The following is a 62,908-nucleotide window of genomic DNA, read 5'->3' on the forward strand; positions in this document are numbered from 1 at the left end:
CTGGACATGCTTGCTCTGGCAGTGATCACACAGTCTTAAGCTCTAAGTGGCCAGACCCCTCTCCCAGTCTGGCATGCTGGGCCTCTTGGCTGGTGATATCTCCCTGCCCAGAGCCTCTCCCCACACATTGCTGGTCCCAGCTGCTCACCACACCCAGCTGCAGGCTGTGCTGCTTTGCCAGTCTCCAGCTCCTTGCATTGCTTCTCTGTCCCTTTTGGCTCTCTGAGCACTGCCAGTCTGCTGCTCAACACAGGATCTGCGCTCCTTGGACTGTGTGTGCCTGGCTCTGTTGCTGCAAAACTGCCCCTCAGCACAGCTTGCACTGCTTGGGTTGTCTGTGCCTGGCTCTGTTGCTGCAGGACGTCTTCTCCACACAGCTTGTTCCTCTTAGCAGTCTCTCAGCTCTCTCCTTGCTCAGAGAGACCCAGAACAATCCCAGCTCACAGGGAGGATGGGGCCTGGCCTCTCACTTTCCTCACTGGCCTGTCCAACCTGTCAATCAGGCGGAGCTGGAGTGTTGGCTCTTTCCATTGTCTCTGGGGTCTGTCAGTCTCATGGACCCTTCCCCTTTTGACACTGGGAGCTGGCGAACCAAAAACTCCCAGAGTTTTAGTAAGGGGCTAACAGTCCCCTTTCATCAGGATGATTCTCACCAACAACCACAGGACATACCACACTAATACCAACCCTGGAACTTTCCCTTGCAACAAACCCCATTGCCAGCTTTGTCCTCATATTTACTCTGCTGACACCATCATTGGATCTAACCACATCAGTTACAAGATCAAGAACACATATTCCTGTTTATAATTTATGCCATCATATGCCAACAGTGTCCGTCTGCTATGTATATTGGACAAACTTCTCAGACACTTCGCCAAAGAATCAATGCACACAAATCAGACATCAGGCAGTTTCACAAAGAAAAAACAGTTTCTTGTCATTTCAACCAGACTGGGCATTGTTTCAATGACCTAACTACATGTATTCAAAGAGATTTTAACACCAGACTACAAAGGGAAACCTCAGAACTGTCATTCATGCTTAAATTTGACACTTTACAAATGGGCCTTAACAGAGATGCTAACTACCTTACCCATTACAAAGATAGCTTCCCCAATTATCACCCCTAATATCATTATCTCATAGACACTAACCTCCCCCCTCACCCTCCCTCTGTTCTAAAATCTGATTTTTCAATTTTATGTGTGTTCACTATTTTTGATTGTATTCCTTTGGTATATATGGTCATGCCAATTTTCTTCCACAATTTGATCTAAGGAAGTGGATCTGGCCCACGAAAGCTCATCACCTAATAAACCATCTTGTTAGTCTTTAAAGTGCTGCATAGTCCTGTCTTTTGTTCCCTGAAGTTGGCACTCAGTTGCGTACCACTGCAGGCAGCATGACAGACACTACTGCTTATGCAAAGTGCTGGGAGGGTAGGGACAGTGATGGAGCCAGGGGCGAGGTGGGGGGGCAGGACTTCACTCTACAAACTTATTTGCTTTCAGGGAGAGTAAATATTTTTCCTGTCTCTGTGCTTCAGCAGATTAGGGTTGGCAGCCAGGCCAGTTAAAGAGGACTCCTGCACTGCTTGAATTTGGGGATATTAAAGGCAAGATACACATATATCCCAGGGTTCTCAGTACCTGTATTTTGGCCTTAGATATAGGAATTGAGACAAGAAAAAGTGGCCTCATGCCCCCTTTCTGTCTTTCAGCATTTGCAGCCTGGCCAGGAACTTGCTGAGCTCTTAGGTGGATGTTTAGAATAGCCTCTGAACCAAAAGGATCCAAGAATAGTTAAGAGCATGTTTTACTCCGGCCACAGCTTCTCTTCCTGCAGAGAATCCAGCCCGGTATTTGTGCATCATCATTTTGTAAGCCATATGAGCAGTGTAACTCTGTCGCCCGCTAGTGGAGAGTCCACCTAGATGTTCCAGCGTGCAAGCTGGGGGACCTGATTGCATGGCTCAGCCAACAGAAGGCCAAATGTTTAGATTCAGGAAGCCTAGGTACTAATAGTCATTAATGGTGACCTATGCAGGGGCATTGCACTGCATAATCTTGTGCTTGGTGTGAGTGTGTTTAATTAATGCATCCATTTTGCCTTCTAAAGGAACATGAGGATGATGGGAGTTTGAGAGTAGGTCCATCTAGCAGTCTGCACACGCACATTTACAGACTTGAAACTCACCAACTTTTCTTTCTGGACGGGGTGGGGTGGGAAGGCATCCAGGCATGCTGGGGGAGATATAGTACTTTAGTCTAAGAACGTGCCCTTCCCAAGCTCCGGTGCCCTTGACATGTTTATAAACACGCGTTAATGAATAAGCCTGTGCCCTCAGTGTCATCAGAACTCCTCAAAGAAAATCTGAATGATTAACCACAGAACGTGCAGTTTCGGAAGCATAGATTTAAACCTGTCCATCAGGACAGCTACCTGTATAACCATGTAAACATCTGGATAGAGCCAGCGGGAGCTGAGACATGAGAGCAGATAAAGGGTATTGGGAAACCAAATGGCTCTTGGGATGAGCCCTGAGACAGTGAAACTACTGTGGCTGTACAGGAGGAGGGAATCAGCCTAGGCCATCAGAGAAGCTGCTAGTTTCTATGGGCATTAACCTTGCCAGCATGGGCAGTGGGTAATGTAGGCAAGGGAAGGCAATTTCCTTCCCAAAACTGCCCATGCTCCCTGGCCACCAGGCATAGCCAGGAAGGATCGTGCTTTAGGGCTGGGATTGGATGGGGCTTGGGTCCAGGGGCAGGGTCTCAGGCAAAAGGGGTGGGGTTGGAGCTTGCCTTCTCTAGCTGGGCCTTCACTCACTGCCCATGCTTGACAGGTTTCTGGCTGTGAATAAAGAGGTTTCCTGAATTTATGCAGAAGGGCCTTGTGTTTTAGGTGTGCACCGTCCCCACCACAGTACTTGTCTTCAGATGGCTGCAACAACAAATGCCCATTTCTAGTGTCAAGCTGAATCCAGCAATGACAGAACATTATATGGTACAAGAGGTGTGTCTGCATTATAGGGCCTGGGTCATTCTCTTCTGAGCCCTCTGCCCAGAGCCACTGTACTTACACTGCCTCCTTTCACTGCCCATCACTGCTGTTCCTTGGTGAGCTGCAAGCATCACCCCTGTGCACTTGCAAGTACTGCACCCTAGGACAAAAGAACCAGTCTGGAGACGAAATTCTGGCCATATTGATTCTCTGCAGAGATGGATCAGTCTTGATACACCCTAGGACGAGGCCTCTCAACCCTGGCTCACATTGCCGTCCAAATGGGCACACTACTATCTCTTCCTCTATAGAATTGCTGCACCGTTCTCAGGTCTACGTGTTTTCCAAATCCCATCCCCACCCTACACACATTCTTGACTTTATTAACTTCAGGTGGAAGCTTGTTCAGTTGACGGGTAGCCCACCACAAGCCTTTAAAGTCATTGTTTAGGCCCATAAAAATCCATGAAATTCTAAAAATAAGGTAGGTGGGGGCAATGTTCCCTCTAATCCTTTCATCCTATATGTGGAATAAATTCTATATGCACCAAGACATTTGCCAATGTGCACCACCAGTAGAAACAAGAAACCTAGCTGGATGGCTCTGCTAATCATCTGGGTGGCATTTGAATCTCTCCTGAGTGGCCACACAAGCACACAGCTTACAGGAAACACTTGTCAGAGGGCTCAGTGGTACCCCAATTCTAGGTGGCACTTTGAGGGAAACCAGTCACAGTACGGTTTCTCACTATTCATTACAAACATTGGCAATTTAAGCCACAGAATTCTACCTTAATTGCACTGGTTCTCCATATTGAATGCTAATTAATTCCCTCGTGCCTGATGTAAGAATGGCCAGATGGGGTCAGACCAATGCCAGGTGCCCCAGAGGGGATGAACAGAACAGGTAATCATTAAATAATCCATCCCCCCCCCATTCCCAGCCCTAAGGACACTGTCCCTGTCCATCCTAGTTAATAGTCAATGGACTGTCCTCCATTAATTTATTTAAGTTCTTTTTTAAACTCTGTTAAAGACCTGACCTTCACAACATCCTGAGGCAAGGAGTTCTACAGGTTGATTGATTTGTATGAAGAAATACTTCATTTTGTTTGTTTTAAATCTGCTGCTTATTAGTTTCTTTTGTGACCCCTAGTACTTGTGTTATGGGAACAAGTAAAATTTATTTTCTCCACACCTGTCATGATTTTATAGACCTCTATCATATCCCCACCCCCTTAGTCATCTATTTTCCAAGTTGAAAAGTCCCAGTCTTATTAATCTCTCCTCATATGGCAGCCATTCCATATCCCTAATCATTTTTGTTGCTCTTTTCAATTTTTTTTTCCCAATCCAATATATTTTTTTGAGATTGAGGCAACCACATCTGCACACAGTATTCAAAATGTGGGTGTACCATGGATTTATATAAAGGCAATATAATATTTTCTGTCTTATTATGCATCACTTTCTTACTGATTCCCAACATTGTTTGCTTTTTTGACATTAAGTTTGACATTAAGTTTGCTTTTTTGACATTAAGTTTGCTTTTTTGACTGCACGTGCAGTGTAGACGTAGTTCTTGTGCAAAAAGCCTGCAGTGTAGACATAGCCCTAAAGTTTGGGGAGACATGATTTCCCTTTACAGAAACCATGTTGGGGGGTATTTGCCTTGTGGTTTCTGCCTTCATATTAACCTGTCATATTGTTCAAGCTTTTCTTGGCACCCAGCAAGGCTATACACTTATTTTTAAAAATTACCAAAAACTGAGATTCTCGTGTATCAGAGGGGTAGCCATGTTAGTCTGAATCTGCAAAAGTGATGAGTAGTCCTATGGCACCTTATAGACTAATAGATTTATTGGAGCATAAGCTTTCATGGACAAAGACCCACTTCATCAGATGCACGTGAGATTTTCATGTAGTCACATGGCTTCAGGATCTGGGGCTTCACTTTTCTTGAGCTATTGAAAGGCAGGATAACGATACATGAGCTGACAATACTGCCGTTATGCCTTTGATATGCCGAGCATTGCACTGTGCAAAAGGCTGTTTGCCTTTATACCCGCCAGGCTGAAGCTGTAAGTAGTCAATGAATACACCAGGACAAAAGCCAGGACCAAGGTCACCCAGGAAAGTATGTTTCAAGGGCATGAAGGCCCAATAGGAACTGCCTAGGCCATGCTCACGGAACCTCTCCCCCCATGGTGAGCAGTGCAGAGATACAAATGGCCCCAGCAGCCAGCTGCTTTGAGTGGCATGTGGAGCGTGGCAGGCAGGGAGCCTGCCTGAGGATACCTAAGCACCTCCCAGCCAGACGCCTGAGCCTGGTACCCCACCCCCTCCCACATGCCAACTCCCTGTAAGCTTAAACCAGTTGTCTCCAACCTTTTTAAGCACAAGATCACTTTTTGAATTTAAGTCAATTCAGAATCTACCTCAAAACCAAACACCCTTGCCCTGCCTCTTTCCCTGCGGCCCTGTACCTCCTTCTCACTCTGTGGAAATGGGGGACATGGAAGGGGGGAAGGGGATTACCCTGACTTCAGTGCTCCCCTTCTCCACTTCTTCTACCCTGTCTCTCCAAGACAGAGAGCAGGAATAGCACAGCAGTAGGGGGAGAGGCAGCTGAAGACAGCCTCCTAGCCAAACCAGTCAGGATGACTTGTCAGAGGCTCCAGGATCTACCAGTAGATCCCAATCTACTGGTTGGTGACCACTGGCCTAAACCATGGTTGGTCCTAAAAAGACATGTGGTGATGCCACCTGGTGCTGGAATCCATCTTGAATCTGATATTTTTCCATGGGGATGGGGAGAGTTAGACAAAGGGTTCCTGCCCTGGTGAAATTCTATTTAAGGAATGGGAAGCAATCAACATTGTTTCAGCTGGCTTTTGAAAACTGCCTCCGCACCCCAAAAGAATACTCAAGAAACAGTTAGCTCTGACTTGAAGGAATTTATCGGGATCAAACAGAAGGGTGAGAAATACATTTCTAAGAATCTCTCTTAGTGTATTAGGCATAACTGGCATGTTTTGTTTATGTTGGTTTGGTAACTTACTGGGATCTGTCTGTTTTCATTTGCAATCACTTACATCCTACTTTTTATATTTTAAACACTTTTGTTTATTATCAAGCCCAGTGTAAATAATTGTTAATGGGGAGGAGTGGGACAGCTATGCATAGCTCTCTTTCATTGATAAAGGGGGTGAGCATCTTTATGAACTTTCTTTTTGTAAAACTTTTATAACACAGGAAGATGGATTTATTTGGGATTTTGGTCTTTACTCTTGGCTGCTGGCAAGTCCCTATAACTGATGCCTGCCAGAGCAGAGCTGGTTCCACATCTGTGTTGCTCTGTTGGGGGGGCTTTTCCTGTGCCTTTTTGGGGGGATTCCAGAGCTTCTGGTGCAGCAGGACAGGGTAGGAAGGTGCACCCCAGAGGGCAGGTAGGTGGGCTCAATGGAATGATCAACACACTGGGGATCTGTCTAGACTACATGGCTCTGTCGATGAAGTCATGTAGATGAGTTTACTAGACATAGGAAAATGAAGCAGTGAGTTAAATAATCGCCACTTCATTTACATCAAAATGGCCTCCGCGCTGTGCCGATCAGCTGTTTGGCAGCACAGCGGGGCAGTCTGGACACGCCATGGTCAACAAGGGAAGCCTTTGTTGACCACTCTGGTAAATCTCATTTCACGAGGCATAACGGAGCGGTCGACAAAGGCTTCCCTTGTTGACCACGGCGCATCCAGACTGCCCACTGTGCTACCAAACAGCTGATTGACATGGTGCGGTGACCATTTTGATGTATATGAAGCAGCGATTATTTAAATTGCCGCTTAATTTTCCTATGTCTAGTAAACTCATCTACATGGCTCCGTTGATGGAGCCATGTAGTCTAGACATACCCTGGGTGACAGCGTGATAAATCCAACAGAGCAGCTATGGGAGGTAAAGGTTAAGTTGAAGCTAGACAAAGCTTAGCTAGGGATTGAGGGGAAAGGTCAAGTAAGAGAGTGTCACATAAAGAGTGGGGAGATCTAGCTCCCCTTCCTGCACCAATTTTTTAATCCAAGTGCTGGTTTATAGGAGTTAAGGCTAATAATACACCTGACATGCATTTCAATCCTTACTGCCAGTTCACCTGGAAGCGTTGTGTAAAACTTTACCAGACAGTTTAAAAGGGGCGGCCTTTAGCACATTCATGGAATGAGTCTTTCAAAGGCACCCCTAGCTGTATCACCCACCCGATATCTGCAGTTTTACTTACCCTGTCCATATGAGCATCCACTGTGTGAGTCACACCACCAAACAAGAGGCATAATTTTGTAAGGCAGTATATTGGGAGCCACAGATACAACATTCCATAAAGTTAGTTTGAAAACAGTCAAAATGTCTGCTTAAAAATCTTACACGCTAGGGTCTAATTGTTACAGACGCTGTAAGGAAACAAAGCAGCGTGGGACCGCTAGCACCTTTCCCGAAGTGGGCCCGCAGAATACTTTGCAAAACACTGGTATAGTGGAAAACAGCAATCTCTGGAGAAACCAACCAGCGTATCTTGTTTCTGAGTACATTCTAGGGTATGTGCTTTTCACACAAGAGCAGTCCAACTGTAGGTTTCATCTGATGTTATCTCACTGCTGACAACTCTCAGGATATTGGGGACATTTCTCAAAGTTCAAGCTCCCACACTCACGTAAATAAGAGCGAGAGTCTCATGTTTCTTAAACTGAAAGTTATGTTTCTATCTCTCCTGCTTGCTGTGAACTTGGGGCAGATTTCTAAAGATGGAGAAGACTAAAAAAACCACTTTTTTGTTATTTATTTCTTGACAAGAATCAGGGTAACGGAAAAGTTCTCACCCTGGAAGCAGATGGAGAGACCAGAGGAAAAAGAGATTTGCCATCTGATAAAGACAAAAAACCAAACAGAATAACATCTGATAGCTCATTTACTCCCTTCATTTGGTGTGGTGGATGTTCTGAATATGCAGAAATGGGTCTTGTCTGGGGAGCTGACAGCCACACTGGGCCTCTGGGCAAGATGGAGGGGGACTTTGTGCTCCTGGAAGGGGTAGGAACTCAGGTGAAAGGGGCGGGGCCAAAAGTAGACAATCCTCAGTGCTGTCGGGACTGCAGCCCCCTCCAGCGTTACCTGGAATATGATGTGCAGCACAACTGCCTCTTCAGGCAGCCCTAAAAGCCACCTGTTACACGCTGCGTGGTGCTCCAGTGGTGATTTAAAGGGCTTGAGGCTCCTTTGAATCACTGGGCCACAGTACAGTTGTACTTTTTGCTGCCCCGTCAGCAGATCTGGCTCTTGTAAGGTTCTTTTTCATATCCTCTTAGCTATTGTGAGCTGCTGGATGATATTTCTTGAGTGCTATGCTGGCAGAAACCACAAATACTCTTAATCAGCTCTCCTGATATTTGAGACTTCAACTCCTCAGCCTGCCAACGCTTTTCACACAGGAACAGCATTTTCAGCAGCAATTGCTAACTTTCTGCCCCTGGGCACGTAGGCCAGGATTCAAATCAGGTACCTGTGCATTCAACCACCTGGTTCTCACGTGCCACAGAGGCACAGCTGTGCTGTGCAAGTTTTGCCTATGCTGTGCCTTCATTCTCCTGAATGGGTGCTGTGTTGTCAGTCTAGCAAATTGCAGAATCACGAAGATTGGCACATTCTCAACGCAGTGGAAGTGAAACTTTCTAGCCAAGCATTTCAGCAATTACTGGAGCTGATTTAAGGCAAGTCAGGGCCCAAGGCACATTCCCCATGCCAGGCTTCTGCTCTTCCACAGCTTGGTAGGGCCACCACACAAGGGCTGTCTGCTGGGTTGTGTAGATGGGGAGGTGAAGGAATCTGCCTCCACTCTTTTTATTACATACTAGGGCATTCCTTCTATTTGCACCACCAGCCCATGTGGGGAAAAGCAGCCAAAGCAATGATTGTTCTTCTGGGAGGTGGGGTGGAATGGGGCAGGATCTGAAAGAATGCATCCCTTACAGCTAGCTGGAAATGGGAGAGACCCTGGCAGTGTCAATGTAAATATAGTTTGCTCCAGCTTTGCTTAGATTTGTTAAACAGTCAGCTGATGGAGCGGTGTTTTGCTCATTGTAATCAATGTGGTTGTTGTGGGGTCACAAACTATGTTAACACTAAATGCAGAAATTGTGAAATATGATCCCAAGTGCTTGCAATTATTGTGGGAATACAGAAAAGACAGACTGTATTTAACCTAAGTCAAAGGAGGGAGACACTGTCAGTGTAAAGGACCTTGGATGCGTAGGGGCTCCACTGCCAGAGTTTTGTTAGGTTCAGCAGTGAGGGAAGGACTTTCAATCAGCAGGCCACATGTCCTCAAAGTGTTGTCTGTAAGACAGGTTCAACCTGCTTCTCCCCAGTGTCTCAAAGTTAGAGCTAAAATAGGCTCCATAAGGAGCCTCTGTTATTGTTTTAAATTTACTCCAGTGGATGCTGAAATTTCTTGTGGCTGGACTGTGTTTTGGACAAGACCTGAAATTGCTCATGGTAGCACTGGAATTTTGCAAATAGCCAAATCCATTGCTAGTGGGTGGGTTGGTGGATCAGCGCGTGGCTGGCGGGGTGGTGTGACAAGCGGCCACAGGGCAGTGGTGTGATAAGCAGCCAGCAGGGTGGCGCCAGAAAGCAGTGAGCAGGAAGAAGGCAAATGACCAGCAGAGAGAGAAAAATGCCTCTTGATCTCTCCCCCCTCCCCTCACATTCATGATGGGAGGTGAACTTTGCAGATGCACCTCTGAACTCTAGGTCTGCTCTGACCAAAGGCAGCCCCTGTGAGTGGGGTGCAGAGAAGGATCGGGCACATGAAAGGGACATTTAGATAGTTGGACCTAAGAACCTGAGAGGAGAAGGACGCTTCCTGATCCACATGGGGTGGGACTGTTAGTCATGGTTTATGTTTATGAATCCTGTTTGTGGGGTTTTCCCAAATGAATGCTGAGTTACTTCCCTTCCTTTTATAGAGTTTCTTTCTCCGCACTCAGACTCTGTGCTTGCGAGTGGGGAAGCATTGCCTCTCAGAGGCGCCCCAGGGGTGTGTGTGAATTTCCCAGGTTACTGGAGGGGGGAGAGGGGAGACTTCTTGAGCCAGTTCTCCGTTGGATGGATGGAGAGGAACCCCTACATATTGAACCCAGCCCTGGCTGCTGCTAGTTTCACCTGGTGGAAGGGTTACACTAGCACCCTGCTAGATCAGAAATCTGCAGAAGGGACACTTCCTCTCCCACCCCCGAGGGCACTAAGCCGCACATGCTATCTCCACCACCCTCACTCACATGGGCTTGAGAGAAAGCGGCAAAGAGGAGCCAGCCACAGACTGCCGCTGGGAGCAGCAGAAGCAGACACAGCCAAACCTCCCTCCCCCACACACTCCTCACTTCACACCTCCCCTGATCCCCTCTTTCCTCCAGTGCTTCCTCTCCCTGCCCATTTCACATATCCCCTCCTAAGTCAATCCACCAAAGATGGGGGGGGAAACCCTGGAACGGAGCTGCCGTTTGCTCCGTGGGTGTGTCCTGCCCTTCCCCCACAGGCCATGCTTGTCTTGTCAAGTTACATTGTAAGCTCTGAGGGGGAGGGACAGTTTTTGTCCCACCTTTGTACGGAGTCTAGCACTAGTGGGCCCTGGTCCACTGCTGGGACTCCTGGGGGCTACCACAAGACGAGAACACACAGTAAGAATGGCGCACCAATTCAGCAAGCTCTCGAGGCTGCAACGTTGCCGGATCTCACAGTGTCATTGCCAGTAATGCAGTTGTGGCCCCCGTGGGAGCCAGTCTCTGGAGGAGGCAAAAGGCTCCAGCTCTTCTTAGGCTGTTTCTAGCAGGACCCAAGAGAAAACCTCCAAGAAAGAGTGGCCCCCTGGAGCTGTGGCAGGAGGCAGGCGAAACTCTCCCCCCTTGCCTCAAGAGCCAGAGGATGTGAGGCGGGGAGAGCAGGTGGAGCAGCAGGCCTCATTTCCACAGACGGTTGGGAGCAGAAGGAGCCCAGCCTCTCAAGGCCTCTCTTCTTCCCCCTCCTCTCCTGTAAACAGTGGTCGATGTGCTCTCTGCCCTTCACCCCTGTAACACTAGGCCTAGGAAGGGGCTTGGGGATGGGTGAAGAATCACCAGAGTTCCCCACCCCAAGCTGGGCAGGGCAAGATGGGATCCTCTGTGAAACAGCTTCCCCAGGCTTGGCTGGGAGAGTGGCGAAGAGTCCCTAGAACTAGAGGAGGAGCAGAGGAGCTCTGAGTGGCAGGGAGTAGATGTGGGGGCTGGTAGGGAGGGGGGAATTATATAATTGGAATATAACTGGGAAGGGGGGGAAGCTGGAAGCTCCACACCACCAGCCAGTCAGCAAGACCCAGAGTCACTTCACTCTAGAAATGTGGGGGAGCTGGCCACACTAACCACTCCTCCATATATGTGGTGCTGGAGGGGAGTGTGATAGATGGGGACTGTTCAAACATCAAAACAAGACAGATCAGGGCTGGCCCACAACATTTTGGCACCTGAGGCGGGGAGCTCAAATGACGCCCCCATGCTCCCTTGCTTGGGCCAAAACTTTGAAAGGTCTCAATTCTGCCTTCTTCCTGTTCTGCTCCTCTCACGGCACTCCACCATCTCTGTGCATCTAGAGCAGAGAGAATACATATGCACCAGCAGCAGACACAATTTTCTACACTCTGGGTCCTTTGTGGCGCCCCTCCCCCCACAGTCTGGCACCTGAGGCGGCCGCCTCAGTTCGCCTCATGGTAAGGCCAGCCCTGAGACAGACCATAAGACACAATATAATCTTAAGAGAGTCCACCACATACTTAAAGACTTTGTGAATGAGTGCCCAGCTGGAGTAATGTAATCTGGCCTGGCTTTTCCCATGTTCTAGCTGTCAATACACTGTCCAATAGCTCGCAGAACAAAAGCTAAACCCCTTAAATGAGAATTCTGAAAAGTGACTACGGAGTGGCCTGGGAGTTTCCACGTTAAAACATCACAATGGCTCCTACATCAAATGGGTTCATTTTTCTGCAGTTAGCATTGCCTCTCTCTCAAGCAACCAATGAAGCTACACTGGTTCTATTGCAAAACCTCATAGACAGCATAAAGAAAGCCTGTGTGATAGCTAGTCCTTTCTTATCTTAAACTGTTCTCCCCATTCCTCAGGCCTGAGTCTGTGCCTTTTATCTAGCAAGCAGGTGCCATACAGTGTGTGGTGCTTTATTCAAAATAAGAGTTATGAATAAATGACTGGAAGTGGTGTGCATGAGCATTGATGACTCATGAAACTGAAGTTCATTCAGAAGTTCTATTTAGAGCAACTTTAGTTTCATTCTCTATTTTTTTCTTATGTTCCTCTTCTTGGCTCTTCAGATGACTCTCACTTGGGGGGAGAGAGAGAAAGCAAGAAAGCAGGATCACAAGTATGTTACATGCCACTGATTAAGGCAATTTCCTAGCAGAGTTTCTCGTCTGGGTTATTCTCTGCTTCAGAGGAGTATTTAGAACAATTGCTTATGAGGGGAAAGTGCTTTAGGTTTCTTTTAATTGAAGTTGGCAGATAGAAATGAAGATAAGCAAGAACCATGAGCCTAGTCTACAAAAAATATGAGTAATGGTGACTCATAAGTAGAACTGGTCAAAAATTCTCATCAAAACTTTAACCAAAAAAAAAAAAAAAGTGTGTGTGTGTGCGTGTGTGTGTGTGTAGGGGTTCAACCAAAAAAAAAAAGTGTGTGTGTGTGTGTAGGGGTTCAACCAAAACAAATTTTCATGGAAGATTTTCAGTTTGGTTTAATTTTTGGATTTTCAAAAGACTCCCCCCACCCTCCAAACACACAAGTGAGATTTTACCAAAATAATTGATAAACAAAAAACAACCCCCCTCCCCCCAAATTTTGAGTTATGGTTTTTCATCCAAAACCAAAAATCCTACAGGAAATTTACACAATTCTTTCCGTCCAAGAAAAAAAATTAGCATTCAACCAACTTCACCAGGTAGTGCTCCTTGGAAGAGTTTGGGAACAACTATTTTATTTTATTTTATTTTATTTTATTTTATTTTATTTTATTAGAGTAGAGGTATTGCGGCTATCACACTAAGATGAATTTCCATACCTATCAGACTTCAAACATAAAGCCCCTTTAATCTTTTCCTGAAGAAGGTAAATCTATTATGCTGCTCTTTTCTTTGCTATACGTGCTATTGCTACAGAACTGTATTTCACACAGTCTTTCCACCCTACAAAAGTGGCAGAGACAAAATCAGATTGAGTGGACCAGGAGGTAGAAAACTCATATACAGACACATTGGTAGAAGAAGACTAAACACCCCAGAAGTGAATACTGGAGTCAGAATGGAATTCCAGCAATTTATTGCATAGAGCATGTCATTTTGTTCTTATAATGGTATCTTCCACACCTGCATAGCATGAGACTAGAAGGGATATTCCAGATTGGTACAGCCATTTAGCGCTGCACCATTGGCTGTTCCTCCTTTCTCCAGCACCTAAGGTGACTCCATTTCAGGCACATGGTATTTTATCCTGAAACCCCTTGAGGATTAAGCCACTACAAAGAAATGTGGCATTCTGTGTGTTTTTTCACCCTTGTTTGACCCTCTGAGGACAGAATGATAAATACGTCCTCCATATTGATAGGAGCGGGGAGGAGGGTGTCCTGCGCTAGCAAGCAAAAGAAAACTAGGCTAAGCTTATAGTGTAATCCTCATCTCCTGCTGCTCATTCTTAAACCCCAACAAGAAAGACAGCCAGAATTTAGTCCTATTCATACATAGAGAGAAGTCACCTTGTACACACCTGCCATTGTCCTCACAGCATAAAATACCAGGTCAGCCGAGAACAGCGGTGGGCAATAATTTTTGCTGGGGAGCCACTCCAAGAATTTGGAAAGTGGTCAAAGGCTGCACTCTTCCATAATATTTTGGAGGACGTGCAGATGGGAGCTTGCAGTAAGGGACTGGTGTTCAGGAGCGGGTGCGGGCTCTGGGAAGGAGTTTGAATAAAGGAGGCATTTGTGACCTGGGGCAGGAGACTGGGGTTCAGGGTCTGAAAGGGGATATGGGTACAGGAGGGGGACAGAGGATTGGGGGAAGGAGGAACTGGAGCACCAGAGACAGGTTCTGGCAGAGAGACTTATCTGGGCAACTCCTGGCTAGCAGTCCAACAGGTTTCTCAAGCAGGTCACTTCCCTGCCCTGGCCTTGTAGGTGCCATGTGGATCTGTGAATAGCTGTGACAGGGGAATGGTGCTTTGCTTTGCTTCTTCAAACTGGCTGCTCCCATTGGCTGGAAATTGGCCAATGGAATCGTGCTGGGGGAGGGGGCATCACGTGAAGCCTCTTCCCCCTCTCCTGTGGGCTCGCAGCTGTTGAAAGATAAACAGTGCCCAGCAGCCACTTTTCTGAGCAGCATGGAGGGGACGGGGCAGGCAGGGACCCTGCCTGAGTTCCCTCCTGCATCCACAGGCTGGATCCGAGGACTTGGAGGGCCACATCTGGCCCGTGGGCTGTATATTGCCTAGCCCTATCCTACAACCACCTTTCTGTAGTCACACTGAAGTTGGTTAGGGCTGGTGACTCCATACCTAGTTCAGACAAGAGCCAGATCTGCCGCCAGGGAGGGGGAGTTATAGCACAGTCAACTATCTAGCACTATTCCCATTTTGAGACTCACACACAGGACTCAAATAAACCCAGTCTCAGAGGGGAAAACTACATGATTAGCTACATCTTCCAGTCAGCCTTGACTTTCCTGTAGGGCCAGCTGAACAGAGACACTTCTAGGCTAGCAGAAGTCTGCAGGGACATCCAGTCAGACCTCAGCAATACACACAAGGTCAGAGGCATCATTTATGGAGTCAGGAAATCACAGCCACCAGAGAGCTTACAGCCAGTGGCCTTACACAAAACAGCATGAACTGTAAAGTAATCCCCTTCCATAAAAGGAAGCCATCTTCTCCAAGAGTCCTTGTTCATTAGCACTAGCTATCACTGCACAAAGGAAGCCAGACTCAGAATTCCTGAGTTGGTCACTTCTTTAAGAAAAGCAGAATATACATAAACAAAATCACGTACAGAGAGAGGGCTATACTCCAAGATCTACCCAAGCCTACCAAGTAAACTGGAGAGCCCCTCTAGCAACTCTTTTCCTGAATACGCTACCCTCTCATTTTAAGCCTCTCTATATTAGGCATGTATGCAGCACAGAAATCTGCAGTGATTCAGGTTCAAAGGGTTCAGGTGGCCTCTTTCAACTCTGTGTAGGAGAGGAATTCCCCTGGGTCCTAGTGTTCCTCAAGCGCTGTTTAGACAAAAAGTAATACATCCATACAGAGCACAACCCTTTCAGCTGCACGACTGATCTGAGAAATGAAATTAAAATTTCCTTCACAATAGATCTTTGGTGCATCTCAGGAAATCCCGGATCAAACTGCAGAAATTCAGCTGCAGCCTCACATTTGTGCCACAAACAGCTCTCTCCTGCACAGAACACAAGTATTTTGAATATGGAAATAAAGCTGGCCACATGCTTTCAAAAATACATCATCCTGGTAATATCCAACTGTCAGACTCACAATCATTATGGAAAACAAATAAAAAACAGATAATTACAAATAATCAACATCAGAGATGTAAGTTTTTAAAGTTCTCTGAAAATCTGTATTTATTCTCAGGCTCTCACCAATAACAATGATAGTCAGTTTTTTGAGACCATAACAGTTAGAAGGAAAAAGGACACAAAGTGCAGTTGGAAGTGGATATCATCAAAGTTCAAAATGTCATAGAGGCCTTTCCAGCTGGCAAATCTCCAGGCTCAGCTGGCATTAGCAGTCAGCCCTTCTCTGGCAAAAAGGCTGAGATTGTTTCAGGAGTTTCTATAACCTTGAATAGTTCAAATGTTCCATCACACTCTTGAACAGGGAAAATTGCCCAGGTCCTGCTTGGAAGCCAACAAACAAACCCAGACTCCTGTGCATCGATGCAGATCCAGAAGACTGTCCTTCAAACGGACCAGTTAAGCAAGCCCAGTATCAGTATCATTAATTCATGTAAACAATAAAATGCTGCCAAAAAATGAAAATCTTAGCAAAATGTTCTCTTTAGCGCTCCAGTCACACTGACCAGCCTGTCTTTATCCCAGGGAAATCTCTAATGATAAAATCCAGTAACTACCAAACATCAGCCATCAGATGAAGGCAGGGTCATAGCGAGGAGGGCCAGGGGAGGGCAGTTGCCCCCGGGCGCCATGCTAGGGGGGCACCAATTTAGTTCCCCTCCACTCTCTCTGTCATCCATCAGCTCGCCTGCTCCTCCTTCGCCCACCGCTGCCAGCTGGAGCCTCCTCCCCATCCTCTCTGCCCCCCAGCCTCACACTCCTCCATCTCTGCCAGTGAGTTAGTGAGTGCGGGGACCCGGATTCAAACTGGAGGGGACTGTGGAAGATGCAGTACAAGTCCCCCCCTGCCTCCTTTCAGGGTCAGGCTTAGCTGTGAGCTATATTCGGGGCCACACAGGGGTGTGTGCAAATTTTGCTTTTGTTCCCGGGCACATAACACCCTTGCTACGCCTCTGGATGAAGGGAATGAATAAAAGTGATCTTCTGACAGGCATTAGGTACAGAAATAGTGTTCAGCAGAGTTCTTTGAGAAGAGGTGTAGTCCAATGCTGAGGTCACTAGACAGGAACTCAAGAGTGTTCTTGATCCTGTTAGGGTTGCCAGATACTTAAAAAAAAATATCGAACATGGCGGGAAAAAAATTGGTTGAGCAAAAAACGGGACCAAAGTTGTTGAGCAAAAAAAAAAAAGGCACAAAAGAAAGAGGCACTGCACCTTTAAATCCCCATGCTCATCACTCTCCCCGCCCCCACCAGACACGGCAGAGGGGGACTATTCCAAGTGGTCTTCCGTCTAAAAAAAACAGAAAATACTGGACATTTTACATGTCCAGTATTTTCTGGCTTTTTTACCAGACAGAGGCTGCAAATACTGGACTGTCCGGGCCCATACCGAATGCCTGGCAACCCTAGATCCTGTCGCAAACCTCGTGTGTGATTTGGGGCAAGTCCCTTTTCCTGGCTATTGCTTCTGTCCTTGTTCAATGAGATTCCTCACATACTTAGAATTAGGTACTTTGTTGGTATGGATCTTAAATTTGCATTTGGCCTACTGCTGTAGGGTTGCTAGGTGTCCAGTGTTCACCCAGTCGGGTATTTGCGGGCTCTGTCTGGTAAAAAAACAGGAAATACTGGACATGTGCAATGTCTGGTATTTCCTGTTTCCCTGGGACGGAAGCCCGTCAGGGACAATTTTCCCCTGCCGCATCTGGTGGAGTAGTGTGGAGTGCGGCAGAGTCTAGTGAAGGGGGGACAGGAAGGGGGCATTTGCATGGCACCAGACTAGGAGGGGCGCCGGGCTGGGCTGGGAGCAAAATAACCATTAAACCTCATTTTTTAAGGAGTTAGAGTTATTTCGAAAGGAGTTTCTTTCAAAATAACCGCGTCTACACAGCATTTTTTTAATCTCGAAATAGGGTATTTTGAAATAGTGGCCGGACGTGATTATGCAAATGAAGCATGGGAAATTCAAATCTGCGCTTCATTTGCAATTTCGCTCGGCTGCATTTGCATTCTTCTCTTGAAAGAGGAATGCAGTGTAGACATACCCTAAGGCACCTTCTTCTGAGTCTATATGCCATGTGTCTCAGGTGGCACATGATCTGGATTCATCACTGAATTTGGTTGTCTAAGGCGCCTATTTCTTCCCATGTATTGGATTTGTGGATCACACTGTTGCTCCTGTCATTTGGCAGGTACCTAAATGTGAGGTGCCATGATGCTCAGTGTTATAATGCCTATGTACCCTTGGTGGTTTCAACTCTAAAGCACTAGAGTGGACAAAGGAGATCTGCATTCAGTTACTTGCTCTCCCACTGACATCCCATGCAACTGTGGGCATGTCACATTCTCCCCATTTGTCTGCTGTAAAATGGAGATTTATCACACTCCCTTTCCTGCACCCTTTGTCCCTACTGTGAACTCTTTGGGGAAGACCTGTCTCTTCCTATGTAGTTGTGCAGCATCTAGTGCACTAAGGCTCAGCTCCTGGTAGAAGCCACTAGCTGCTGGTATTGCAATCCTGTAGACGTGCCTAGTGCTGGTGGCCAGGCCTTTTAAGTAAGTGATCTTCAGTTCTGCAACTTTCTACGCTCATTGAGCTGACAAGGACCAAATTTATGGAATGTCTGGGCATGCTACAAGGCCTATTGCTCAAATCCTTCCTGGGGGACCAGGATTCAGGCTCCCTGACCTGAGATGGGGGGAGGGGCGGGGAGGAGAAAGGAGGCAACTGTCCTGGGCTTAGCGATTCTAATAAAGACCCAGAGTTCCTAGCTGCTGCTACTGTGTAAGTAGCAGTGCCCAGAGTCTTGGGCCCTTTAAAATCACAGCTGGAACGCCACTCTGCATGCTCTGGGAAGCTCTAAGGGTTAGAGAGGGTGGCATGGTGCAGTCCAGGTGGCACAGAAAGCTGGTTGCCCCAGCCCCACCCCTTCTGCCTGAGGCCCAGCCCTAGCACAGAGCCCCTCTCGCCTTGCTCAGGGGTCTGGCATGGCTGTCAGTGCCTCTGGTGAGATGGGTGCTTGACTGAGGAGGAAATGGGAAAAGTTATAGACACTGAGCCAATCATGATTTTAAATAGACTTACACAAGTAGCTTGAGCTTTGCTACACAATTTAAAAATCTGAATTGTACGTAACTCTGTCGATAAGGGGGCGCTGGCTACCCCGCTGTGCCTCTGCCTTTGAAATGGCGCAGTGGGGAACCCGTGCGAATGGGGACCGAAGCAGTCCCTGCTCGTGCGGGGTCCTGTCTGCTGTGCCACTCCCTTTGAAATGGAAGGAAGCAAGAGGAAGGAAAGGAAGGAAGAGGTGCAGTGGGGAACCAAAGGAAGAGGTGCAGCAGGGAACCTGTGCAAACGGGGACCGAAGCAGTCCCCACTCACGTGGGGCCCTGACTGCTGCGCCTCGGTGGCTCTTTGTACATTTCAAAAGAAGAGGCGCAACAGGATAGCGAGTGCCCCCTTATCGACTAATGAAGTAGTTGATGGAAATTCCATCAACTACTTGATTAATCAAAATGTAACATCCCTAGTCTGGAGCGTGGATGGTAAGTGACTCAGAGGAGTGCAGAGCAGAGGAGGGGGGAAGACAGAGCAGGACAGATTTAGAAATAGCATGTGGCTTCCCTCAGAAACTTACCCAGCAGCAGCCAGCACACACACTCTCTGTGCCACTGTCGCACCCCTCCCAGTCTGTGACACACACTCAATCTGTTTCACAAAGTCTGTGTCTCATACACAAAGTCCCTGTTTTTCACACTCACATACTCTCTCTGTAGCCCTTAGCCCCACCCTTTCTGCCCGAGGCCCCACCCCTTCTGGGGGCCCAGAGATGGGCTGTGTCCATATACCAAAACTCATGAAGTCCCCCCCGCCTCTCCCCCTAAGAAAATTATTGCCTGCTCCTGACCTAGAGGAAGTTACTATAACCTGGGTGCATAACTGATTGGACACCATTTCTCAAGGGGTAGTTAGTTATAAGCGGTTCACAGACATGCTGGAAGGGCATGACAAGTGAGATTCTGCAGGGATCAGTCCTTGGTCCAGTTCTGTTTGATATCTTCATCGATGATTTAGATAATGGCACAGAGAATACACTTATAAAGTCTGTGATGATACCAAACTAGGAAGGATTGCAAGTACTTTGGACGATAGGGTCATAATTCAAAATTATCTGGACAAACTGGAGAAATGGTCTGAAGTAAATAGGATGAAATTCAATAAGGACAAATGCAAAGTATTCCATGTAGGAATAACCAGTTGCACACATATGAAATGGGAAATGATTGTCTAAGGAGTATTATTCTATGATGGATGGGGGAGAGTCTTTCCCTGTTTGTGTATGATAATGGAATCACACTTAATACTTAGTGGGAGATATGGATATTCAAAATCAGACCCATAATAAAATCAGCTTCATATCTGGAGAAACAAATAGGCAGTTGGCTACAGATCAGCTTTGTTGCCTGGATAGTTATTACAGTAGCTCCTTACTATGCAATGCCAGGGCCCTGTAAGTGCACTTCTTTGTTCTATTTCACTCTGGAAGCATTAGGGCTATTTATCCATCTCTGGTGAACTGCTTCATTTACTGCTTCACATGGATTCAGTCTGGCATGACAGATGATCCCAACTACATCCTGTACACTGAGAGCTGTCAATGCTTCCTCAGTGATCTTTCAGGAGTTGAATCCCTGAAAGCCTTATTGTCTCTGTAAGGGACAGGAAATAATGCCTCCTCCCCCCACTTCCTGCTATGCTGAAGAAAGTTTATCATCAACCTTACTTTGACTGACTGCTCCTGTCGAACTGCGTAGCCAACTTTATTTTCACTTTTTTATAAATAGCTCTCCTGTGCTTGAGAGAGAGTAGCGCATGCCCTGGCTTGCTGGAATGGGAAAGGAAAAATACATTTACAATTAGCTGCTGGTCCTATAATTCTAGTCTTCCTGAAAAATTGCTTTGCCTTTTTTAGATTGATGCCTTTGGATGCCACCTGACATCCCAGTCAAATTGAGGAGTCAGTTCTTCTTAGCTCCTGCACTTCCTGTACCCCCCCCCCCCCCCCCACACGATAAAAATGGAAGACTACTCTGCGGAATGACAAGCCAATCAGCCTCACCTCAAACCTGGAAATCATGGAGCAAGTCCTCAAGGAATCCATTTTGAAGCACTTGGAGAAGATGATCAACAGGAATAACATGTATTCACCAAAGTCAAGTCTTGCATGCTCAACTTAATTGCCTTCTAGGATGATATAAACTGGTTCTGTGGCTTGGGGAAGGTAGTGGACATGATACACCTTGATTTTAGCAAAGCTTTATGGTCTTTCAGTAGTCTTGCCAGCAATTAAAGTAGCATGGATTTGATGGTCTATAGCGGGATAGAAGGTTAGCTAGATCATTGGGCTCAATGGGTAGTGGACAATGGCATGATGTCTAACAGGCATCTGGTATCAAGTGGAGTGCCCCAGGGATTGGTCACAGAACCAGTTTTGTTCAACATCTTAATGATTGGGATGACAGGTTGGATTGCACCCTCAGCTAGTTAGTGGATGACTATAAGCTAGAGGGAAAAGTAGATTAAACCGGAGAGTAGGGATAGGGTCCAGAGTGACCTAGACAAATTAGAGGATTGGGCCCAAAGAAATCTGATGAGTTTCAACAAGGACAAGTGCAGAGTTCTGCACTTAGGACATAACAATCCCAAGCACTGTTACAGGCTAGGAATGAAATGGCATTCCTACAAAAACGGACTAGAGGATTACAGTGGATGAGAAGCTGGATATGAGTCAATAGCATACCCTTGTTGCCAAGAATACAAATAGCATATTGGGCTGCATTAACAGGAGCATTGGCAGCAGATTAAGGAGGTGATTACTCCCATCTAGTCAGCTCTGGTGAGGCCACATCTCTAGCATTGCACCCAGTCCCCCACACTACAGAAAGGATGTGAACAAGTTTGAGTGTCCAAAGTTTGGAGGGTAACAAAAATGATTAGGGGGCTGGGGAACATGACTGTGAGGAACGGTTGAGGGAATTGGGCTCATTTAGTCTGCAGAAAAGAATGGGGTACGGGAAGGAGGATTTAATAAGTCACCTCCAACTATCTGAAGGGGGAGGGGGAAGGAGATGAGGGGTTTTCAAGGATGGAGTCAGGCTATTTTCATTTGTGGCATATGAGAGAACAAGGAGACAGGGTTTCAAGCTGGAATGGAAGAGATCATGTCACTTGGGGCGCTTCTACACAGTAGCACATACCTCAAAATAAGCTACACACTTTGAGCTATGCAAATGGCATAGCCTATTTTGAAATAGCTAATTTGAAAATCTGGCACTGTCTACACAACCAAATTTCAAAATAAATCACTGGCATCTTCTTTAATCTTTATTCTGGCATCTTCTTTAATCTTCGTGCAACAAGCAGCCCATTATTTCAAGTGTATTTCAAAATAACAGGCATGCTGTTAAAATGCATAGAAAGCTATTTCGGGATAACATGTTATTCCAAAGTAACAGTGCACATCTACACTACCAGACTTGATTTTGAAATAGTGTCTAGGTGGAAGACTTCTTACTGACTCATGGTAACCATTTCACAAGGAGTCAATGCTGTGTAGACTGCACCAAAAACCACATTAAGCTATTTTTAACTTCAGCTACCATCAAGTGATGTAGCTGAAGTTGCATAGCCTATAATTTGACTTTAGCCCTGCTGTGTAGACGTACTGTAACGGTTTCACTAGGAGAGTGGTGAATCACTGGAGTGAGTTGTGTAGGTGGTGAAATCTCCATCCATAGGAGGTTTAAGACAGGCTTGACAAAGCCCTGACTGGGATAATGTAGTTGGGGTTGGTCCTGCTTGGAGCAGAGAGTTGTATTAAAACATTCACATAAATTCTATCTAAAGAAGTGGGTTGTGTCTATCAAAGCTCATGATACCATTTACATGTTGTTAGTCTCTAAGATGCTACAAGACTATTTGTTGTTTAAGTTTTTCCAGTTACAGATTAACTCGGGTCAGCTGAAGAAGTGGGCTGTGGCCATGAAAGCTCATGATACCATCTACATGTTTTGTTAGTCTTTAAAGCGCTACCAGACAATTTGTTGTTTTCTGTAACAGACTAACTTGGCTACCCCTTGAAGCTCAGCTACCCCTCTGAAGCTGGTGATCAAGAATGCTAGAAGCAAGTCTGCACTAGAGTTTTCATCAATATTAGTTCCTATTTCTAGGAAATAGAGAACCATAGGTCTTTTTTCTGTTATACTAAGTCACTCAGTGACTTTGTTCTCCTATATGCTATTAACCAGAGCAGTTCAAAGAAGGAAGGTAAATTTGTCCTTGTTGGGTTATTTGAACAGTTAGGGAGATTTTCAGAAATTCATGGACTTCAATGGGAACAGTAAAGCCAAAAGCAAACACCTGAAAATTCTACTAGTCCTTTTAATTTATTAGAAAGGGGTACATACATTGTATAGAAGGATCAACATTTCCCCTCCACTGAAGCTATTTGAGGGGGGAGGTTAACAGAGAATTCTATAGTGTTCAGTGAACTGCATGCTGCGAGTAACTGTCGCATGAGGAATGTCTCTGGAAAATGAACTATAGGTCTCACTCTGCATTTAGGTGAATGTGAGACAATCCCAAGTATAATAAATTGCACTGGTATTCCCATGGAATAAGTACATTTCAGGTGTGGTGTAAGCATAGTGTACATGTATTGCTAAAGGTTAGTTGGCATGTTATGGCAACTAGAAAGGTCTTCTATTGACTGGCAAACCACCTCAATTCCATGTTGTAATTAAAGGTCCAATGCTGAAAGTGTTATTGGTGTAATGCTTACAAACCCAATTGTGCTGTCAAAATTTACCTTAATGAGTTTGATTACTTAGCCCACATAATAAGTATCTACAGTTGAAAATTATCATTGCATTCACCCAAAAGGATCTTTGCTTTTTCTCCTTCAGCATAGTTTAAGGTTCATTACTACTTGATCATTCTCCTACATTTAGAATGTTTGCCTCAATTTGTTTCACATTAACATTTCTGTACAAATGTTAGGTTGCTAAAGCATGGAAGGGAGAGATTTTACACATAAGAAAAAACTGTCTAATTAGTTACAAAATTAAGAAGCCACACAAGTGTGCATCTATTTTCTACTCAAGTTTGCTAGTATATACAATAAGTTGAGAGGATCATGTTCAGCTTTTACATGGAAGGAATGCCACAGATTGGACTGATTCACTAGACAATTTAAGCCAGTCTATCTTTGTGGGCAGGCTAATAAAGGTGAGAAATTGAAAGTGGATATGATCTTAGAGAGTCAATCCCAGATAATCAGCACTCATTTTTCATTGCTAAAAATAAGAGTAGGATTTCTATGGAGTAACATCAACTTCAAAAACCAAAGCCACTGAATTAAAGAGATTACAAATTCAAAGTATTTGCAAACTGCCCCTCTAAAGAATCAGAAATGGCAACTGGAAGTCACACTGTATAGCAGACACATGGCACATTCAAGTACTGATACACTATCCTCCACACATGCCTGTAAGGGTAATATTTAAAAAAATTTATTGTAATATAGTATGTCTTGCCAGAAAGCACAAACACAAATATAACAATGGCCAAAGTAAATTAAAAAAAAAATCCAAAGATTTCTCCAGAGAATGTTTACATATCTGCTGTAGATTTCACAGGACATATATAGATATCTATCTTTCAACATCATGTTAACATTTCACACTCTACTGGACTGCTGGAACAAGATGGAAGTTGGAGACTAAAAAAGTGCCCCAACAAGCCAACTATATGCCTCAATTGGTCAAAAAATTGTCTCCCTTCTCTTCATGCTCTGAGGGAAAGGGGATGATCTTCCAAATATTTCCCTTCATCCTCACACAACTTCCTTAAAACTGATAGTGTGCTACTACCTCCCAAGTTAAGGAAAAGGGCTGGCTCCAGTCTGGAGGATTGTTAATGCCATTGAGGGGTTAGAGTAATTCAAGGCACTCATCCTAGTGTTGCCAAGCCTGGAGAGCTTCATATACAGCACATTGTATAGCACTGCTATATAGCCAGGCTGACCAATAAAAGCATGTTCTTGGTGAAGGATGTGAAAATGAATAAGCTCATCATCCCAAATCTCTTTGAAATTTCCAGTTTAAGATTCATCTGTATTTCATTCTACAAAGACATGTACATGACAACTACATTCATCTATATTTAGATGGCACTTGACAGCAAATTGCTTTAGTGTCCTTTAACCACTTTGCTGTTTGAGACAATGTTCAGGGACATGAGGCTAATACAAATAACTCACAGTAAGGCCTTTCAGCCAGCTTCACAGTATAACAATTGTCTTCAGACACAAATGATCTTCCCATTGACCAGTAGTGTCTACAATGCATCTACAAGTCTTCCGTCACATAACATTCACCAGTATATCAATACAACCCCTAAAAATAAAAAATTAAGTACCAACAGTAACACTGTTTGCTCTTGATGCAGGTGGGTATTCCACAAACTGTAAGCTTCCCCATAATATAAAATACCCTTTTGATTAAAAGGATTTCAAGATATTGCACTGCTGTATTATACTTTTGCCTCCCAATCTCATTCCAAAACTCTCTTAACTGTAAACAAATAAACCAAGTGATTTTTGTAGAGTCTTCACAATTGTATATCTGCATTCCAAAAAAACCTGGAACCCACTGAAGCCTTCATTACAGATACAGTAGCCTAAGCACAGTGGAAGTTCTGTCCAGATGCTTTCTTTGTACAGTACAGTAGTAAGATTGTCCATTCTTCCAATATTCACACTTTAAGTTTCCTCTTCTGGTCAAAGTATGCATCAAATCTTGAGAGTGCATAGTCCTAAATAAAATGAAGTAAATGATCAGTTACCTGAGAAAGTGTCAGTTGTGTGCTGCCATGGTGTACATACATTCTTATCTGCAGCTTAAGAGACTATCGAATAGGACTATAGCTTTAAATATTTCTGTACTCTCCTGGCTTCACCTTCCAAGAGCATTTGGGGGCAATGGAAGAGACCCTTTAAGCAACTTTAATAGCAACATTCAAGTCTCATCTCAGGTTAGCAGCATTTCTCATCTTGACTCTTGGGTACTAGATTCATGTCAGTGTAAGTTTCCTTAGCAACAAAATAGGACTTACAGCCAATACTATAATACTGTTCAAGTGTACTAAACCATTTATTAGCAAGTTCTCCCTATAACTAAACTAAGATCTTTACCATTCTTAGTTCCAGAGAGGAAGCTTACTAGAGAAGTTTGAGAAGAAAGCTATGGGGAAAAAATTTCTGCTCCAGAACCAACAGTATTAAAACTAAGAATCCACTGTTTACATGTTAAGGCAAGTACTATGGAGGGCAGATGCTGCAACACTTTCAACTATAGGTGGAAGAGTCTGGGAGCGTTAATCGTTTGGTGTTAAAAAAAATATTTCTGCTAATGTTCTGTCTAGTATTGAACAGAAGTGGAAGTTATCTTATTAACAGTAGTATCACATTTCACTTATTCATTATAATGATGCAGGAGGGTGGACAATTACACTCAAGAAAAGCCAAATGAGTAGGAAGCAGGTGAATCTCTTAAGAATGAAGCACTAAGTTTAAATCTTAGTGTACATTAAGAGTAAGGAGTACTTTTAATAAAGAGAAAGGTTAAGATTTTACTCTTAAAAACATACCATGTATCCAAACTCAATGGATGAAATCTTTGCTTGTATAATGGACCATAGGCCCCAGAAGAAGTGAGATGCCAGGGCAAACCTGTAAGTTACAAAGCAAAATGTTTATTGAAGGACACACTGCTGGCATCCCACATTAATTGCATTACCTAGCCAACCTAGAGTCAAAATCAATCTCACACACACACACACACACACACACACACTTACTTCTTGTCCCAAGCAGTTATATGTCATGACATTCGTTTCCCACTGACTAATCCCCAAAAAGATGGAAAATACACCTATTTTCTTATAGTTTTTCATAGCATAATTTAATTTGTGCAGTGTCACCAGTAAATTTCTGAAGTTTACTATTTGCACTGCACCTTAAGAGTTCTGACATGGAACAAGAATTCATTTACCATAAAAATCTATTTAATGCAAATCCTAACTAGAAATTTCTCAGGTGATGCAAGAAACAGAATTCATAAGACACAAATGTAAATGTTAAGCAGATGGACTGTATGCAAAACGCCAAAATTTTACTCACTACAGTAAATATAAATAAATAGTCACCTATTGACTTCTATCAACATATCTTCTTCCATTTTGGACTTGTCTTCATTACTTAGATTTTCAAATCCATTATGGAATGCAGCAAGGTAACTGGAGATAAAATGAAGCTAAAGACAATAGCGATCATGAGAACACAAACATAAGTCCTACATTCAAGAATGGTTAATATTAACATGCTAAAAGTTTTAGAAGTCCAGTTTTCTCCAAGATTAAAAGTTTGAGTATTAACCATTTTGGATCATTTCAAAGCCTGAGAATCAAAATAAGAATGCCTCATCAACAAATAAATAATTTAGTATATAAAGACAGTATCCCATTAGTTCAAAAGATACCATTTTGATATTCTGCCTAACTATTTTGCTTTTGGTCTCAACCCATAGCTGAAACCAGAGGAACATCAGGACAAACTTTGCAAATGAATGACCATGGTAAGTGTTCTACCTGGAAAAACTACTGACAGCAATGAAAGTTTTGAAAGTACATTCAATGTTATGCACTTACCTGTTGCATCCTTGTGGGATACTTAAAAAAACTGGCTTTAAAGAATGGGTATTTTTCATAAGTGTAGTCATACATCCATTCACAGAAGTGATTTGCAACATCAAATCCTCTGAAAAGGAGTGATTCAGTAGTTAGGGCAGAGTTCCTCAAATTTCCATAATATTTACATATTTGCTCGTTTAAAATTTCAAGACTGTTATTTAATTTTTTTATACAGCACAATGAGAACAGAGGCTAGAATTGGCAGTAAAAGCAAATCATGCAAGACGCATCAACGAGCCTTTTGTGTTTAAAAAAAAAGTTAGAAATAATACCCATGTTCTTATTGTTCATGCAAGAGAACTTGATACTGCTCTTTGTGTGGAGTTTCTCAGCCTAGAATCTGTGACCTTAACTCAAAATACCACAGAGGTCCAAGATATTGAAGAACAGAATTATTTGCCAGCATTTAAGGAATGCAGGAGATGATACAACTTGATTAAATAAAAACCTACCTCTATACAAGTGGCTAATACACCACCTGCATAATGAGTTCAATTCCGTTTGTTGTGATCAAGTTTAGTAGAGTAGTACATTTAGAGCAGTAATTGCCAACCATAAATAGTGAGTGGACCACATAGTCCTCCATCTCAGTGGGCAGTCCACAGGGGTTCTACCTGTGGCCTGTAGATCCCACCTGCCCTCCTCCTGCCATGTACCTCTAGTACACTGGAGTCCTGCACTTTACTCCTCTCCCTTCCTCCCAGCACTTTCAGAGCCACAAATCCGTTGATTTGCAATTAACCCCTGCTCTTCCCCATGCCCTCCCAGAGCCAGCTGTTTGTGACTGTTCAAGCTCTTGGGGGAATGGTGGGGGAAAGCAACATGAAGTTACTGTTGCAGCAAGTAGCAGGAGCCCTTATGTTTAATTTAGCACTTTCTGTAATTCCACAGATGTTCATGTATAGTAAGTGGATGCTCGTGCTGCACTTGGATACATTTAGAACACCAGTAACTCATTTTTTTTAAACTTAGTAGGTGGATGTGGGCAAGAGTTCTTTGAAGTAGCTGCCGAACAGAGTAACAAAATTCGATCTTCCTGAGCTAGAGCAAGATTGCTGCAACAACTGATTTCAAAAGAAAGCAAACTACTAGGAAACTGTTTGGGTAAAAACACCAGGACAGTGGATGTAATTAAGAAGATTAACATTAAAACTAAGTCATTTTAGCAGAGTATTTAATTATGCAGTAATGATTTTAGATATTACTTAAGTGTAATACTAAGGATCACAACTTTGGTTAATAGATCTCTTGTATTTTCTAAATAAGAGCTTTTATTCACTTTTCTGCTCCATTTAGGGGGGAAAGTCATTTCTAAGAAGCACATCACCACAAGCCAAACACTGTGTGAACTGAACTGCAGTCCTCTGGATTTTCAGATTTTTGCAGATGAATTAGATTTCAGATACACTGATGCAGGCACCCATGAGACTGCCAGTTTAGCCTGTACTCAAAGCCTCAGGCACGTTTGGGTGAATCAAAGGCAGGACACAATGTAATGTACAGAAATACAACTTATTGGAAAAAGATTAGATTTAGAAAATCTTATTTCCTTTTATTATAGTTTATTTAAAGAAGTGCCAATCTTGCCCATCAGGAAAATCTTGCTAGGTTTGGAACAATTTACCTGTAATTATAGCTGCTGTATTCAAAGTCAATAAGCATTAGCTTTTGTTTTTCAGAATCCTCTCTGCCTTCCAAAAGCAAGATGTTACCTAAAGAAGAGTTTTGAGAAAACAAAGATGAAGTGGCAGAATTACTGGGGTTATTGAAGTAGTATCATCTGAATTAATAAAAAGTTTTGGTTTTTTTAAAGTTTGCTCCAGTATTCTGGCATTCCTTTTGACAAACAGGAAAGTAACACATGAAGGCATCAGGATACCTATATATAATTTGCAACATGTCTGTCAAATCCCTGCATCTTCTCCCAACTCAACACGTCATCATAATTCAATGTTTCAGAGTTCAGATTTTGTTCAAGAAAGTTTGTAAAACAATCCAGTTATAGGATTAACAGAAATTCATTTAGTCTGCTTGCCACTGAAAAATTTGTCCATATAGTGTATGTTTTAGGGAATCAAATCTGAATGTAAGTGTTCCAAGTGATGATGTTTTCACTATGCAGCATCACTTACCTATAGTTAAAACAAGACAAGCATTTAGCTCAAGTCTCCATCCAGTTTTTGTGGTTTAAACTCTTGCTTTGTGTGTGCATGGTTAACTACAAGAAATAATCCAAGGCTACTCCTTAACACTGCAGTATGAAACTAAATTTCCAAAGTAATGCCATCCTACCTTCCTGGCAGTCATTGTGGCAAAAGACAACTGGTGAGGAAGTAGCTTCAAGCATAGATCTGAAAAAAGAGTAAAGGGCAAATAAAAAGTTAAGACAAAAAAAATATGTTTCTAGACCCAGTTAAATATAAGACTTGTTTTTTGCATGAACTCCAGGTTTCATAGTATTCCTGGCAAAAACTACATTTTAATGTGGCAAGTAGGCTGAGAATTTAAGTGCACAGAAATGAGGACACTCATTAGTATGGCTCTACTACAATCAACTCAGTATATCATTACACCTGTTCGCAAGCATGCTCCAACAAGGATCAGCAGTGGAGGTTGTAGGAATCAGTTCTTGGCCTGTAGGTTTATTTAATTCCGATAACTATTTAAGTGTTACCACCACAGAAGTCTGAATATATAATTCAGAAGTTAAACGTACAACAGTGGCAAACAATCTAAAAATCTTACCTTAGGCTTTTCATTTCCTGTGGCAGATTGTAACTGAGGATTTTGTTCAATTTTCTAATCCGGGATTCTCTAGTAAATTTAATCCTCAGTACTTGATTTAGATACCTAACCAAAAAATTAAGTTAAATTTGGTACAAATGTTATGATTAAATACATATTAACATTCCAAGTCCAGAATTAGTTATACTTCAGTTGAGAACTTTTAGCTTTTTCTTTAATTTAATATTTAACCCCTCCCCCCACATATTTCAAAAATCAAGACACCAAATAGAAGCTTCTGGGGGGGAGAGTTAAGTAAGTCTTCTGGGCTCCCTCAGATAAAGATGCTTAGAAACAGAAAGCTTTTATCTCTACAAAATACTTGTCAAATTATAGAAGGGACTCTGAATAGCAGCTGGACTTCTACACATTAAGATAGTCATTGGCTGCTATCTTTTTTTTTACCTATTTTATAAAAAACTTAAAATAAAAAGTGAGAAGACTTACTTTTCCATTGTCCCAAAAAGCCATTTAGGTTCTTTATTAAATGGCATTTTCATAGCATGAAACCTGGCCATTTTCTCAGCAATTTCTGAAGATATATCAGGTAAGCCTAATTCTTCCGTGTCTAACTTTCTGCTCTGTAATAAAATAAAGCACACTTGAAAGAACTGATAAGGACAGAGAAACAAATATCACCACTCAGCTTTAAAATGACAGAGTAGAGTAAAACTGTTTCATGAGGGTTGAGCACAATAATGGTTTGGGAAGAAGTTTAAGTGAGAATAGCTATTAATTATTCATTTAGTAGCCTCTGATCTTCTGTTCTGTATGGTCAGAAGGTCAAATCCCACCACTTAAAGGGCTCATCTAGACCACAGGGAATGGTCGAAAGAAGATATGCAAATTCCCGTGGAATTTGCATATCTTCTTCGGATCACACTTTCGAAAGCTCTGATGCCGCTTTTTTGGCAAAGCCCCCCCCCCGGTTGAAAAGCTGCTCTTCCTCAAAAAAGAAGGTTTACGCAGCTTTTCGACAAAGGGGTGGGGTTTCCGCTGAAAAAGCCACGTCTTAACTATGCTTTGAAAGTGTGATCAGATGAAGATATGCAAATTCCCGCAGACTTTTCATATATTTTCAACCATTCTCCGTAGTCTAGATGAACCCAAAGTCCAGTGTATACATTAGAGGAGTCATTGAAGAAAATAAATGTGCCTTCTGAGCCATTCTTTTGATTGTTAACAGAATGACTGCTCTCAAGCTTAGTTCATCCCATATTTATTATGATCTTTTTCAACTGCAGAAATGTTTAGGGACATAGCCAGCCCCCCCCCCCCCCCGAGTTTATAATTAGAGTGAGGAAGTCTAGTTAGAGCAACAAATTAAGACTAACAACTACAAGTACCGAGTATTTCATTCCCACATCTGTTTTTGTATATAGTCCAAAGACAGTCCCCAATCATGTTCAATTACAACATTCTACAGCTACTAGCCTGTTGATTAATCATGAAGTGACTCACTGGAATGAATTCCTCTAATCGGCCTTGTGGAAAGATTCCATACAGCTTTGGGCCAAGATTTCTCTCTGCGAGAATGGCAAACATAACACTCTCCAGAACCATGGCTTCTGCACCCTGTATAAAATTAAGGTAAAAAGTTTACAGAAGGATTAAGTTTAGTATGCGGAAGACTAAAGCTCCCAAAGTGAAAGTTTATTTAGTATTAAGTTTTTAAATACACTGATTTCTGCTGATTTTGGCTTTTTTTGCACCAGGGGGAGAGGGGGGAGAGAAGGGGGACAATTAAAAAAAAAAAAAAAAGATCAACAGAAAGAATATGAAACCCAGGCAGGGTTACAGTTTCAGGAGAAAACTTTAGTCAATGAAATTATGAAAGAAGCCCATTGGTTCCTAGTGCCTCCCTGGAAATTGCTCACTATTCTTTACAAGCAACTCCTGTCAAGTTTAAACTCACTACAATGTGGATACCATTTTCATGGTTATTTATCCATGAAGTGTAGAATATAAAGTCTCTACTGAAAGCTTAACATATCAATAGTCAATCACTGCAAAATTCATAGATGGTTAATAAGCAAGGAAAAGTGTTATTAAAATGTAGGGTTACAATACAAAAATATTTTAGTAACCAAGCTATTCCTATTTTCAGGAGTATAAGGTAAGAACCTGGTTCAAAACAATTATGGGAGGAAAAAAAAAAAAAACAACAGTGTCTTATAAAACCCTAATACGAATAGATTTATATTATGTCTCTGGCTCCATCTCTAGGAAACAAATCAAAACTATTAAATATACTAATAGCTATGCAAGCATCACGTTTAAAATTATCTTCTACAAAAGCAGCCACTCCTTTAAAAGATGCCAGCAGCAGCATGACATGATCACATTTGTCAACATATTTTTACATGAATGAAAAGGAATTAGAAATAAGCCATGATGACTTTTCTACACATTGCTACACAGAAATGTAGGTGCCACCATGACCAAGAATTGCTCTATAAAGATGTACAAACCATAATATACAAGAAGCACTATAGGATCTGCTGTTATGGTAAGAAGTTATTTGTAATACAGTAAATCCCAAAGGTCTGATGAAGATACTTAAGGAGTTGGAGATAAATAGAAAGACAGACTCTGCCCAGGAGAGTTTATACAATGTAAGAAGTCATGACAATTTTTAATACTGAGCTCTAACACTTTTTGGCATTAGATAGGTTGAAAAGTGGTTTCAGATAGTGGGGTGCAGAATGCCTTTCTTGTTCCTGTTCACTTGAAAGTGTGCTCTGAAGCCTGCCGCTTACCCTACTCCTGCCTCCAGCAGTTCCCTTTTGGCTTTGTCTGGCTCCTGGTCTTGTTCTCCATGGTGTTCTCTTTAGTTTCTCAAAGTTTTGACTTCATAATGCTTTTCTTGGTCTCATTGTATTTGTACTATAGTTAGTACTGCAGCTGTACTGACCATCTCTGGCCCTCACAGCTGAAAAAACATGAGGACATGAACCAAATATGAATAGATGCACTGGTGCCTGCCCAAGTATGCAAGCAGGCAAACATCTAGGGGGCAGAATACTCCTCCAATATATCTAAGGCTTGTAAGGTCCGTGTGGGCATCTTAAACCTCTGAAGATTCTCCCCTCCTGCCACCTTCAAGATGCCAGAGACCAGATACTCTGGATTTCCCTCCACCGTGTCCTTTGCTCTTGAAGCCCCTTCCCAACACATCAAGTGTCTGCAGAAACAAGGGGAATTGATTGATCTTCATGTACAAAGCTACCTCTAACCCAAAAGGCAGAATGGCCCCATCAACATTGCCTTCAGAAAAATAGCATCTACACTGGATTCCTGAGTAAGGAACCTAAATCTAGGTTTGGGACATCTCTGGAGAGACTGACTTCAAAATGTATGCTGCAATTAGATACCACAGTGACTAATCTTCCAAATTAAGGTTGTGTATCATGGAAGTTTTTGTACTAGTTTTAAGAAGTTCTGGTGGAAGCCCTTTTGGATGTCTCTAATTTGACAGTGCAAGATGTAAAGGACAGAAAGATATCCACAAGTATTTAAGAGAGTTAAAATATAAGCAGCTAAGCCTAAGGATCTCAGAATTGTGCCAGTGGTAAATCTGACTACTACATGCAGCACGTAATGGTTGTGCCCCCTTTCTTCATACAGCATTCTCAACTTCATTTCCTGAAGCAGAATTAATGCATTTAACAGATACTCTCCATAGTTTCACATGCCCTTGTGGAAGCATCTGCCAAGTACCATAATTCAAGTTAGAATGGATATTCAACATGGTAGCAGAAGCACCAATTTTTTAACAAATACCCAGTTCATGACTAGGCACTCTGGGGCATCTAAGTTTTAAAGTGTCAAGTAAACTGGCACCATGGCTCCAAAATGAATAGTATTTGTATAGTCATACTTCCTTATTTCTGCAAGGTGAATTGGCACTCTCCTCTGAAGGTACTTAGGTCTTGTCTACAAAGATTGCAGCTGCCATGATTGATCTTCTAGAGTTGGATTCAGTGAGCCTAATTAAGACTCATTAAATCAGACTCAGAGGGTGTCCCTACCAGCATCTGGTACCTCCCCTTTTTTGTGAGGAGTAAGAGAAGCCAATGGGAATGTTTTCTCTCAGCAGCCTTCCATTGTGGGGACACCCACAAGCTTGTCTTAAGGTAAGCTGACTCCAGCAATGAATTCTGCCTAACTGGAGTTGAGTACCTTAAGCCAAGCTGCCTGGTCTAGTGTAGACCTGGCCTTTATATGGCAGGTTGCTAATTAGAAGGCATGTTTTACTTAGACAAAGCTGAAGAAACTGTTTGTCTGTAATTCTACATCTCTGAAGATATTTCCCTGGATTTCTTCTAATCTCTCCTTGAACTAAAAGACAAATAACTTATTCACAAAGACCTAGCTCTGTCAAATATTCCTTGAGCATTAGGTAAGATTTTGACTTTCAGTCTAAGGAAAGCTGGGAGAGAAATGGGGACTCAAAAAAGTGGATTCAGAAAGGTAGAATTACAATACCACCTTTTTGGAAGATAACACAAACTGAATACCTATCCCTGGGCAACAAAGGATCAGGGAGTCACACTTTGTTGGTGGGGCAGAACAATGGATTATGCTTTTGCATAAGCCTTCTTCATAACTTGGAACAAGCAAGTGGCCTAGCACTTTTGATGTATGAGAAGGGGATAAGTTATGAGGGGATGAAATTTCATGTACTCTAAATTTTTTACATGACAGTTTCTTCATCTGCCTTAGCCAGCATTAAGATGCAATAGCCAAATTATGGAAGACAAAAATTGTTAACAATTACATGGTTAACAATTTGAGAAAAATCTAGAAACTTTGATATTCCTATAGAAGATGTATAAGCTTTTTGGTAAAGCTTATTCAACTGTTTTAAGACCAATGGTATGGCAAGAATCTAGAAAGCCCCAAGAGTCTAAGCTAAAGCATTTACATGGATCTGAATGTAAACAAATCTGACCATCACTAGTGAGACCCTCATGTATTACATCACAGTATGTGCATGAGTTTATTGTTGGACTAAAAGTTAGAAACAGGTAATAGCCTGCTTTGGAATGAATTCCAAGGACAAGCTCTGGAATACTGCATTAGAGAGCTAGGACAATTGTTAAGCAGGTCAGTGCAGTTGTTCTATGAACCTGTCTGATTAATCTTTTCTGCTTCTCCACCTTTCATACACTTAATCCACATGTACTGTTTGGAAATAGCAAAAAAAAAAAAAGCCACACTTGAAAACCTGTCATTGTAAATATCGATCTATATGGTCAAGTCATACTACTGTTTACCTACACCAATTTTTTTTAGATCTAATGCTGCAGTTTAAATTAAAAGCAAGTTTATCACCACAAATCTGATTAAGTAGTCCTTTAGAAACTGACATATTACTGGGTTAATGATTTACCTTAATGCCTTTGAAAAAGGGATTCTGTACTGTATTTTAGGCAGTATAAAGTGACCTGTTAATTTTTAACCTGGAAACTAATTAAAATGATGTTTCAAGGTTACAAAGCTAAGCAAAGAACTGCAGGCACACTCATAGGCAATATGATTTGTGCAGAGCCAAAGCTTCAGGGGTTTTGAAGTTCTATCACTTTCAGAAAGTATGTTCTGAAAGTTGCACATTGACACCTGCAGCCAAATATCCACTGTAAATATTTCCCAATCAGCAATTCAGTCTTAGGTCACTTGATCCTTGCTCTTGTTAGCTAGGTTTTCCTAGATCTTCTATATATTTGAGTTTGTCAATGTGTCTGTTTGTTCAAGAACTTCTCCTAAACGTTAAGAGCTACAATGACCAAATGTGGTATACAGCTTCCTCCCATTTAAAGCAAGGTATGAGTTGGTTGTGCCAGGAAAGTGGGATGTGCCCGGAATGGGATTGCTTCTCAAAGCCACACAGAAGAGACACAGATCACCAAGCAGTGAAAGGGCATGACTAGGGGGGTGCCTCCCCTTCCCCCCATCCAGCCCTGAGCCTCCCATCCCCATGCACCATTTAGGGAGACTGTTGCTGGTTGTTTCCCTTCAGGCAACAAAAGGAAAGCATGAAGCTTGCTGAATTCCTCCTTCTGGCTGGGGAGCACAGGGGATAGACAACCTGGATCTGCCCCAGCTGGGGGATATGCACCTCTTTCCTGGCTGTGCCTGCTGAAGCTGTAGTTCTCACTTGGTCTCAAGCTGCTGTGGTGAGAGGGCTGGGGTAGTCCTCTCTCCTCAGAGCAGCCTGCACACTGAACCCCTCCGCGCCAACCCCACCCCAGAACAATGTTTTACATCAAGCATGTACATTTGTTTTTAAAAATGAAATGAAGGAAAGTAGTTAATTGAGTTAAGGACTCAAGCAACACTGAGAATAATGTATTTATATATATATAAATTAGTAAACCTGTTCAACATCTTTATAAGTACTTATCCTTACAGGATTGAAAAAGAAAATCCTGACCCCAAGTTTGTCAAGTGCTACCCAGGACAGCACAGACCTATCAACATATATTATTGTATTTTGTTAACTGATAGATAACTACATAAGAACCCTGAATATTTCTACTAATGTTGATCTTTTCACCCTGGAAGCTGTTAAGTCTCCTTGAAATAGCCTCAAGCGTACAAATTTCCCTTCTTCTCCAACCACAGTTAGAAGTGACAGGATAGCAAAGTGGTGTTGCAGAATGGCTTGCACCTGGTTCATGTTCTATTGCTCCTGACTCAGGACAACTGCCAGGGAGTTCTACCACTCTAGATCATGGCATGAACGAGGAATGAGAAACCTGTGCCAATGATATCTCTCACATAAGAATAAACTCCATATTTAGTATTATAAAGAATTAACCTGTAAGCAAGAAACATTTTGGCAACTTTGAGACATCCTCCACATTGTAAGTGTTCTTGAAGTCACAAATCTTTGGTATGCAGTCCTTTTGGCATTTAAACCAAAAGCACTGGAAGGATGCAGGAAAGATGACTGCAAAAGACAGCAAATAACTGAGCTACCTTTATTTTTGTAGGTCAGTGGCTAAGAACAAGAGCCAATTCCAAGAGCAGCAGTGGCTATACATACCCATGTTGAGAAAGGCACAGAGTCCTCTCTATGGAATGCGTAACTAACCAGAGTTACTTACCTGCAAGTCATTTTCCTTCTGAGCCTGTCCAGAGCCTCCTTTATTACAGGACCTCTATGAATGAGAAAAGTTAAGTAGTGAGAAGATGAAAGCCAACATGATCAGCAGCCACCAGAACAGAGGGAGTACAAACCACCACACACAAAAAAAAGCTACAGTTGACTATTTAACTGTCCACTGATTTAATCATATCTACAACACTAGTCTCCAACATCTAACCACACCATTTTTATCTCACTGCATACAATAGTTTACTCCAAAGCTTTCAAAGGATGTGCCATTGAGCTCAAACCACTGCCATAATATACTGAAAGCTATTTTCCAGTATTTCACACTGGATTTTGATTTGTTGACAGTTTAGAAGAACTTTAAGACCTTATGGAAATTGTACATTTAACATTGGAAATCTCTTCTCCCTCCCGGTAAGTAATTTAACAGCGAAGACATTTAGGCCCTGTCTACACTACAGGCTTACACTGTTATAACTACAGTGTTCAGGGCTGTGAAAAATCCACATCTTTGAGATGCAGTTATACTAACCAAACACCCCTCCCCGCCATAAACCATGCTAGTTGAGGAGAGTGTTTCTCACTGCAAGCAGCAGTAGTTAACTATGCCAACGGAAGAAGTGCTCCTGTCAGCATAACATCTGCACTGAAGCAATACAGAAATACAGGTATAGCTGTGTTGCTGCAGTCTTTTCAATATAGACCTATCTTGGCAGAGTTACAATAGAAAGCTTGCAGAGTAACTGCTTTGCTGTATCTAGATAATCAGATCTTTTAGTTTCCAGGAATATTTAAATCAATTTTAATACTAACCTACTAGATGTGTATCCTATTTTTTAGATGTACTGAAGGTTCTTGTAAGTACAGAATTTATGTTTTCAAACAAATTTTATGAATGTATGTAGAGGACAAACATAAGATGCTTGATGAAATTTAATACAAACAAATCATTAACCAATTTCATGCATAATGCATTATGCTATGTTAACAGCCATCATAAAGCAATTTCAAAATGTTAGCAAGTCATATGCCCTCAGCAGCTGAACCCTCAGTGGCACATGCTTTTAATAGTCACACATTTAAAATGCAAATGGGAATAAAAACCCATAGTCTCTTGAAGGGGTTGAAGGCAAGAAAATAAATAAGCAAGTATTTGTCTAGTTCTATTCAGCATTTGTGTGGCTGCTATTGATATTGCAATTTTGTTGCAACATTACTGTTTGGGTATTTAAACCACACTAAGGGTGAAGGCCCATAAAAGAAGCCTCCATCTCATGTTCTGAACAGAAACATTTGGTTCATGGAACTATGAGTATACCTTTGTTCCAAAGCTCTAACAACATATCCGTACCGGGGAAGAAGTGTGGACTGAACAAAATACAAGTTAAACATCACCATCTGCCCTAAGTACCACACAGCAAACTAATGATTTACACAAACTGTACAGCTATGGTATGTATTTCAAAAGTTACAGCCAGGATGTAGTTGATAGAAATTAAAAAAAAAAAATCTTTCAGAAAATACTTCCTATTCAACTAAGATACTATGCTCCTAGCAGACAATATGAAGGCTACTAAATTAGTATTTATTCCTTTCAATAATTAGTCTAGCCACTCACTCAGCCTGATAAGTAATTAAGCAATAATGTTAAACCTTGTACAAAAAACTCCTCTGAAAAGCATTGCCTATGTCAATACAACTTTTGCATTTTACTGAACATTCTTGGAACAACAGCCAAAGGATTACTCACCATCCAGGAGTCTTTCCTGCTTCATGATGCTCCTAGAACAGTTTAGTTTTATCAGAAGTTAAGTGGATTAGATTTTTTTCCAAGACCTGAATGGGTATCTCATTTTTAACTGATTTGGGTCATACCAGTATTAAGAGACGGATCAATACTCTATGAATATTCTTCAGACTGATGCGTGAGACTCTTAATGGATCTATTGTACTGTATCTTTAGGAGAAAGTAACAAGGAATGTATATTTCAGAGTCATCAGAAAAATGACATTCCTTTTTTTCCCCCTTGCCTCAGCCCAGAATATTATGTGTCCAAGCAAGACAGAAGATGGAATGTGGAAAAAAAGTTACATAATAAATGATTTGCAATTGTGAGTAGGTTAGAGTTGAGTAGTGTTCTCAAGCTATCCATCTAGTCACGATACAAAATTAGATAAAGCTCCTATGATGACTGTCAAGAAGAATCTTTAACTAGTGAATACTTTCGGACATATCTTTGGGTAAGTAAAGCTTAAGACGTAGATATCAGAATAAAGGGAAAAAAAAGTATAATTTTAATTTAGTTGAGAAAAACCAGGAAGTCCTCTGCAAGACTAGTGTTTGAAGCACAGAACCTTTTTTTACACCACCGCTCAGAAACCAGCCACTGCATGTAATTCACCAACTCCTGACCAGCCAGCCAAAACAAGAATGCAATTTTCACATAATGAATTGTTATCAGAAGCTCAGGAAGTACAACTCTAGTTTAAGAGCCAATGTGATTGATCTAATATTTGCTTTAAGATCAAAGGAAGAGACTTTTAGAAGCAATGAACTATTTGAAGTAGTGAATCAGGATTAAATGGCACCCAAGATTTCTGTAAGGAAATAGTTTGCTAGATGTACATGTTCTGAAATCCATTTTAAAGTGGTGGTCCACCATTCCTTAAAGTAGGACTGTTAGGCTATGTCTACACACACGGCTTCTTGTGCGAGTAATATGCAAATGAGGCTAAGTGTGGAATATTGCTGAGCCTCATTTGCATACCTAATGAGCCACCTTTTTTTCAGAAGAGGTTCTTGCGCAAGAAGGAGCGTCTACGCTGCCCCTTCTTGCGCAATGCCGTTCTTCCTGAAAAGTAATAGGTGTAACGGCATTGCGCAAGAGGGCTTTTCTTGCGCAAGAAGGGGCAGCGTAGACACTCCTCCTTGTGCAAGAGCCTCTTCTGAAAAAAAATGGTGGCTCATTAGGTGTGCAAATGAGGCTCAGCGATATTCCACGCTTAGCCTCATTTGCATATTACTCACGCAAGAAGCTGCAAGTGTAGACATAGCCTTAGTGTTTGTTATTGCATAAAGAAATTTGCTTCCAAAGCAGATTATAAGTAAATCTAATAAATTAAAGATTAATATGTGCCAGTGAAATCAACTTCGCAATACGAAGATGAGGAGAAGGGATAGGGAGAATAGAAAAGTTGTTGTAAGTCTTTAGAGCTAGAAGCCAGTGATGATTCCCCCCAAATAGACCTTTGATTTTGAGTAATCAATCTTTACTTTTCCCCCCACTCCAACCCTGTACTGTTGACCTGTGTTGAAGGCTTCTTTGTTAGATAGTGAAGATGGCGGATGACTTCAGAGACAGCAAAGATGGTTTTTTGGTCTCAGTTTAAGTATTAAGAACATAACTGGTTTATATCAATACTGACCACGAGCCAGTTTGACAATGAGAATTTAAGTTATTCATTCTTTCTAATATCCCAGGATTTACTGGACAAGATGGCTTCTAATTGGAAGAGGAACACATAACTCTGAGCCTTTGAAAGTAGTCGGTCAGCACAAGCTCATGCACGACTGAGGGTGGTGCAGTTTGTTAGGTTTGCTTTGCAGTTGTTCCCAGCTAATTTGCAAGCTTGTTTGCAACATGCAACTTCGTTGATTTCCTCCATAGCTGGTGGCTATTTCAAAAAGCCAAAACACATAATAAAAGTTACAGAATGGAAATTCTCAAACCCTGATTTCTGGTCAAGAACTGTAATAACCAAGGAACAGAGTGAGTAGGAGTAGGAGTAGAAACTGGAAGTCCTCCTAAGACTCTGAAGACAGATGGTCAAAAATAACATGCAAGCTACCCAGAAGAGGGATGCCCAGAGTTTGTTATTAAACAGAAGAGAATATATTTTGATTCAAGGATTGAGTTCTTGCTGAATTACTGCTTGGGTTGTATCTTTTTAAAGAAGTCTGAATGAAAATGAGACCAGAGAAACTACATCTAAATCTTAGCAATTTGGAACTGGTGGGCTTGTGTTTTTAGGACCTGCACTAGGAACCATCTTGAATCAAGACATCTCTAATCCTCTTGACTTCAGACAAAGTTACCATTCTCCAATGAGGGAGCAGAGGAAAGGAATGTGGAATATTTTTGTATTTGCAGTTACTCATTACATTTTAAACAGCATAAACAGCAGCTGTGTTACTTAGCTTTTACTATTTTCTAAACATATCAAACCCCAGAACTTAAAAAAAAATAAGAAAGCTGTAGAGAATGCTCCAACTTCAGAGATCTCATACTATACCGTGAATCGTGTCTGTCACCTGGAAACCAGAGTGCTCTAGGCACGATCGCATGGGCAAGCCTGCAGCAGAGAACACATGCATATACAACTAAAGTGGTACATTACCCTCAGAATACCCTTAACTCCACCCAACACAAATATATCCCTTGTAAGAGGTGCTTGGCTTCATTCAAGCTATCCTGTCAATTCCAGGGATTTGTAGTTATTCCATGCTACAGACAGACATTAAAAAACAGCAACAATCACGGAAAATGTTTGAGAATTACAGTTACACAGCAGTCTGCATTTTCTTTAGTCACAAAAAATAAAAGGCAGCAAGGCAGGTATGGAACAGTTTTCCACAGAAGCATGGCAGCCATTTTAACTTGTTCAGTGTTTGCTTAAATGAAAAGTTTGTGACCATACAGAACAGAGTCATCAGGTCTTGTTTTTCTTCATTTATATGAAGAATTTGTTTTCGATGTTGAAAAACCAATATAAAGCCCCAATAAATAGTGATTCATGCTTCTTTTGACGAAGCAGGAATGTGACAATCAAGTGATTTTGACAAATGAAATTTTATTTAAAGTGATGTTATAGTACCAACTGTTCTAATAATGTGGGAGCTTTTCTGAAAGATTTAGTTCTTCTGAATTTAAATAGGAAAACAGCACACAATATTAGAATGTTCTGCAAATGAAATAGTCTTCAAGTCCAAAACACTAAGTTCACATTGGCAAACCTTTCAGGTTAGCGCTTTATACACCAAGCTAAACAATTCAACTGTTACTTTGTTGCATTGAGAAGTTTTAAAATTAAATGCTGCCATAACAATCTGGTTCTCTGAGGGCAAGAATGAGAAAAGCAGCATAAGACATCAGTTTACTTTGAACATGTGACATATCTGCATTGTGCCTCAAATACTTAAATTTTCATGTTAGTATTTTTACCTTTCACAAGCACAAATACTTGTCCTCTTAAAAAAAAAAAAAATCTGCTCAAGGATTTTCAAGAGTAGTTCTTGATGTGTATAAACTTCCATGCCAGTGAGACCATTCATAATGGCTAAGCCAGTTCAGCTCCCCCCTCCACCCCAAATTCATGCACACAGAAAACTGCTTAAACATATAATAAATTATTATGACAGAGGAAAGACAAAACTATCCAGGTGTGGCAGCTTTAACCGACTGGCATGGTTTATATTTGATGAGTTATATGTACTGACATTTGTGTCTTCCAAAATTCATAAGGAGCAAACTGGGGTAATTTTCTATTAGTAACAAATTGTTCCTCCCCAAAGGTGGCTTGTACTGGAAGTTGCAGTGCCAATATCCTTAATTTAAAAAGACAGTGTCATCGACTTTTCTGTGTTTCACTCCTTTTTTATGAATACAGTCTTGACTTAAGGGAACCTAGCATATCTTGCTTTGTGCACCACCAATTTCAGGATATGAACTGACAAGTGCTCAGAACTGCTATTGCAGAGCTGGCAAAACAAGTTAAAACTTACAAGTGGTGACTTATTTTGCTAAAATAATTTCTTAAGTCTAGCAATTGTTTTAGGGTTAGCCCTCAAGACTAGTTGAGAATTTCCTCAATGTCCCTTTATTTCTGTATTGTTTTTAAATAATTGAGCAAGCGCTACTTCTGAATCACTAAAGAGGGAAGAATTTTGTTCAGATCTTATCTTTATAATTATGTTTAAAACATTTAAATTTATGCCACCAGAACCCTATCAGGCTTCCAAGATACCCCAATTAAAAAAAAGCCATTTGCTTACATTATAATTTGAGTACAAGATGTAGTTGCTGGAAGAGACAAATGTTTGTTGACAGAAATTGTGAACCTCAATGCAATCTGAAAGTTTTACCTTGGAACTTTCTCTGCTTACTTAACCCTTAGTGAACTGCACCAACAAGAGCAGTCATTTCACTGCCACTACGGAAATAAAGGAAGTTAGACATCTCAGATGATCCTTCAACACCAAGATCAAAAAATTAGAAAAGTTTGGAATGCACAATTTCAAATGTTTAAGCCAACTTAGTTTAAAATCTAAGGACTAAATTTAAGCCCCAAATCTTGTTTTGATTCTTCTATAAACAGAGCAGAAAAAAGGGTAAGAAAAAACCCTCAGGGAAGGAAGTAGGTGACTGAGTTTAAGTATTTGTAGTTTGTTTTTCCTTAATGCACAATTACATCTTTCAAAGTCATTTTTATAAAAAGATAAAAGTTAAGCCCATTACTCAAATATGGAAGTTTTGCAATCCATTTTCACACCTCAGGACTCACATTTTAAGAAGCTAAAATTAAAGCCATAAACTAATAATATTCTATTCTGAAAATCATTTACTGAATATACAAGTATCGCTAACTTACTTTGTAATTTGACTATGGATACATTCAACTAGTTCTCTTTCAGAAGCTTTAACTAAAACCAAAAGGGTTATTAAAGCTTGGCTTAGTTTGATATGTACATTTTATTCAGTTAAGACTGAATTCTTAATTGACATGAGCTGTGCCTGGGTGGTCTCTGACCAGTGAATAACTTATGGCTCTTGCCACAATAAGAATAAAACCTTTAAAATGAATGCCGGTCCAGGCTTTCAGCAGCTAAGTCAGGATCTGAATCTCAATTTTTGTAAGTGAGATCCATTTAGTGATTAGTTAAGTGACACCCTCAGGTTTAACAGCATGCTATTATCACTTTCTGGTCAATTCACCTCAGAAGGAAGCATGGATTAAATTTAAGAATAATTAATTGACGCAATATCTTCAGTAGATTATTCCAAGGAAGTGGTCAGCAAGAGACCAATTTCAATCACTTGGGAAAAACTCAACATTTTGTAAAGTGTCAAACTAGATAAAATTAAAACTTTCTATAGTTATGCACAGATATAGCTGTTAAGAATTTCATAGTAGGTCATCTTTAAAGTGTTTTGTATACACCATTTGGAAGTTCAACAGTTAATTCTCTTAAAGATTAATAGAATTACATTGCAATATTTCAAAAAAGGGATTTTAATCTTGGTAGTGGCCAATTGGCAGTGAGAGCACTATTAAAAACATTTAATAAAGAGTTCCATGTGGCAGTTATAAGACCTAGCACACATTCTGGAATAAAGGTTTCAGAATGAGAAAGTTGCAGGGTACTGGATATATTTGTGTACAAACTTTAAACGCTATAAAATACTGCATGTCAATAGGTTGCTACTCATCACAGATCTCTGAATAGTCTGAGCATTTTGTAGAGTCATTTTGACAAAGCTTCAATGTGAACCTCAGAAGGGTATGTGAAAGCAAGGATAAGATTTAAATGATTACAAATTGTTTAGTTCTTCGAAAATTTACTAACGATGCCAAAGAAACTCCTACAGATTACAAAGCAGCTGATTATATACCTTATTTCAGAATATCACACTCCAAACACTTAATACCAGAAACAAACATTATGGAACAAACCAACAGCAAATAAGCCTTCAACTGATATACCGCAAGCCAGGATTTCTGCATAGAAAGAAGTACAAGTTCTAGAAAATGACAAATTATAACAAACTGACAAACTAGAGATCTATTCCCACCACCAAAAAACATTCTCCAACATTAGGAGTAGAACACACTTGCCTTGTGACACTTCTAGTATAAATAATTCAGATACATACTACAGAAACCCTCCCACTCCCAAAATATTCTATATACTCACCATTTGTAGAATTGCACCATATAAACGGAGAAGAATTTTTCGTGGCTCATCTGCAACTGTCTCCACGTTGTCAGGTAACGAACACTGGAACAGCATATTACTGAGGCCACCTCTATCAAAAGAAAGGTGATGTACATAAAGTTTATTGACTATCAGAAAGCTGTACATTCTTCTCTCAGTGAAGAACAGTGTCATGTTTTAGTATGTATTCCAAGGCTTTGTACGGTCAGATCTGGAATAACGATCTATTCAAACAGATCAAATTCAAATTCTTCTGCACATCATTAAATCAAATTGCCAAGAGAAAAGTTTTAAGACTGCTGATAAAATAGCTTGTCATAAAAAGCTGTATAGCTCATTTCTTCTTATCTTTATTTAAAGAGCACAAAAAATGTAGATTTTTATTTAGGGGAAGAAAAAAAAATAGATGTTTGACTTATTGCTGTCCAATTTTTCTGATGAAGTGTTACCCTGGAATCTAGCCTGAGGAATGAATGAAGACTTCAACACATTTTCAAAGACCACTTTATTATTTATGGAACAGCAACTATTTTGGGAACATGTTTTAATGAGCTTCTCCCACAGTAGCTGAAGTGATACAGATTCCAAGATGTACTCTTCTCTTCATAAACACTAATTCCCCAAAAGGATTAGCTTTCTGTAACATGTATTCACAGAAAAAAAGTTCAGTTTCATGCAAACTTAATTGTATACTATGCTCACTCCCTTTATTTTCATTTACCATCAGGTATTGAAGAACACCAACAATTAATGGGTTTAATTACAACCATGGTGCCTAACCTGTTCTGAAGCAGTAGCCACTATAGTGGCTTCTGCTACAGCAAACTAGTCATCCTGCTCTGTTGTCTCCCCCACTCCTCCCATCCCTGTTCAGCACGCCTATGGGTAATACACTTAAGATACGTGCAGTTCTGCTAACTCTGTCTACGACCCCTGCTCTGCAGAGATGGGGTGCAAGGGCAAGGGAACAGTCTGACTTCAGCACTCCATTGCACCTCCAACCCCACCCACCTGCAGAGCTAGCAGGGGAATCCTGGGAGCAACTTAGCTGCAGGATAGAGCAAGGTGGGAGGGAGTGGCAGCTGAATACACACTGCTGGCTCTAAGTATATACTTCCACTAATCAACTGGGCAGGTGGGAGAGAAATGCTTAGCAGGCCAGATCTAGCCCCTAGGCCTGAGTTTGCCTACTCCTGAATTATGGATTGAACTCTAAACAGACTCTCTGGTCCAGAAGGACCATGCATATTCCAGGATCAGGGAGCCCAAGCACATGGAAGTGGGAATGACCAGTTTAGTAGGGAAGCGGGGGGACCAGCAGAGCAGCAGGGTTGGCAGCACAGGAGGAGCCAATAGTAGAGGGGCCAGATATGACCTCCCCAGTATGGCAAAATCCCTAATTCCAGGTCTAGTCAGGTTCAGAGGGTGCCGGACCAGGAAGGTCCAACCTGTAGTGTGATAGTTTGTCAGCTCACCCTGCTAACTGACTAGATTTACACAGTCTAACCTTCAGGAAGACAAACTTCTATAGGCATTCTACTAAAACATTGCTGGTATGCTATCTGGGTAAGATATTCAGGAAATCCTGTTCCAGGATTCTGCACAGTTACTTAAGTAAAGTGTTCCAGTAGTAGATTATAGTTAAGATGAGAGATAATCTAATTTTTTTAAACTGTTAGCATGCCATACACATTACTATGTTTTATTTTGCCTCCCACAGACTTCAGAGATCATTACTTAGTAATACTTGAAAGGTTTCTAGCTCTCCATTACTTTCTGGGGAAAAAGCTTATTTGTTCATCCTACGTTGTCTATTATATTGTTTTTCCACAACAGGTCTTCATTATTGCCCCCCATCTGCATTATTTGGCATTTCCCTTTACAGCAATGGGAAATAGCATAATACTGACGGGAATGTAAAGGTTAACTGTAACAGGAATTGTGGTAACATGGGCTCATCTTCCCAAAAATGGCCTGGATAAAGAAAAAGGCTAAAAGCTACATTTAATACTTCATGTCACTCAATTGGTGTAAAACAGTGCAAATTAAGTTAAACCAATACTTTCCTTTGGTGACCTCATGGCATGAGACTCTTTAAAAAGCTGCAGATCTTTCAGAGGCCCAAAAGCTCAGATAGATCCTGTCATATTCCATTGCTCAGGTTTACCTTCAATGGGATCCTCAGTCTGACTGTCAGAGACCTATCAAGAAAAGCTGCATAGATCAGCCCTTCCTAAACTTATCTGCAGTGAGCTGGCTATAAACATGGTACTAGCTATTCATTTTCAGCTGCTTCTGCAGGTATCTATGCCCTTTGTGATGAACAATTAGGGATGTTAAGGACTAGTCAACTATCAGTTAAACAAATGCTTATCCGATAGTCAGCCAAGGAGTCGATCTTCCCCTCCCCCCTTACTGCCTCTTCAGATAGAGGCAGCAAATGGGGGGCGGGGGAGGAGGAAGAGTGGGTATTTCAAAGTAGCAGCACTGCAGCAACACTACAGTGCATAGTGCTCTGGGTCAGCTGGGGCATTTCCATGGGATCCCGGGTTCTGCTGAAATGCTGTCCAGAGCCAGAATCAGCTGGGGACTCCCCAACTGACACTAGCTCCATGTGGAATTTCAAAGCGGCAGCACAGCATGGAGACCAGGGTCAGCAAGGGACTCTGAGTCCCACACGGACTCTGGGCTCCATGCTGCGCTTCTGCAATGAAATGCACAAGAGACCCCCGGTTACTCTTGTACATTTCAAAGCTGGCACACCACATGCAGCCCAGAGTCAGTAGGACTTCTAGCTGGCCTCATGCTGCACACAGAGTTCCGCATTCTTACTTTGAAATGTACAGGAGCCCACACTGGGAAGAATGAGGAAGTGCCTATCAACTAGTCGATAGAAATTCCATCGACTACTCTACTAGTAAAATAACAGTTACTTAAGAACAGTAAGAATGCAATGAAGAAAACAGGAGCCATCTTGTGGGGCTGCCAGCTACATATGAGGAAACCTCAGCAGTCCTTTAGAATCAGAACAATCTGTAGGAAAGGAATATCCAAGGAAACATGGTACAAAGATGGTATATTTAAAGAAGAGGATTGCGTTGTCTGTTAACTATCCAGAGAAGTATGGGGGAGGAAGACAAGGCAGATAAGCAGGCGGAAAAAAGTAATAGATAAAGGATATCAAATAAAGAGCAAAAATAGACCATGCAGAGTCATGCCTACGACACTAGAGCAACCTACATCTCCAACTACCATTTAGCATAGAATTTCCAATGGTTAATGTTTACTTCCCTTGTAAAGCTCTTGAGAAGACGACAGTCTGTTTAGTGGTAGTGGGATAAAGAGTCCTTTCTAATTAATTCTAGAACACACAAAACCAGGATGAACAGATTTTGAAGTGTATTAGTCTGGGTCATTACTTATGACACTGCATCAAGATTTAGGAATCTGTGTTACCCCCCTTTACTTTAAGCTGAACTCAACTATGTATTGAAAGGGCAACAGCATTATGCACTTCATCTTTCAAAGATGAAGGCACACCATACAGGAAAACAATAAAAACTATGCTCACAACACAAGTCATTTGAAGTTATGGTTACAATTATTGCATACAATACCAAGGAAACTATGGAAAAAAGTGAAAAGTCAACAAGACTCAGTTAATCTGCCTCTTTGGCAAGGTACAATTTGGCACAAACAGGAACTCAAGTAGAGAGAGGTCTAATAGCGAGTAGAGTGGCATGCCATAATGCCACCTCTGCTGCTGATCAATGGCCACAAATGGAACACCTTCTTTCAACTACCCACTAGTTCAAGGCCACTAGTTCAAGGCCAATACCAAAAATGAAAGAGGATAATTCATAATGCTGAAAGGCCTTACGAATTATCAATCTTTCTGCACATATTTTCCAAAAAGCAAAAATAGCAGATTAAGTTTTCACATTTAACAGGGTTCTGAGCAGCTATGCAAATAGCGATAACAGTGTTTTCCATTCTGCTATCAATTCACACTATTCTGACCACCTTAACAAGATCTACAAGTTTTCCAGTTATTAGCATGAGTGCCCAATATTCTTAAGCTAAGGCTCAGTGAATCAAGAATCACAGCCCTAAGAGGGCAAGAGGTTCTGTGGCAGTAGAGTACAATTGCTGTCAAGCAAAATGCAACAGTTTAAGGTAATGTTGTAGCAAGAAGGGAGCACAGCCCCCTAATATCCCCAGAGGGAGGGGGGGGTTGGCAAGTGTAGTATGCAGCCCTGACCTGCCTCCCCCCACCCCAGCCACTGGGCTAAGATTGGGCCAGCCCTGGCTCTCACCCTGGCCATAAGAGGGGGGGGGAGGGAGGGAGGGAGAGAAGAAGAGGGCAGAGGGAGGCTGCAGCACACCAGCCCCAGCTCTGGAAAGGAGGCAGGTCGGACAAAGTGATATAGCTCCCCAAAAGAACTGACTCCCACCTCTCCTGCCCCTCTTCCCCCACAAATATGTAATGCTGAATTTTTTAGCCATTACATGTTTATACAAATGCATTTTAACATTCATAGTGCTCAATGACTTCTGTTTCAGTTTTCACCAAGAAGGCTGTTGATGATTGGACATCTGACCTAGCGAATTCCAGTGAAAAGAGTAGGTTTCAGAAGCTAGAATAAAGCTAGGGAAAGGACAGGTTTAAAAATTTATATGGGTCAGATGTAAACAAAGGGGAAAGGAGTCCAAGACAGCTAGCAGTATTTTAAAGAAACCTTATTGAAGGCACAGAAAGAAGCCATCCCTACGCGTATCAAGAGAGGCAAACATGGTAAGAGACCGGATTGGCTTACAGGGGAAATCCTTGGTGAACTTAAGCACAAAAAGGAAGCTTACAAAAAGTGGAAGCTTGGACAATGACCAGGGAGGGGTTTAAATGTATAGCTCGAGAATGCTGGGGGGTTATCAGGAAGGCGAAAGCGCAAATGGAATTGCGACTGGCTAAGGATGTGAAAGAAACAAGAAAGGTTTCTACAGGTATGTTAACAAGAAGAAGGTGATCAGAGGGTGTGCGGCCACTAATGGATGAAGGAGGTAACTTAGTGATAGATGACGTGGGGAAAGCTCAAGTACTCAATGCTTTCTTTGCCTCTGTATTCACGGACAAGGTCGGCTCCTGGACTTCTGCGCTAAGTGACGCAAGATGGACAGCCCGTGGTAGGTAAAGAACAGGTTAGGAACTATTTAGAAAAGCTAAACATACACAAATCCATGGGTCCGGACTTAATGCATCCGAGGGTACTGAGGGAGTTAGCAAATGTCATTGAGGAGCCTTTGGCTATTATTTTTGAAAAGTCCGTGGAGATCGGGAGAAATCCCGGATGACTGGAAAAAGGCAAATGTAATGCCCATCTTCAAAAAAGGGAAGAAGGACGATTGAGGGAACTATAGGCCGGTCAGTCTTACCTCGGTTCCTGGAAAAATCATGGAAGGGATCCTTAAGGAATCCATTTTGAGGCACTTGGAAGAGAGGAAAGTGATTAGGAATAGTCAGCATGGATTCACAAAGGGAAAGTCGTGCCTGACCAATCTGATTAGCTTCTATGATGAGGTAACTGGCTCTGTGGATATGGGAAAATCAGTGGATGTTATATACCTTGACTTTAGCAAGGCTTTTGATACGGTCTCCCACAATATTCTTGCCAGCAAGTTAAGGGAATGTGGATTGGATAAATGGACAGTAAGATGGATAGAAAGCTGGCTAGAAGGCCAGGCCCAGTGGGTAGTGATCAACGGCTCGATGTCAGGATGGCGGTCGGTTTCTAGCGAAGTGCCCTAAGGTTCGGTTCTAGGACCAGTTTTGTTCAATATCTTTATTAATGACCTGGATGAGGGGATGGATTGCACCCTCAGCAAGTTTGAGGATGACACTAAGCTAGGGGGAAGAGGTAGATACGCTTAAGGGCAGAGAGAGGGTCCAGAGTGACTTAGACAAATTGGAGGATTGGGCCACAAGAAATCTGATGAGGTTCAACAAGGACAAGTGTAGAGTCCTGCACTTGGGATGGAAGAATCCCAAGCATAGTTCCAGGCTGGGGACCAACCAGTTAAGTAGTAGTTCTGCAGAAAAGGACCTGGGGATTACAGTTGATGAGAAGCTGGATATGAGTCAACAGTGTGCCCTTGTAGCCAAGACGGCTAATGGCATATTAGGTTCATTAAGAGGAGCATTGCCAGCAGATCCAGAGATGTCATTATTCCCCTTTATTCGGCTCTGGTGAGGCCACATCTGGAGTATTGTGTCCAGTTCTGGGGCCCCCACTACAAAAAGGATGTGGACACACTGGAGAGGGTCCAGTGGAGGGCAACCAAAATGATTAGGGGGCTGGAGCATATGACTTATGAGGAGAGGCTGAGAGTTGGGTCTGGAGGTTCCAAAGAAGATGGAGAGAGGCTGTTCTCAGTGACAGATGGCAGAACAAGGAGCAATGGCCTCAAGTTGTGGTGGGAGAGGTCCAGGTTGGATTTCACTAGGAGGGTAGTGAAGCACTGGAATGGGTTACCTAGGGAAGTAGTGGAGTCTCCATCCCTAGAGGTGTTTAAGTCTTGGCTTGACAAAGCCCTGGCTAGGTTGATTTAGTTGGGATTGGTCCTGCTTAGAGCAGGGGGCTGGACTTGATGACCTTCTGAGGTCTTTTCCAGTTGTATGGTTTTATGATTTTGAGTCCCAATGGACTACATCCTAAGAAGTTCTCAAGGAGCTTCTCAGTCAGCTATCTAAGCCATTAGGTATTATCTTTGCAATTGACTGGAAAAGGGGAAAAAATATAGCACCCATGTGTAAAAGGGAAATAAGGATGAGCCAGGGAACTACAGACCAATCTGCTTAACTTCTGTACTATGACAGATAACTGCACAAACAATTAAAGAATTTGTGCAAACATTTAAAAGATAAGGCGATAAATAGCAGTTAGCATGGATTTGTAAAGAACAAATCCAATCATACCAACCCGATACCTTTCTTTGATAGAATGACAAGCCTTGTGGATAAGGAGGAAGCGGTAGATGTGGTATATCTAGAGTTAAGTAAGGCATTAGCTACCGTCTTCCATGACCTTCTCACCTTAACAAAACAGGGAAATACAACCTAGAAGGACTTACTGGGTAAGTCTAGACTGCATCCCTTTGTCGGCAGAGGGATGCAGATTAGGCACGTCAACATCGCAAATGAGGTAAGGATTTAAATATCCCATACCTAATTTGCATAAAAATGGCCACCACATTTTGCCGACTCGGCACTTTGTTGGCAAAAAGCAGCAGTCTAGAAGGGGATCTGTCAAGAAAGAAAGCCTTTTTTGACAGATCCTGCAAGGAGGTTTACAGGATCTGTCGAAAAAGGCTTTCTTTCTCGACAGATCCGCTTCTAGACTGCTGCTTTTTGCCACCAAAGGGCCGAGTCGGCAAAATGTGGTGGCCGTTTTTATGCAAATTAGGCCTGGGATATTTAAATCCCTGCCTCATTTGCAATGTTGACCTGCCTAATCTGCATCCCTCTGCTGACAGAGGGATGCAGTCTAGACATACCCACTATGATGTGAGTGCATAACTTGTTGGTCCCAGAAAATAGTTATTTATTATTCACCATCATGCTGGAAGGACATAAGTGGGGTTCTGCAGAGATCAACTCTGGGTCCAGTTACATTCAATATCTTCATTAATTATTTAAATAGAAGCATAGAGCAGGAGTCAGCAATCTGTGGCTCTCTAGGGAGCCAGATATGGCTCTTCTGGAGCTCCAGCTCAGCCCTACCTTGCTGCCCCCACAGCAGGTAGCCTGTGCTGGTGCTGCAGGCTTACGCCCCTCTCCCCCAAGACTCAAACGCCAGTGCAGCTTCCTGTGGAGAAGGGTGGAGGGAGAAAGCTCCCTCCCCACCAGATCCGGCATGCAGAGAACAAGCAGAGCTAAACATGGCTGGGCATGATAGCATTTCTCTTCCCCCTACATGGGGAAAACCAGGAACCAAAGCATATTGCTTATTTGTTACCTCAGGACACTTCCTGCAGGCCTCTGCTGCCAACTCTTCCCAGAGGCTTCCAGGGAACAGGAGCAGCAGCAAGTGCTTGCCACATGATAGGAAAACAAGAGCCCCGCACCACCTCACCCTGCCAGCTAGCCAGCCTGCCCCCAGCCCAGAATCCCCCCTGCTCAACTGCCCTCTGGCCAACATTCCCCCAGCCCAGACCTCCCACTCATCCCTTCCACACTCCACCTCCCACTAAGATCTTGCACTCCCATCCCTATCCCATTCTTTGGCAGCCCTGTCTGCACACTTAATGCCTTTTTTTGTCCCCAACCCAGAGGCTGGGGGGCCCACAAAATCCACTAATCATGGAATCCCAGAAAAGTGAATCTGGCCTGAGGCCTTGAACCTCAGTCCTCCCGGCCCTTCCCCACACTTTGGGGCAGGAGCACCAGGAAGTGAGGTGTTTCAGTTGGAGAGTTTAAGGGTTCCCCCCCCCTTCTTACTTGTGTGGTCCCCAACTAACTTTTGTGGGTCAATGGCCCCCCAATCCAAAAGAGCTTCTCCACTCCTGCCACAAGACAATGTTGAAACCTTTTTTGTTGGACATATTTTACTTTATTTAAAAGTCAAGCCTGGCCAACAAGCCCCCAATTTGGGCTCAGCCCCCCTCTGGCGTCATAAGACTCCTGCATTTCCCCCACCCACCCACCCACCCTGAGCCCATCATGCACCTGAACCCCCTGCCTTAAGCCCCTCAAACCCACAGCCCCAGACTCCTGCACCCCCCCACATAGCCCAACCTTGTGCTCTGAGTCCATCCATACGCCCCAATCTCCTGCCCTGAGCCCCTCACACCTCAACCCACACTCCTGCACCCCCACATCACCAGCCCCCGCCATAAAATTGACAGAAGACAGGTTGAATGTGTGCATGAAGCGGGATTTGACAAGTTATGTGAAAAGATGCAGCAGCAGAAGTCCCATTAAATAAAGTCTGTGAGTACAATGTTTCATTTATGCTATTTTTAATCATTATGTCAGTCATATTAAATTGCATATTTTCAGTCATGCAAAATGGGCATTCTTATACAGCTCTTTGTAGACTTGTTCTCAATTTTGATGTAGTTTGGCTCTTTGATTTGAAAGGTTGCCAACTCCTGGCATAGAAAGTACATCTATAAAATTTGCAGACAACACCAAGCTAAGAGGAGTTGAAAGTACTTCAGAGGATAGGATTTAGAATTCAAAATGATCTGGACAAACTGGAGTAATGGTCTGAGGTAAATAGGATAAAATTCAATAAGGACAAATGCAAAGCATTCCACTTAGGAAAGAACAATCAGTTGTACACATACAAAATGGGAAAGGATTGTCTAGGAAGGAATACTGTAGAAAGGGATCTAGGAGTCATAGTGGACCACATGCTAAATGAGTCAGTTAATACAGTTGCCTCCCCCCCCTCAAAAAAAGTGCAAACATGCTGGGCTATGTTAGCAGGAGTATTGTAAGTGGGACATGAGAAGTAATTCTGCTGCTCATTTCTGCACAGATTAAGCCTAAATGGTAGTACTGTTCAATTCTGGTTGCCACATTTCAGGAAAGATGTGGACAAACTGGAGGAGTCCAGAGAAGAGTAACAAAAATTACCTGATGTCTAGAAAATATGACCTATAAGGGAAGATTGGTTCTCATGGAGCTGACTCCACCCCCACGACGATACTGTCTGATACAGAGGCAGCAAGGGGGGGGGGGGGGAGAAGAAGAGGAAGGCAGGAGCCAGTATGTGCAAGGAAGTCAGTGCCATAAGAACTGGTGCTCCTGCATTCCCTGCCATGCTCCTGCCTCTGATATCAAGACAGTAGCATGCACGGAGGGGGGTGGGTGCACGAAACCAAGAAGGTTAACCAGTAAGCCCAGGCTCATCAGCTAAACGTAACTCAGGTGCACGTTCACATCCCTATTAAGCACTTCTGCCATTTCCACATTTTCTGTTAGTGTTTTTCCCTCTTCGTTGATGGACAGGCTTACCCTATCCTTGGTCTTCCTCTTTCTTCTAATGTATTTGTAGAATGTTTTCTTGTCACTCTGTCAGGCATGGATAACTTAAGGCTGCTTGCCTAGATCCAGCCCCTGAGGCTTAGGTTTCCTTCTCCCCTCCCCATGTTGGGAAATTCACTCAGGTGCTGAAGCCCCCCACCACCACCCCGCTCTCCCTGTGATGCTGGAGCACACAATTTACTAGTGTGGACCCCCCTCCCCCCAAGCTCTGGTGTGCAAGGAAAATGTGGGGGAGTGTCTTTCTCCTTCTCAGTCAGGGACCATGTCAGTGAGGATTTCCCCCCCCCCTTCTCACTTGTACATCACCCAACTGATTTTTCTACAGGTCAGAAACCCCCCCCCCCTCCAATAAAAAAGGATCCCCACCCGCTTTACTCGTCTTTAGCTAGTTTGATCTCCTTTTTACCTTGGCTTTTCTTGTTTACTAGGGACAAAATTTTAAACTTGTTGGGCAAACAGTTTTGAAGTCACAAGTCTGTTTCTTGCAGTGGATTTTGAAATGTGAACCCTTAAACCACAGTATTGGTCAGAAGAGCTGGACATTTTAAATTTAAAACTGATGTAAAAAAAACAAAGACTGTCTTTCACTGTTAAAGGGCAGTCTCAAAATTCATTACAGACAGTTGCTGACCAAAGTGCTCCATCACTCTCTGTTTTCATATCCAAGCCATATAAACCTGGTTACTCCATTAGTAATCAGCTGACACGCTGAATCACAGCACTACAGAAACCTAGAGATTCTCAATGCTGGGATTTGCATTACCATTTGCAAATGTATGTAATGAAAAGAACATGATATTTGGATGCTGAAAAGTCAATAGTACTAAAAAAAAAAATCAAGGAACAAGTTAAGCAAGCATTTCTAGTCAGTCCCCTAAGAAGTGCAGAAACTCCCACAAACTCCCTGCATTGTTGAGCCAAGACTCAAGCATATTTTAGTATCCACCCGGAACACCGCCTCTTGGTTCAGAGTCCAGCCACAGATGTACGGCTGCAGACTCCCCCTGCCACATGCTTTGCTTTGGCTCTGAACTCGAGGCAGCGACTTGACAATGCTGAACATGAACAGATTTCTGCAGCCCAGCCCCTTAGGCTTTAGAAGTCCTCCCTGCTACCCTCACACACGCACTCCCCCACCACCACCTGACTCTAGGTGGGTTGGCTGCACTGACTTTGCAGTTAGTCTTCTCGGGAAGAGAAAAAGAGAACCCAGCTGGGGAACTCAGCTTGCCTGCTTTACCAACCCAGAACACGTACCTCCACTAATGGGGGGGAGGGGGGGGGGTAGAAGCTGCCTGCTTTCCCAATCCTCCCTCCCCATAGCACCTACCTCCACCAACGGGGGGGGGGGGGGAAAAGAGAGAAGCTGTCTGCTTTCCCAACCTTCCCTCCCCACAGCACCTACCTCCACCAATCAGTGGGGGGGGGGGGGGGAAGAGCTGCCTGCTTTCCCAATCCTCTCTCCCCATAGCACCTACCTCCACCAACGGGGGGGGGGGGGGGAAAGGGGGGGGGGGGGGGGGAGAAGCTGTCTGCCTTCCCAACCTTCCCTCCCCATAGCACCTACCTCCACCAACGGGGGGGGGAGAAGCTGTCTGCCTTCCCAACCTTCCCTCCCCATAGCACCTACCTCCACCAACGGGGGGGGGGGGGGAGAAGCTGTCTGCCTTCCCAACCTTCCCTCCCCATAGCACCTACCTCCACCAACGGGGGGGGGGGGGAGAAGCTGTCTGCCTTCCCAACCTTCCCTCCCCATAGCACCTACCTCCACCAACGGGGGGGGGAGAAGCTGTCTGCCTTCCCAACCTTCCCTCCCCATAGCACCTACCTCCACCAACGGGGGGGGGAGAAGCTGTCTGCCTTCCCAACCTTCCCTCCCCATAGCACCTACCTCCACCAACGGGGGGGGGGAGAAGCTGTCTGCCTTCCCAACCTTCCCTCCCCATAGCACCTACCTCCACCAACGGGGGGGGGGGGGGGAGAAGCTGTCTGCCTTCCCAACCTTCCCTCCCCATAGCACCTACCTCCACCAACGGGGGGGGGGGGGAGAAGCTGTCTGCCTTCCCAACCTTCCCTCCCCATAGCACCTACCTCCACCAACGGGGGGGGGGGGGGGAGAGAAGCTGCCTGCTTTCCCAATCCTCTCTCCCCATAGCACCTACCTCCACCAACTGGGGGGGGGGGCTGCCCCTCCGCCCTCACACCCTATTGCGCCCCGGCCAGGAGGAAAACGCAGGGAGCAGACGCTCCCCAACAGCGCCCTTCAACTCGGCCGGGGGAAACGAATTAGCTCCCCGCCCCCTCAGGCCCCGCACTCGCGCCCCGCCCCGCCCCCGGGACAGGCCAGCTCGGGAGCGCCCCGCCCCCCAGGAAGCACTGACCTGATGGGGCTGATGCGCAGCTGCTCCTCCCGCAGCCCCCGCCAGGCCCCGGGCAGGAACTCCTTGCACCACAGATACGCCTTGCGGCGGGTGCGGGAGTCCGGCTCCTCCTCAGGCGACTGCGGAGGGGTCGGGGGCTGGTGCTGCGGGTCCTTGCCCTCGGCCTCGGGGTGAGCGGGCGGCGAGGGGGGCTGCCCCGCGGCGGGCAGGACCACCCCGGCGCCAGGGGTGCAGGCGAGCAGCAGCCCCAGCGGGGAGGGCTCGGGCTCGCCGTTACAGAACTTGGTCTTCATCGCGCGGGCGGGCGAAGCAACTCGGTCGCTGGGTGGGAGCTGCGCGCGCGCTCGACTCGCTGCCTGCGGACAGAATGCGAGAGGCGCGCGCCTGCTTCCCGTTCTTATACCCGCTCGGCACGCGGACCCGCTCACCTCACTCTCACACCCCCCCTTCGGCCTCCCCCACCCGCTCCGCCTCGCGGATTGGCTCGCGACCCGCCCCCAGGCGCCTCCTGATTGGCGCAGGAAGGAAGCCGCGGCTCCAGCTGCCGCAACGCAGGCTTTTGTGAGCGGCTCGCAAGCCGCCGATTGGCTGCTCCCCGGTTGCCCCGGTGACCGGTGCGGCTCGCGCGCCTCACAATGATGGGGAGAGACGAGCCCGAGCAAGGTGATTCACCCCCTCACGAAGGTCAGCCCCGCCCCCTCCCCCCTGCGCCTCAGCCCCTTCTCTGGGCGCTGGTCCCTCCCCCTCACTGTGTGATCAGGCTGCACCCCCCTCCTCCTGCGCTCAGCTCCCCCACTGTGCCTCCCTCTCCAGCTGTGTCTCCCCCCTCCCCACACCTCCCTCCCCCTGAGGCTCCCTCTCCCACACTTGCTGTGTTTCCCCTCCTCCTCCCCCTGTGGCTCCTGTCCTTCTGCCTCCAGCTGTGCCTCTCCCTCCTCCCTCCCCCTGTGACTTCCCCTCCAGCTGCGCCCGCCCCTCTCTCTCTCCCTCCCAGCACAAGGATGCTCTTTGCCATGCTCAGTATCCAGCTCCCAACCACAAGGAGATTCTCTGTAGGGGGAGGGGGAATTAAGCATTAGCAGAGCTGGGCCGTCACTGGAGAGGAAGGTGAAAGGTGGGCATAGCTGGAGGGGTACTTATGCTGGGCTCTGAATGCAGCTGGACAGAGTCGGGGACTTTGGAGCCAATCTGAAGTCACCTTATTTTATCGTGATAGAAATGTAGCCGTGTTAGTCTGGTGTGGCTGAAACAAAAAACAGGACAATGTAGCACTTTAAAGACTAACAAGATGGTTTATTAGGTGATGAGCTTTCGTGGGCCAGACCCACTTCCTCAGATCAAATAGTGGAAGAAAATTGTCACAACCATATATACCAAAGGATACAATTAAAAAAATGAACACATATGAAAAGGACAAATCAAATTTCAGAACAGGAGGAGGATGTGGGGGGGGGGGGGAGGTAAATGTCTGTGAGCCATGTTAGTCTGTAATGAGGAATCCTGTGGCACCTTAATACATTTATTTGGACATCTGATGAAGTGGGTTTTTTTCCCATGAAAGCTTACACCAAAATAAATCTGTTAGACATTAAGATGTCAGAGGCAAATAGGTTTCTGTGTACATTGCTTTAAAGTTTTGGTTTCTTTCAAAATTCGTTTGTTGTTTTAGATTGGAAATATAAGAAATATCACACCGTGACTTATTTTTCTTGAAAGACTGGCAGTATTTGCCATGTTGGCATGGTGACATCATAATCAGCTGAAATCAGTGGCAGCTTTCTAGCTCTCAAATGAAGTGGGAGGGAATGTTAAAATTGCCTAATACTTAATATCAGCAATAAAGGAACAAGCCACCTTTACACTGCCACAATCCTGAATTACTTCTCTCTCAGCTACGTCCCCCAGTATACATAAGAACGGCTATACCAGGTCAGACCCGTGGTCCATTTAGCCTACTATCCTGTCTTCCAGCAGTGACCAGTGAATGAACAGGTAATCATCAAGTGAGCTGTCATCAAGTGAATCATCACCTAGTTCCAATTCCCAGCTTCAGAAGCTGAGGACACCAGAGTATCGGGTTGCATCCCTGACCATCTTGGCCAGAGACAACTGGGTAAGGGGAGCAAAGGGGGCCACTAACCATAGTTCCCTCTAAAGTGCACGCCTGCATGGGCACGCACCAACAATTTGAGTCCCACCTCCTCAGCAGATCTTCACAGTGGCTGCTCAGCTGCTCCAAGGTAGGGTCACATGGCAAGTGGCTACCCCACCCCAGAACAGCTGGGCAGCCACCATGCGGCCCTTTCCTTAGCTTCAGTCCTTCCCCAAGGCTGGAGCTGCAGCCAGGACAGGCCATGTGGCGGTTGCTGGAGTCTGTGCCAAACATAGCACCATGGCACCGGCCAAAGAGCAACTGCACCACATCCCTGGCTTCAGTCCTGGCACATGGGGCAGCAACCTACCACATGGCTGCGCACCATGTACTGGGACTGAAGCCAGGGCAATGGTGCTATTTTTAGTTCTGTGGTCCCGGCCTCAGAAACCGCCCTGCAGCCTCGGTTCCAGCTGCTCCTGGGGTTGGGCTGCATGGTGAGCAGCTGCTTCGTGTGCCGGGACTGCAGCTGGGAACGTGGTGCTATTTTTAGCACCACAGTCTCGGCCCCAGAAGCTACCAAACAACCCCAGCCCCAGCTGCTCCCAGGGCTGGGCTGCATGGCGGGTGGCTGCCCCATGTGCCAGGACTGGAGCCGGGGTAACGGTGCTATTTTTAATACCTTGATCCCAGCTTCAGAAGCTGCCACACAGCCCTGGCCTAAGCTGCTCCTGGGGCTGGGCCTCAGGGCGGATGGTTGCCCCGTGTGCTGGGACTGGAGTTGGGCCAAGATGCAACTGCTCCAGGGCCGGAGCCAGGGTACTAAAAATAGCACTATCACCCTGGCTCCAGCCCTGGTACATGGGACAGCCACCCACTATGCTGCCCCAGCACCAGGAAGCTAGAGAGGGTGTGAAGGGTGCAGGTGTCAGGAAGGCAGAAGGTGAGAGAAGGGGCAGAGAGAGAATTAAGGGGAAAGTGGGGGTGAGGAGAGGAGGGGGCTTGTGCTGAGGGGAGAGGAGGGGGCCAGGTCAGGAGAAGAAAGGGGAAGGCACCAAAGGGCAGGGTGGAGGAGAGACAAATGCCAGGGGACCTTGAGGAGGAGTGGGGGGGGGGGGGAATGGGAGGGTGTCAGTGCAGGTGGGAGAAGGGAGGGGACAGGGTGATGCTGGGAGAGGGGAGGGGCAATGGGGCAAGAGGAAGGAAGAGGAGAGGGGAGGAGTGGGTGCTGGGAGAAGAGGGGGTGAAAGGAGAGGTGGGCATGAGGAAGGTGGGTGATGGAGCAAGTCATGTGAGGGGCACGAGGAGAACTGGGGTAGAAGGTGGTGAGGGGGTGGGCATCAGGGAGGAAGAGGGCAAGGGGGCAGGTGTTGGGAGGACGGGCAGTGAGGGAAGAGGGAGGCATCAGGAGAGTGCAGGGGGTAAGGGAAGGTGCACATGCCAAGGAGATTGTGGGGGTGAAGTAGAAGGGCGGACATGGGAAGGAAGTGGAGGGGACGGACGGGCACCAGAAGGCAGAGGAGAGAGGCAGGGCAGGTGGGCAGAGGGATATGTTAGGAGAGGGTATCGGGAGGGGGGGCTAAAGGAGATGTGGGCATAGGGGGAAGGAAAAGGCAGGTGCAGGGGTCAGAGAGGATGAGGAGGGGGGCAGGTCCCAGGAGGGCTGAGGGGAGTGAGAAGGGCAGGAGCCAGACCAGCAGAGGAGGGTGAGGGGTGGGGGGCAGCAGCAGGCACCAGGGGAGCAGATGGGGTGAAGGGAGGGTGGGAGACATGGCAGCAGAGGGGAAAAGGGAGAGGTTTATAACTTGGATGCCATGGTGCTACACATCCGAACTAGCTATGGTTGCCAGATGGTTTCAACAAAAATACCAGACGCACTTGACATTACATCACAATCTACATTATATCTTATTTAGAAAATACTGGACACTTATATTTTCTCAATTTGTTTCCTGAACAGAAAGCTCAAATACTGGACTGCCCGGTTCAAAACCGGATACCTGGCAACCCTAAAACTAGTGCACATGACCTCAATATTGGTGTACAAGACAAAACTCACTCTGCTCCTGGATGGAACATCTCAGAGGGAACACTGCCACTGACCACATGACCTCCCCCGCACCCTGCCCAGCCCAGGAAACTGCTGGAACAACTGCCCTCTACCTTAGGCCCCACCTCTCCCTGTCCCTGCTCCACCCTTCCTGCCCCTACTGTGCTCTCTCCCAGCCCTTGCTACTCCTTCAGCCCGCCTCTTCCGGTTCCCACGAATGATGCAGCCCACAGGAATAGTGAGGGCATTGCTGGCAGAGCACAATGAAAATCAGACTCATGGCTGAGGCATATTAGGCCCTAATAATTGAGAGGAAAGGTGGTTCAATAGTTAGAGGTCTAGATTAGGCCTCAGAAGATGTGGGGTTAATACTTTGCTTAACCCTAGATTTTTTTCCACAAATAAGGTCCATCAGCTTCCCATCTGTAAAATGGAACTAATACTGCTTCCCTACCTCACAGGGGTATTATGAGCTATGATAATGGAGAGCATGTATCTACTCCTTTTTCGTTTTGATCTAATTTCATTTATTAGAGTCAGTGTGCCAGTGCTGGTTGGAGTTGGTGGCCTATGGTTTGCAGGAGATCGGACTAAACTGCTGTGATCAATCTTCCAGGGTTTGATTTAGTGAGTCTAGTGAAGACACTCTCGATTGAACTCAGAGGGTACTCCTGCCAACATCCAGTACTCTTTCTTTTGCAAGGAGTAAGGGAAACAAAAAGGAGTAGTTGCTCCCATCGGCTTCCCACTATGGGGATGCAACCAAGCTCAGCTTAAGGTAAATTGACTCCAGCTATATATTCTACATGTAACTTAAGCCGAGCTTCCAAGTCTCGGGTAGACCTGGTTTGGTAATCCCTTCTGGCCTTAAACTCTGCGGCTACGTCTAGACTGGCATGATTTTCCGGAAATGCTTTTAACAGAAAAGTTTTCCGTTAAAAGCATTTTCGGAACAGACC

At 44.0% G+C, this 62,908-nt stretch overlaps 1 protein-coding gene across 2 annotated transcripts; it reads right to left on the bottom strand.

Moving 5' to 3' along the window:
* Positions 1-24,224: 24,224 nt before the first annotated feature.
* Positions 24,225-58,270, bottom strand: CHKA (choline kinase alpha). Of its 2 annotated transcripts, none has more exons than XM_075928306.2 (12): positions 57,808-58,270; positions 45,361-45,472; positions 37,381-37,434; positions 31,730-31,843; positions 30,716-30,849; positions 30,230-30,334; positions 29,777-29,835; positions 29,109-29,196; positions 27,443-27,551; positions 26,942-27,048; positions 26,384-26,465; positions 24,225-25,549 (listed from the first exon to the last, which is right to left on the bottom strand). In XM_075928306.2, exons 1-12 carry the CDS (start codon positions 58,098-58,100, stop codon positions 25,490-25,492), a joined length of 1,317 nt encoding a protein of 438 aa, XP_075784421.2. In that variant the 5' UTR covers positions 58,101-58,270; the 3' UTR covers positions 24,225-25,489. The 2 variants fall into 2 exon arrangements, with proteins under 2 accessions (XP_075784421.2, XP_075784422.1); XM_075928307.2 differs by lacking the exon at positions 57,808-58,270 and adding an exon at positions 57,589-57,720.
* Positions 58,271-62,908: the final 4,638 nt, after the last annotated feature.

This window comes from Pelodiscus sinensis, chromosome 5 (assembly GCF_052426305.1).
Source record: "Pelodiscus sinensis isolate ZL-2025 chromosome 5, ASM5242630v1, whole genome shotgun sequence".
In the NCBI taxonomy this organism is placed as follows: Eukaryota; Metazoa; Chordata; order Testudines; family Trionychidae; genus Pelodiscus; species Pelodiscus sinensis.

Coding starts and splice junctions, on each gene's coding strand:
- CHKA (XM_075928306.2), bottom strand. CDS start 58,100: ATGAAGACCAAGTTCTGTAACGGCGAGCCCGAGCCCTCCCCGCTGGGG. Junction 31,844..37,380: donor AGAAGGAAAATGACTTGCAG/GTAAGTAACTCT, acceptor AATTTTATACAG/GGTGCAGAAGCCATGGTTCT. Junction 30,850..31,729: donor GATTAGAGGAATTCATTCCA/GTGAGTCACTTC, acceptor ATTTTATTACAG/AGCAGAAAGTTAGACACGGA.